Raw genomic sequence first — 70860 nt, forward strand, 5'->3', positions numbered from 1 at the left:
GTGGGTGCTGGGAATTGAATCCAGATCCTCTAGAAGAGTAACCACTGCTCTGCTCTTAACTGCTGAGCCATCTTTTTAGCTCCAACTTTATTTTTAATTGCCAGTTTTCTTTAGTGTTTATCAAAGTCTGCAGATCTATTCTCAGACCTATTGAAGTGAATTACCTTTATGTCAAATTTCCATTCTTCATTTATAATTTAGAGATATGGTGCTTATGTTTCTCAGGCTGGTGTCCACCTTGATACACACACACACACACACACACACACACACACACACACACACACACACACACACACACACACACGAATGACCTTGAACTTTTGATCTTCCTACCTCTACCTCCCTAGAACTGGACTGTCCTCACCTCTTGCTTCTACCCTAGTATTCAAGATCCTAGGTGACAGTTGAGAGTCTCCATATGTGTTTTTGTGCCCTACGGTTGAAGTGACAGCTGAATGACTTCACCTACTCCATCATTCTCTCCAGTATAAGGACCAGAACCTTGGATTTCATTTGAATGTCATCATTTGGACCTTCATTTCTGAATTGTGTGGCTACATGGAGCTGAGGTGGCCTTTGCTGTCTGCTGAGCTTCACTGTCATGGTCCTGAGGTAGAATAAGGTAGAAAATACCAATTATTAGACATTGATTTGTTGATTTATTTGGTGATTTACTTATAGCACTGCTTGTACTGCCTATTTGCCAAGCATGACTTCACTTGCTACCTAGAACAGAATGACCTGGAGAAATAGCTGAAACAATGGGCCGTTGCCCCCAATGACCTGCTGACTGCCACAAAGGCTTCTGCAAACTCTGCTTCTTTGCTCTCTCCATCTTGTGGTTTTAGAGTATAAAATGAGAGTACAAACTAGACCCAACATTGAATCCTTTCAGGAAGATATCCTGGCTTTGCCCTACTGGTGACATCTCTCTTCTACTCTCATTGGTGTCAGTGTGCTTATTCCAGAAATATTCCTGCAACATCCTCATTGTACTTCTCATTCCTGAAGTGCTGTTGGCTTATTGTGCGTTTGGTCCTTGGTAGAGACTCACATCTGAATAATTAGCTGAATGTCCTCACCTCTGTCTTGTGCTTCTCTGTGTTAGGATCCTGGAGCCAAGGTGAAAGGCAACTACATCTATCTGGGCCTTCATGCACTACCATAGTCTGCTCATCCAGATATAGCCAGTGTTGTAGCCCAGACCTAATGTCTCTATTTTAGTGTAGCTACAAACACCTGAGGTGACAGTTGACCGTCCCACCTAGAAGTCCTTGATTTCATTCGGTGTAGGCATACAGAGATTTTATGTCAGCTGAACTCCCCAGATTAGGCCATGAATCTCAGCACCAATGTTGGCAGCAAAACTAAGGTAATGTACTGGAGAAATGGCTTAATACTTAGGTGTGACTGCTGGTCTTGCAAAGTACCTGAGTTCTCAGCACCCACATCAGGCAGCTCAAGGCACCCTCTTCTGGCCTCCAAGGGCACCCACATGTACACATACAGATACATACACATAAATAAAAAATAATATATATTTAAAAATAACTAAGGCGATGGATGACTCTCCTTAGCATATCTGTCATTTTTTTCCATGTGGGTTCCCACAGCTGATGTGACCCTTAATTCATGAGAATATCAAATCTCCCATCAATTGGCTATGCTCACTTGGTCCCTCATGACCATGCTTCATAGACATTCAGAGCTAAGGTGACCTGTGAATATATTTACTGAGGATCACATGCCTCTTACCCATTGTAGGTTAATGGAGCTTACAGCTGAATGTCCTCATCAGGCCCTCATCTCTGTCCCTTATATAATACTAAGAGGTAATGTGACAGCAGAGTGTCCTCACTAGAGCCTTGGCTTCTGTTCCAACGCGCGCGCATGCACACACACACACACACACACACACACACACACACACACACAGAAGGATCATGTTGGTCTCCTCATTCCTTCTTCCTGCTCACTCACAGTCACTGCCATGTCCCTTTTGTACTTCAGGTTCCCTGTGCTGCCCCTGTATAGGAACCTCTGCTTCAGAGAGGTTATGCCAGCAGGTTCCCTATTCCAAGCTCTGTTACATCTCTTGCAGTCTGTAAAAGTTGGAGTGCAGTCTGAGCGTTTGTAACAGTACTCTAAGCACAAAGAGCCTCTACATGGTCAGGACCATCTTCTTGTGTCATTGTCTGCTTTCCCTTTCCCCAAAACTTTAATACCATCTGCAGACAAACATCTGAGGCTTTGAAGACCCAGTACTACCCATCAAAGTGGTTGAGGATTTAAAAGGCTCTTTCCCAGGAGCAGGCATGAGGCTGGTGCCCCTTGGTGGTATGTGGAAGAAGGTATGGAGGCATCTTTAGGGAAAGCTGGGCAAAATTCTGCCATTTTGGAGTTGACCGGCTTTACATCATCACTAGCCTTTTGTAAAACCTTGTCCATTCATTATAGCCACATGGCTGCTGTTCCAGGAGTCAAGAGAAAGCCTCTTTGTATCATGGGGGTAAAGAGAAACTATGTGGCCCTTTGTCTAAGCATGGTGGGCAGAGTGATAGTCATGAGAGCCATAGAAATGACTGTGTGGAGGTGGTATTGAGGTTTTACTTGCACTTTGTGTTCTGTCTCCAAGAAGGTATTCCTGTTTTATCTACCTGCTCTTTCATGGGCTGTGTAGTAAAAGTGGTGAGGCTAGGCTGGAAAGTCTCTACAGCTCAGCTCAGCTCAGAGCTCTGAGTCTCAGAGGACAATGGGGGCTTGCTGGTACTTACATCCGCCCTGCTAGCTCTCAGGCCCAACCTCAGTGGTACCATCAGCTCACCCATCTCAGCTTTTGCTGTGATTCCTGCTCCAGAAGACTATAGGCACCAGGAGGATGTAGGATGAAGGCCTGCCCCTGTGCTAAACTCTGGCCTCCAGCCCTGTCCATGGAGCCCTGCTGCCTGCTCTGGAGCATCTTGGCTAGAAGTGTAACTGTCATGCTTGAAAAGAATGAAAATATTCTTTAGGCTAGGTGTGTGCACAACCTTAATCCCAGTACTTGGGAGGCAGAGGCAGGCGGATCTCTGTGAGTTTGAAGCCAGCCTGGGCTACAGAGCAAGTTTCAGGACAGCCAGAGCTATACAGAGAAACCCTGTCTCCTTCCCCCCACCTCACACACACATAGAATTCTAAAGAGACACTTGTGTCCCCTCTTTTGGCTACCAGACTGAAACAAGGCACCTAGGGAATAGAAATTCCCCCCAGGAATCTCATGCTGGGAAAAAAAATGTTGAATTCCAGTGTCAGCCAGAGGGGGAATCTTCTGTTCAGGAAAGCTTGTCAGACAACCTTGCAAGAGGAGACTGAGACCCAGACAATGAAGATGGGTCAGTGATGAGTGGGACTATACCTTGACCAGGACTGCTTATGTGTGCCTTCTATTTAAACATTAACCTCATGTCAGGACCCTAAATACAGACTTTGCAAGGGGGTCACTGGATCTGTTTGTCCTTCTTTTCAATGTGGCTACATTGAATAAATCTTTTTCACTATTAACTTGGCTTTTAATTGGCTTATTGAGGACGGATGTCTGAGCTTGGCTCATTAGGGCTTCCAGGGGCACAGGCTCTGACTCTAAGGTAAATAACAAGAAGGACCCTTAAGAGTCTGTGATTTGTCTCTATCTCCTATCAAGTGCCTTTTCCCACTATTTGGTGTGCAGGTGAAGCTCTCCTCTCACAACCTGGAGGTACCATTTCTACTTAAAACAGGGGACACAGTAAACACTCCAGTATGGGGGTGGGTGGAGGTGCTGCTGTGACAAACTTAGAAGGGCCCATATCAACCTTGCCTTTGTGTGAACTGGCCTATCATGTCAGATTGTGAAGTCCAGCTCCCAGCAATGGGATGAGATGTGATGACCAACTATATCAGGATTAAAAGACAGAGGACATGTGTGCTCCCTAGTCCAATTTGGGTTCTGACACACCCTTTTTGCAAATTGCAAAAATTGCCTTGCTGAGATTGTGTGACACCAAGATTACTCTTCTCCAACAGCTATATGCCATCCTAGCAAATAGGCAAGAACAAACTTGCCAATGTTCAAGTTTCTTTTACCTTTATCCATTTTTTTTTTCTTGCAGGTTTCTGGGAAGGATCCTTATCTCATCCTTTAGGTCTGAGACCCTGCCTGCCATCATCATCTTAACCAGACTGTATTGCCATCCTGGACATGAAAGCAGGGAGGGGTGTAGGTACCCAGTTCTCAATAGCAGGCTAGGGAGAGGTCTTGAAGGTTCAAACAAGAAGCCCTGGATAGGTGGTAACAGAGACACATGCCTGTAACCTCAGCTACTTGGGAAGCTGAGGCAGGATTACTTGAGCTCAGACTGCTTTAATATAGCAAGAACTCTGTCTGAAAACAAAGTTGCCTTCCTAAGTAGGGGACAGAGGGCCCAAGTCCAAGTTGTTTTTCTTCCTATTAGCCTCCTGCTGACTGCCCGAGGGCCTCCTAGTCCTGGAACAGTAGGTCCTACAAGACCTAGATGCATGTTTTTAGCTCTCTGCTAGGAGCAAGACTGTGCCTCAACTGTCTATTCTCTGGGTCACTGGTTTGCTTAATGTATAGACCCTCTGCCCCTTGATCATTGGTTCTGTCACCCTTATCTATTAGAACTAAGGCATGGTGGTGGTGCTTCCTACTATATTCCCAGGACTCAACTTAGAGCATGGGCTCAACAGGCAGCTATGCTCAGGGCCATTGTCTTTGTTGGGAGCATTGACAGTGTGTTGAACCAAATTGCTGTTTCACAGGCAAAAGGATACCTGCAGGTGTAGTTAGCTGCTATCATACTAGAATAAGATGGGCATCCATTCCAATGTGACAGGTACCCTAAGAGGCAGAAGCTAGACAGCCACAAACCAGGAATTTCTAGAATCATCTGATGCTGTAAGAGACAGAGGGGTCTCCCCTAGAGCCTCTTGAGGAAGCACTGCCTCATCATACCTTGATTTTGAGTTTCAGGCATCCAGCAGGGTGACACTGAACTTCTACTGTTCGAAGTATCTTATTGTGGTACCGTGTTATGGTTACTGGAGGTAGGTAAACTGGCAGCTCAAACAAGCACAGAATTCTGTCTCTTTAGCTGCTGCTTAGGCCAGTTGCCTGGGTAGAGTAACACTTCTATTCCCTCTTCCTTGCTTTCAATGTCAGTCATAAAACTTATAAACTCAACTCTTTCCTAAATAGTGAGTGGGGCAGGGACAGGGTCTGGGTAAAGCTAGCTAGTTTGCTAAGATACATGAATGATAAAGTGGTAGAGGTATTTATGTAGAAGGTAAAAGGGTGATTTGCCCTTGTACTTTAGGCTAGTCTCAATGACAAACACCCATGGAGTGATACCAAGTGATGGGAACAGATACAGGGGAGAGGCTACAAAGACTGGAGGTCAGATCCAGGCTCCTGGCTGAACCACTGTGGGACACCTCAGAAGTAAGGATGATGAGAGACAGAAAAGGAGGGGAAGCATGGAGAAGGTGGTGGGGTAGGAATTCAGAAGGTAACATGGTGTGATGTCAAATCTTGGTTGTCAACTCGACTACACCTATAATTAACTAAATCCAAGAAGCTGGACATATTACTGAGGGATTTTTCTTGTTAGATTATTTGAGGCAGAAGACCTACTCAAAATCCATATCATTTGAGGTCAGAAGGCCTGCCCTAAATCTCCTGGTGGCAGCCCATATAAAAAGGACATGAACAAAGGAAACTTGCTTTTTGCCTGCCTTCATACCTGCCCTCACTCTTGCTGGCAAGTTCATCTTTCTTATTCATGAGCCATTTCTTTGTTGGTGTTAGAACATATTTCTTTGGGATTCCAACCTAGACTGAAAACTGGGACTCCAGCATGAGATTGGGGCTGTTGAGATATCTAGTCTCATAGACTGAACAACTACTGGATCCTTGGCCTTTCTATCAGGTAATAGCATTGTTGGACTACTTGGATTTTCCTATCCCAACCTTGCCATTAACATCCTCAAGTAGTTTGACCTGTCCCCCTTGTCATTTCCTCCCTGCCATCCAGGACCATGAAGGAGAGACTTATTATTTCCCCACTCCCCATGTATATTAGTCAGAGTTCTATAAAGGAACAGAACTGATAAATGACAAGGGGGACAAGTAAACTGTTTGAGGATTTAATGGCAAGGTTGGGGTAGGGAAATCCTAGCTGCTACTTCTGCTTTCCTTTGGTGAGAAGGCTGCCTGTGGGTGGGATGAAGATGACCATGGAGTATGGAGTTGGTGAGGGGACATCTAGGGCTCCAAAATGTTGATAGGCAGTATGAGGTCTCTTCCAACTGGTGAGGGGGAAATGTCAAGTGGCACTGAAGCTGGTGTGGCCATGGGCAGGTCCTCTCACATGGGTATCCTTGACCACTTTCTTCGAGTTTTGAGGAGTTTTCCCATAGACACCAGGGAGTGTAGTTTGGTCATTATCCCTCTGAGGCTCAAGGCTCTTCCCCATTGTTCCTAACTCCTGTCTTGAGGAGTCTAGGGACAGATTGATAGACTGTTGTTCTTCCTTTTGCAGGGGCTAGAGTGAGCAGAGGAGGTGATTCAGGTCTTGTGGAGAGAGGAGTGGCTCAGACAGGGCCATTGGTGGCCCCAAAAGCATTACAGTGAGTTTTGAGCACTTGGTAGTTGAGGAATGTAGCTGGGCTCGGTGGAGGCGGCAGCAGTGATGGCTGTGGCAGCGGCAGCAGCATAGGATAGAGTGGTGGCCCGAGCCCAGGGACTGGAATGTGTGGCTAAGGCCTATGGTCCCAAAGTCCTTCCAATATGGGGTCAATAGTCCTAATATAGGGTTAGGTGGTGGGAAGGACAGACACAGAAAGGGTAGACAAAAGGGGCAGAGTGCGAATGGTGTAAGTTCCCAAGGCTCAGAGCTTGTGAGGGTTCACCCACTTGTAGGTACCCTCATACTGGAAGCCCACTCTCTTCATCAGCTCATCTGCCTCTGTGGGGCCGCGGCTGGGAGGCAAAGGAAGACATAAGTGACCCTTGTCCCTGTTAATTCCCACTGCCCTGCTTGCCTTGGCTCCCTTAGGTCCCATCCTTCCCTTACCTGCCATAAACATAGGGGATGGGCTGGGGCTTCTCTTGATCAATCTTGTGCAGTAGTGGTGTGAAGATACGCCAGGCTTCCCTGAGTTCATCACTGAAGGGATACAGTGTAAGATGGAGTAGAGTCACAGGGAGGGAGGGAGAAGGCCACCCTCTTGTCTGACTGTATTAGGCTGGGGAGGTCCCTCACCTGCGGACAAAGTGCATCTGGCTCCCACAGAAGACATCCAGGATGAGGCGTTCATAGGCATCAGGGAGCTTCACATTCTGCAGGGTTGGGGAAAGGGGAATGTTGCTGATACCACTGTACTCAGCCACCCAGGGCCTCCCTTAGGACCTTGCCCAGATGGTCCTCCCTGTGGGAACCTTGTATCTGTTGCCATAGGTCAAATCCAGCTCTGACTCCTCAGGGTTGAAGAACATGCCAGGCTTCTTGGTCATCATCTTGGTGTATACAGCCTCATTGGGCTGCACACGGATCACCAGCTCATTACGCTTGCACTGCTGGTGGAAGATGTCGCCTGCCACATCGCGGAACTGCAGTCTCACCTCAGCCTTACGCTCATTCAGGGCTTTGCCACAGCGCAGGATGAAGGGTACCCCTACGGGGCAGGGCTGGCCTCAGGGACTGGCTTTTCTATAGTCTTGCCCTGTGTACGTGTGTGGAGGGAGGGAGGAGCAGATCCCCTGTGCCTGTGTACATGTGTGAATGTGTACATGAGGAATAAGTATGACTAGGGTAGTGTCTCACTTGTGCCATCCCTCCTTCTCCAGCATCCCTTACCACTGAGCACCATGTATATGACCATGCTAATAAGTGTATTTTTGAGGGTATATCTATTTAGCCCTGCCTTTCTGGGTCCCAGAGGTGTCACCTACCATCCCACCGCTCATTCTCCACATAGAGGACAGCTGCTGCAAATGTGGCAGTGGTAGACCCACGGGGCACTGTGGGGTCATCTAAGTACCCGTTGGTAGCTTCTCCTTCTCCATTGGGGTTCCCCACATACTGGCCAAGGACCACATTTCTGGTTTCCACCTCTGAGATACATTTCAACACTTTGACCTGGGAGAAAACCAATGTAGAGTGGGCCCCTCAGTTTCAGGGAGGGTATAGGGAAACAGACATGAGCCCAGTGCCTTGTCATAGAGTGGCCTGCCATGGGGCATAGCTGCTGGGGACCTGGTGGACATACCTCTCTACCTACCTTCTCATCACGGACATCATCTGAATCTGTGGAGGCAGGCTTTTCCATGGCCACCAGACACAACATCTGCAGGAGGTGGTTCTGCATAACGTCCCTAGTATCAGAAGAGGCAGATATTCTGGCCAAGTGCCACTTCCAGGGTAGGAACAAGGAGATGACCAAGTTCTAGGGGCCCCTGGGTTACTAAACAAGGCTTTCTAGTGACAAGCTGGGAAACCTTGCTTCCTTATCCCTAGTGTCTTCCAGGTCTCCTTAGGCAAGGAAGTAGACACTGACCCTGGAAACCCTTTGGGGTTTAGCTGAATGGGTTAAATACTAGCCCTCAGGGTATGAGGATGGACCAAGTTGGAATGGAATATGGGTTCTTACCTGATGATCCCAAATTCATCAAAGTAGCCCCCACGACCCTCAGTACCAAAAGGCTCTTTAAATGTGAGGATCACACAGGCAATGTTGTCTCGGTTCCAGATAGGGCCAAAGATCCTGTTGGCAAATCTGTGAGAGGTACAGGAAAGAGGCTAGCATGAGAGACACTATGGAAGGGCCCATGAGTGGATCTACCCTTGGGATTCCATAGTATAGTGGCTATATCTGAGCCAAGCTAGAGCCTAGCACCCTGGCCAGCATCTTTCAGGAATCTGTCTTTGGGGCAGTGGGGCAGGTGGGGTTCCTCACATTTCCACCCTTGCCCTGGTCCTCTTCCACCCTGTCCCCTTTGCACCTTAGCACCATAAGGTTCTGGACCATCTCCTTGCCCAGGTAGTGGTCAATTCGGTAGATCTGGTCCTCACGGAACAGAGAGGAGATGTGGTTCGACAGCTGGTTGGAGCTCTGCAGGTCTTTCCCGAAGGGCTTCTCCACTATGATGCGATTCCAGCCTCTGTGGGAGCCCCCACTCATGTTATTTCCCAAACCTTTCCCCAGGAATAGGCCCAGGGCCATGTCACCCTAACCCTCATCACAGGGAGCAGGGCTTTCATCTACTCTGTATTCTCAGGTGACCCAGGGAAGCTCTGCTGACTGCTATCGATCTTTACCCTGCACAGACAGCATCTTAGAAGCCTTCTTGTCAACATGCTGAGGACTGGATCAGTTTCTGGGATCTGCCTATCTTGGTGCTAGGGTAGCATGACTGGCACATTCTTGGGTGGCTTTGTTTCCCTCTTTTCCCATACTAGATCCTCAGTGGGTCAGAAGTAGCCCAGCAGCCAACAGGGAACTAGGCAGATAGGACATCAAGGACACAACTTCCTTACTAGTTTTACTTTAGTTTGAGATAGGGTCTCATGTATCAAAGGTTCCTGATTTTGTGCCTCCACTTCCTAAGAGCTGGGATCGCAGACATGTACCGTCATGTCTGGCTTTCCTTATTGGTTCTATCTATCTATCTATCTATCTATCTATCTATCTATCTATCTATCTATCTATCTATTTCCTTATTGGTTTTATCTATCTATCTATTTATCTATCTATCTATCTATCTATCTATCTATCTATCCATCCATTCATCCATCTATCCATCTATTTATCTAATGTATGCAAGTGCTCTGTCTTTATGTACATCTGCATGCCCAGAAGAGGGCATCGGATCTCATTACAGGTGTTATGAGTCACCATGTGGTTGCTGGGAATTGAACTCAGGACCTCTGAAAGAACAATCAGTGCTCTTAACCACTGAGCCATCTCTCTAGCCCTTGGTTTTATATTCTTGAGATGAAGTCTTGCTATATTACTCAGGTTGGCTTGGAACTCCTGGGCTCAAAAGGTAGTCCTGCATCATCCTTTGAGTACCTGGGACTATAGTCATGGCCCAATGCAAGTGACTTCTATTGGTTTTATTTTTTTTTAAAAACTAGCATTTTTTCTTTTTGAGACAGGTTCTTACTATGAAGACTAGGCTAACTCTAAATTCACTATGTAGCCCATTGCTAGCCTTGACTACATAGTGATCCTTTTGCCTCCTGACTACTGAGATTACAAGTGTGCCACCATACTCTGCTTAATTTTTTTTGTCGTTGTTTGAGACAGTTTCACTCTGTATTTCAGGTTAGCCCTGAACTCCAAGTACTCCTCTTGTCTTAGTTTCCATAGTGCTGGGATTATATGTGTGAGTCACCTTGCCCAGATTTCCACTGATTTTAAAAGAGCAGGTTCCTTTCTTTGCATTTCATAACAGAACACTAAAGTTGTTTACTAAATTCAAAATCAGGAGCAAGACAAAGATGGTGTTCAATTTGCAGTGGTCTCTTATGAAACAACACTGCCTCCTGGTGGGCCTGCTGGGGAAGGGAGGAAGGGGAGGGAGAGAAAGGGAGACAGAGAGAGAGAGAGAGAGAGAGAGAGAGAGAGAGAGAGAGAGAGGAGAGAGGAGAGAGGAGGAGAGAGGAGAGAAAGGAGAGAGGAGAGAGGAGGAGAGAGGAGAGAGGGAGAGAGGAGAGAGAGGAAGAGAGGAGAGAGGAGAGAGAGAGAGGAGGAGAGAGGAGAGAGGAGAGAGAGAGAGAGAGGAGAGAGGAGAGAGGAGAGAGGAGAGGGAGAGAGGAGAGGAGAGAGGAGAGAGGAGAGAGGAGAGAGGAGAGAGGAGAGAGAGAGAGAGAGAGAATGCCTCACATGAGTAGCTCTTCTGTGGGGCAACACTGTCATCTTGTGGTCATGGTGGGAACTGTTGCAAGGGGCCACTATTTTGTAGTTGAGAACCTTGGAGGTAATAGCAAAGGCTGTTAGAAAACTCTAGTACTTACAGCCTGTTCCCTTTTTGGGAATGCTAATCCATCTGGACAACAAACTGGGCATTCAGAGTAGCAGAAGCAAGAGCAAACAGACAGGAAGGAAGAGAGAAAGATAGGCCTTACGTCTGACTCATGCACGTCTCTTGAATGTTCTTGGTGACAGCTTCGTAGACTGTAGGGGGCAAGGCCAGGTAGAATAGGTGGTTGGCCTGCATTCCCTGGTGCAGGGCATTCATATGGCTGTTGAGGTGCTTGTAGGAGGCTGGATCATCATACTGGCCAGCCACATAGGAGTTACGGGCAAAGAACTCCTCCAGCTTGGGTCTTTCCTCTGGGGTGGCCTGGGAGACAGAAAAATGTCAGCTTCTACTTTTCTCAGAATCTACACTTGTCCTACTCTAAAGGAGAGAAGGATCTCGCTTATCTATGCCTTGTTCCACAGCTAAGTTGTGTTTCCCTTGAGCCAACTGTCATGGCTCCACAAGTACAAGAGTTTCCTTCATCCTGGTAACTTTGTGTACCCATGGGCAGGGGGCTGAGGCACACAGCAGAATACTGTATGCAGGTGGGGCAAATTATTGGTATAGTTTGCATATCCTCAGGGCCCTCATGCTTAGAACAGAAATCTGATTTCAGAAATTCTGACCTGAGAGAAAAGAATGTTGGAGAAAGATGTCTCTCCAAAATTATCATAGCAAACTATAGGTGCTGAGAAAATGCCAACATAGCATAATTACTAGGGGGAAGAGGTACTTGGAGGAGTCCTTCCAGCTGCTGGCATGACTCAGTGTGGCAATAAAGCACAGCAGGATGGAGCCAGAGAGGCTGGGTCAGAGTGAAGTTGGGAAACAGATCTGAGGCTGAATTGACCATCTTCTTTTGTCTTTGTCCAGAAGTCATAGAAAGGGTGTCATAAATAGGTGGACATAGCTTTTCAGTGGTTGGTAAAAGAGAGCAAGAATGTGAGGTGTCAGAGCTTGAGTGTTCTGGGTGGCCCTGCATCTCAGCCAGTCAAATGATAAGTGGGGAAGGAAGTGTTGCTTATGATGGGAATGGGACATGTCTCCTCGTGGGCTGCTTGGAGCTAGTCTTGCTGTGGGATAAGGGAAATGGCAGAACAAGGCTCTGAGATACTCCAATGTCACTCACTTTAAAGAAAGGCTCACTCTGCTTGCGGATGTCATCCACTGTGAGACGGGAGCGGGCATAGCCCACAATGAAGGTGTCTTCGGGTAGAAGGCCATCCCGGAACAGCCACCTGAAGGTACAACAAAGCTGTTTTCAGGCTAGGTAGGGAAGGTCAACACCTGTCCCTGGTAGAAAGGTTTTTTTGGAGGATAGTATAGAGTTATACCTACCAGATGGTTGGATAGATCTTCTTCTTGGCCAGGTCACCCTGCAGCAGAGAAAACACATGGTCAGAAAGAGCTGATATTACCTAGATCATTCCCCACCACAGTGATCTGGGTGTCCCCATATATCATCAGAGGAGCTCAGAGATTCAACCCTGATCCAGCCTTGTGCCAATACAGGTGAGTAGATGAGTCTGCCAGGTTCAAGATGAAAATGTAGACATTGGGTTCATCAGAACTTAAGGATAATAAAGGCAGCACATACAAAACACAACCTGTGAGATAGGACAGATGCCACATTAGCATAAAAGGGGTTATAAAGTAATGAGATGGTCATTCAATTAATGAAGTCAGAAAAATTGGTTACTTTTCTTGTTGCTGTGACAAAATACCTGGCAGAAAGTAACTAAAGGGATGAAGGGTTCATTCAGGCTCACAGTTTAAGGGTACAGTCTGACATGTCAGGGAAGGCATGGTGATAGGGGTGTGAAGTACTTTGTGTCAAGAAGCAGAGAGTTGAATATGGACACTCAGCTTACTTTCTCTTGTTTTCCTTTAGTCAGGGACACCAACCAATAGGGTGTGCCATGAACAGTCACGGTAGATTTTTCTTCCTCAGTTAAATCTTTCTGGAAACATGATCATAGATGCACCTCTGGATGTCTATGAGGGGATTCTTTTTTTTTTTTTTTTTTTTTTTTTGGTTTTGGTTTTTCGAGACAGGGTTTCTCTGTGTAGCTTTGCGCCTTTCCTGGAACTCACTTGGTAGCCCAGGCTGGCCTCGAACTCACAGAGATCCGCCTGGCTCTGCCTCCCGAGTGCTGGGATTAAAGGCGAAGGGGATTCTTAATGCCTGCTATTGCTTCTTTAGTTATTAAACCCTTGCCAGTATTATAAGACAAGAAAATGAAAATGGTATAAGGTTTAGAAAAAAAAACACAAAAACCTGTCATTAGATGATAGCTTGTTTATTTAAAAATACATCAAATCAACCTACAGACTAATTATTAGAGTTAATGAGAATTTAGCCAAGTTGCTAGATTAAAAAGATAGGAGTAGGTAGAGATTTCTTAGTATATAAAATAATAATCATAAGTCAGCATTGTACTGCAGCCTATAATCCTAGTACTCCAGAAGTAGAGGTAGGAGGATAAGGACTTCAGGGTTATCCTTGGATACATAGTGAGTTCAAGGCCTGCACAGAGAAAGGGGAGATAGAACAGGAGAGAGTGATATGAAAATATGAAGGGCATGTATGAAACTCTAGGTTCAATCTCCAGTATTACGAAACAATGAAAAGAAGGAAGAAAGGGAAATTAGTAGGCAAGCATGGTATTATGGCCTTAGTGGTAGGGTTTGTGCTTTGCATGTACAGGGCCCAGAGTATAATCGCTAGCACCAAAAAGACAAGGTGCAGCCTTAGAGATAACATTCACTAAATTTATCTGTATTCAGAATATCTAAATAGCTCCTATGACACACTGTAAAACAATCTAACTGAAATGGGTGAAGGTTTGGCCAGATGTTTCACCAGAAAGAAAATAAATGGCCATTAAATAATAAATGGAAAGTGTTCAAGATCATCAGGTGTCAGAAAATACAAATTAAACAAGACATCACTTCATACTCACTAGAATGGTCGAATCCAAATGATAATAATTGGACACGTAGGTACATACTTATAATTCAACCACTTGGGAGGCGGAGGCAGGAGGAACTTCATGAGTAAAAGGCTAACCTGGGCCTTTAACACAGTGAGTTCCAGGCTAACCTGAGCTATATGGGACCCTATGTCAAATAGAACTCCCTCCCCACAAAAAGCCAAACTTTTGGTGTGGAACTCACAGATTGTGGGTAGAAATGTGCAATGGTTAAATCTAAAACAGCTTGACAGCCTCTTATCAAGTGAAACATCTACACTTATCTTATGACCCACCATTCCTCTACTAGGTTTTACCCCAGAGGAAAAAAGCAGGCAGCCAGCTACTCAAAGATCTGTGCATGAATGGTCATGGCAGCTTTAATTTAAAATAGCCTGGACCCAGGTAGTGGTAGGGCACACCTTTAATCCTAGCACTTGGGAGACGGAGGGGCAGGTGAATCTCTATGAGTCTGAGGCCTGGTCTACAGATGGAGTTCCAGGACAGCCAGGGTTACACAGAGAAACTCTATCTCAAAAAACCAATAATAATAATAATAATAATTTAAAAAAAAAGCCCAGACATGCTCAAATCAACCAGTACACAGATGGACAAAATGTATATTTGTATTCAGCTACTCAGGAATGCGCTACCATTCCAAACAGTATTGGAAAATCTCAAATACATTATACTAAACCACAGAACCTATACACAAGAGACTAAATACTCATGGGTTCACTTAAAAGTCTCAGAATGGGGAACATGAGTCTATTATGACAGAATTCAGGTGAGTGGTTGCCTGGGCAGGTAGTAGACTGTCTAGCAGGTAGAGACTGTCTAGTAGACTGTCTCCCCAAGAACTGTGTGGGGAGACAGAAATGCCATAGATTAGGCCATCAGCAGTACAGATACCACTTATGCATTGCAATGTGTATGAAGAAAAGAGGATAAAAATAATTGAGCAGAGGGCAGAGGGGAGGTTTGACATTACTCCTGGGGAAACAATGACTACAAAGTGGGGGACTTCTTGGGTGCAGATTTTGCTATAGGATCTGGGTATGTAACCCTAACTAATTTGGAATTTGCTAAATGGCCTTAAACTCAATATAATCCTTTTGTCTCAGTCTCATAAGTGCTGTGATTACAGGTGGGTACCAGTACACCTGGCTTTATTCAGTTAAAATTATTATTATTTTTTTTTTTGTTGAGACTGGGTTTCATGTATCCTAGGCTAGCCTCAAACTCATTATGTAGCCAAGACTGGCCCTGAATTCCTAATCCTCCTGCCTCTACCCCTCTAGAATTATGAAAGGAGTATACCACCATGTTTTATATTGTTTTAAGCAAGAGCCTTGTTACATTGCTCAGGCTAGTCTTGAACATCTTCCCTGAAGTGAATCTCCTGCTTCAGCCTCCTAAGTGGTAGGACTTCAGATGATAATGCTCTGTTTCTTATTTTCATTTAAATCACTATTTTATTTTTAATTATGTGAATGTGTGGTGGTATGCTCACATTAGTATAGGCACCTATAGAAGGCAGAAGAGGACAATGGATCCCCTGGACTGGGAGTTACAGGGAGTTTTTAGCTGCTTGATGTGAGTGCTAGGAACCAAACTTGGGTTTGAGCAAAAGTAGCAAGTACTCTTCACCAATGAGCCATCTTTCCAGCCTGTTTTTTAAGGTGGGAGAAATTTACAAGGGTGTGCCAAGTTTGTGAAAAGTTGTCCAACTGCACCCTTAAGGTCTGTATTCTTTTTGATATATATTCCAATAAAAATTATAAACATCTGGGGCTAAGAATATAGCTCAGTGGTAAAGTGCTTAGTAAGCATGAGCCAGTGGGTTTGCTCCCTAGCAGTGCAAAACTAACAAACCAAACAGCACCCCACAAAACACTATAAATATTAACAGATACAAGTTAACTGCTTTTATTTATTAACATCAAGCAGTTGGCAAAATAAGCAATTTAAAACAATACCATTTACTAAAGTTCATATTATAAAGAACCTAGAAACAAATTCAATAGAATACATGTGTGGGTTTACAGAGAAAATGATCCAACTCCATTAAAGATGACCTACATAAGATCCCATGCTCCTCTCTAAGCCAATGTGCACACCCAGTTCAATCTCCCAGTAGCCATCAACAGCCCAACATGCTTTCATTTTGTACCCTGCCAAACAAGGTCTAAGAAGGAGGAGCTGAAATGGCTACCAAGCTCCTAAAGAATAGGGTAGGGCATCTGCCCTTCCATCTCAAACCCTATCATTAGGACCATGGGATGGGTGTGAACCCAAGCTACACAGGGTACTGCTACTCCATGGGGAGAGGTGAGCAAGTGGCACAGGAGTGGGGCACTGGTCCCATCTGTATCCCAACTCACTCACTATAGAAAAAGCAACTCTGAGTATTAAGGACCTGAATATTTATGCAAAAGTAATTTGTTGAAAAATTTACTACAGGCATACCTAATTAAAATTTCAAAACACCATTCCATCTAACAAGGTATCTTGAAATTAATTTCCCAGGCGTTTGGGATGAGTTGGTCTGGGTGACATGAACTTTGCCAAGTTTAAACAAGCTATGCAGAATGCAGCCAGAACAATACTCCTTACCTGGGCCCACTGTGACCTGGGAAGATGTTGGGCTCCATGGACCAGAGACCTCCAAAAAGTGAAGTGAACTGCTGTTTCCTTTAGCACAATAACCAATAGGCAACTTCCTGCCATCATAAGTGGACTAGTATACAACATAGCCCATGCTGACTAGCTCTTTAAAATGAAGAGGCTGGGCTGGAGAGGTGGCTTGGTGGTTGGTTAAAAGCACTGGCTATTCTTTTGGAGGTTTCTGGTTTGATTTCCAGGACACATGTGGTGGCTCACAACTATCTGTAACTCTAGTTTTAGGGGATCTGACACCCTCTTCTGACCTCTGAGGGCACCAGGCATGCAAGTTGTGCAGGCACACATGCAGGCAAAATACCCATATACATAAAATAAACAAAATCAAAACACTGAAGAGGTAATGCAACCTTAGATACAAACTTCAAAAATGACTGAGCCAGATACAGTAGTATATACCTGTAATCACAGAACTTGGGAGGTTGAGACAGGAGAATAACAAGTTTAAGGCCAGCCTGAGAAACATAGTGAGCCCCTGTTTAAAAAAAATGGGAGCAGAGCCTCAGGGAGAGGTTGAGGCTGAGGCTCAGTGGTAGATTGCTCATCATGCAGGAAGCCTTGAGGTATGTTCCCAGTAACATATTAATAAACAAAAGAGATTGAGCTATGTGGCTGCATTGATGAATCCATTTCTATAGAAAATGGCAGTTCTGGATAAGGATGGTTATGGGCACTCAGGGATTTCCAGTGGCTTAAATGTTTGACTTCAGAGGTTTGCTGAGTGACAGTTCCATGGAAGCAGGTATATGCAGGTCATTTCCAGGTTCTACTGAGTTCCCAAAATGTCCACAGTGGGCTGTTACCAAACTTTGGTAACCTGTGTTGGCCTGAGGGAGCAGTTCCCTCCACTTAGTGCCCCTGTCTGTCAACTGTTCAGGATTAAAGTCCTGAGCACTGAGGAGTGGGTTCACATGATAAACACCATCTTCCATATGTACTTCTGGGAGCCTGAACCCAATGGCCACCTTGTAGCCCCATGCTATGATGACTATCTTTAGGAAAATGTCTAAGACTTGTTGCAAGCTGGGCTCCTATTGCTGTAGAGCCTCCTCATTTGTCACTCCCTCATGTGATACCTAGCATGGCCACCTGAGTGAACTACTTACTGTCCCCTAAGTCACTTTACTGGGCAAAGTTTTTACCCTGTTGTGCCAGATGGCTGCCCTTACAGGTTCCACAAAGGTCAGCTTAGATAAACCCCATTCTGGCCAGAATCTCCCCAAGGATGGCTCCTGGTTCCTCAGAGTACTTTCAATGCCTGCCTCTGGCATCTCCCATCAGTGGGATGTGGGTTACTGCTCATGTCAGAGGGCTTTGTCCTGGGCTCACACACTCCAGAAAGGGCTGGCTTGCTGGGAAAACAATGAGAGCCCTGGCCTTCAGACCTTTCTAAGCAGGCAGTGTTTGCTTATGATCAAATTCCAACAGACTGGGAGGAATCAGGACAGACTCCAGCCAATGTATTGGTGGTAAGGGACAGGCTTGCTGAGTCACAGTTGCCCAACACCCAGAGCTGTTTGTTCTTGTTCCCTTTGAGATTAACCAGACATAGAACCTGTTCTCCTTGTTTTAGCTCAGCTCCTGCAACCGACAGTCTGCCTGCCTTCAAGTTACTCAAGGGAGGTGAGGTAGGACTAAGGACAGTGGGGGCGGGAGGCAGCCATTCTTCTCAGGATGGGGGTGACCCTGCCTTTCCTGCTGGCTTCATGACTCTCACTGAACTCCTCTTAAATAAGGAACATGAAAAGAACTGAAACCTAAATTTACCATGTGTGGGAGTGGGAGCAATTAGAGAGGTAGCTGGAAATCTCTCATTTTTGCCACCCCCTCACATTGCCCAAGGATCATGGCAGGGGAAGGAGCTACCTAAGGACATGTGGTGACTTAGGAGAATTAGGGCATGGTTAAGATCTCCAGCCACAACTATCTGGCCAGATAAGGGCAAAGAAATCTGAGTACCAACTGACCTATGGTCAGCTGAGGTTTGACCTCTTGTTTTATAAACCCAAATCATACCCAAGGGTTGTTGGGGATGAGGGACCCACCTAGCTTCCCAAGGTGGAGTTCTGGGCTGTGACTGAGGATCAGGTGGCTTCCAATCACTGGAATGAGATGGGGGAAATGTGAGGTAGGTTTGGGCTAAAAAAAAAAAAAAAACTAACAAAAGGCCTCCTTCCTACACCCTGGGGCTCCATGAGTCACCACCATTCTTTTGGGAGAATGCCAAGATCATCATGACACAGCAAGACTCTTACCAGTCCAAGGGAGAAGTCAATTCTGAAATGACTCAAGAAGAGGGATAGGCTTGGACTGCCAGGTCACTCCTCACACAGGCCTGTCAGTGGGATGGACCCTGAGTACCTACAGAGTCTATGGCTGTCACATAGTCTAGGTGGGGGAACCGATGTCTAGAGATGAGCCCTGTAGTGAGCCCATCTGCCCATCAGCCCATGTGGACTCCGAGGCCTACTCCTTTTCTTCTGCATAAAGGGAAAGAGTCACTTTCCAGCCTCACCAAGGTCCTATTGACTGGAGAGATGCCCTTTCAGGTCCACAGTTCCTTCCTCACACTGGTCCATAAGTACAGGGTTTTCTGGAGTGGGACAGTAAGAATTTCTGTTCCCTTCCTTGAGTGGGAATCCTGAGAAGAGGAGTAGCTACAGTGAGGCGGCACAAGAACATCCTAGGTAGGAAGCTGGGTACATGGGTAAAGACTGGGTAAGGACCTGGGGAGGAAGAAGGGGCAGAGGATGGCTACTTGGGCTCAGCTTGGCCTAATGTGTTCCAGTTTCTTAGGCTTGGGGCCTGTCAGCCACTGGATTCCTTTTAGTTTCTAGATCACACTGAGCTTGTTTCCAACTTAGAGGACAATTGCCCTCTTATCCTCAACTTGCCTTGTTTTCTAGGTCCACTTGAGACCTGTGTGTTGCAGGGGGCTTAGTACATAAGAGCCCATTTGTGACTTCTGTCACATACAGCTCTCTAAAATCCTGTTTGTTTGCTTGCTCCTAAAATACACTGTTTCCACAAGGATAGAGACTAAGGCTGTTGTGAATTGGAAGAGACACTTGATTGCTACATTGAATGAATGGAGAATTTGCAGGTCTCCTAGATCAGCTAGCACCTTGTCTACTTCATGCATTCAGTAAAGTGTCAGGCAGGAGATAATCTGGGGGCTGTCCCAGCACAGGGTCTGTCTGTCTCAGGCCCTCTGAGAGGAACAGAGAGAAATAACAATGCTCTTCAACAAATCTCTCTTTCTTCCCCATTCCCTTTTGTTGGAGCTAGCACTTCCCATCTCTACTCTGGAAGCCTTGGTTCCCACTCCCAGAGCAGAGGAGAGTAAAGGGGAACCACACTGATTGCAGTGAAATGAAGTTGCTCAACTTCAGGCTAGAACTCACATAATCAGCCTAGGATAAAGCCAGAGGCTGTCTGGCCCTTGTTTGTTAGGTGAAAACTACTAAGGTTCAGAGAAATGTAGACATTTGTTCCAGGTCACACAACAAACTGTCAATGAGGGAGGGTCCTGCAGTTGTAAACTATCTTTGCTGTTTGGGTTATTGTTGTTGCAAGCTTATGAAAGCATGGGTGGGGCAGGGGGAAATCATCCTCAGTTACTTTCTCTTTCAGATGGCCCTTTAGATTGAAGGGCCTAATAGTCAGAGTCCTATATGCCAAGGTTTGTGTTTGATACATGCATGCATGGCTCCTTTAAGGGGACTAGGCTGGAGCCAGGGCTGAAGGCAGGACTGCTGAACTGTGTGTTCTGACTGGGTACTTTTGTTGGGTCTTAGAGTTACAGGGAGTCAGGGGACAGTGCCTTGAGGTGTCTCTCCCTTGCCCTTTCAGTGGTAGAGCCCTTCTCCTCTGCTTTTGCATTCCTTTTCTAAGTTCTCCCACTCCTAGTTTTGCTCAGAAATATAAGGCTGACAAAGAACAGGTTTGGCAAAGGGGGTGGCATGTTCTGATTTCCTCTTTTTTTGGTAGTACTGAGAATTGAACTTAGGGCCTCATGCATAAGAGGTTAGAACTTTACTACTGAGCTACAGCCCTAGCTCTTAGTGGGCGTTAACGCTATGTATGAACAAGGAACCACAGAGTTCCTCCATCACTGAGGGGCCCAGAGTGTGGAAGGTGCTGAGCCAGTGGCTACCCTCTAAAGAACACACTAGCTCTGATGAAGTTCTTGCTCAAGATTACACAATAAGTTAATACTGAAGATGGTCACACGAGAGTGAGCTGATTCCAGGGTTAAAAGCAAGCAATTGAGTTTACCTTTGCCATCAAACCCTGGCCACTGAACATGCCCTACTGCCACATAGCACATAAGAGAGGGTGCCCCCACCTGCCCCAGTCTCACTGTGTACCATCAGTACACCACCCCTCTGACTGTGCTTCTATTCTTCAGTTTTTCCTAACAGAGTACAATGATAGTTGTTCCAGTTGGACAACTGGAAACCAGGTGGAATTAACAGAAATCTGCAGTAGGCTTTGGAAGATGTGGCAAAGAGGGGGTATTTGCCTCCAGGGAACTTCATGCAGTAGAGAGAAAAGAGACAGAGGCAGGACCTCAGATCCTTTCACTGAAATTGACTGTAACATTTGTCAAATTACAGATTTTGAAAAAAATATAGGTTGAATAGCATTCCCTGATTGCACCTCAGTTTTTTCCATCCAGGAGAAAGAACTCCAGCTAGATGGTGCTTTAGAACTTGGATGTTCCAAGTCTGGTCCACATTCAATGACTGAGCATAGATTTCTGAAACTCCTTGCAAGTGAGAAATTCAACATAAGTACATGATGTATAGCAGGTACTGCTGTGATGATCAGGATACACAGGTGGGAACATATGCCATAGAGTTCAAACTAGTAGAACCTGTGTGGTTCCTCAGCAGACAGGAAAGTTGAGGTACAAAGAGAAATGCCTTGCTACATTTGATTTTTTAGAATCAGGGCCTGAGGGGAGACTCACCGATGCACCCATGATGATAAATATGTGTGTATCAGCTTGGTGGAAGGCATCACCCTGGTACAACTCTTCCCTTAGGATCCCACACACCTGGGTTCGGCTCAGGGCCACCTGCTCTGCCATGATGTTTTCTGGTGAAAGAAAGGCTCATTGATAAGGCAGGAGAACAGAAGAGCATTGACAACCTAACCTTATTCAAGGTTCCTTTGGGTTCTCACTAGGTTACTGAAACTACTGGCTGGGAATGCTGTGTGCCTGCGCATACAGAGTCAGAAACTACTGCTTCTGGACTCCAGCCATACCTTCCTATGTTGTGGAGGCCCACAGAGGTTTCCTAGTGAGAGCTGAGATTGCTTTATCCAGCAAGGCTGCATTAGAGGATTGCTTGACCATGTGCTTGGTTACCAGGTGATTGGAAGGGTCTGCACTTGGCTGAGCTAGGGGGAAGTCTTTGCTCCACCCCTTGGCATTCCTATAAATAACCCTTTAGAAGAGACAGAAGGGGCTGGTGGATAATGATCCAGGCCCTCCTGAGGCTATCCCGTGTTTCTGTTTCTCTCCCCTCTATCCTTCTACCTCTATATTTCTACCTCAATCTCTTATCCCTCTCTCCTCAAGAGTTCCCTGTCATAAAAAAAAGTGGGAGCTGTTTTCCCACACTATGTTGTCTTCTCTGGGGGCTGTACATTACGAAATCACTATAAGCATTAATAGAATTCATTAAAATCCGGTCAGGGCATCGCCCTGTGTCTGGGGCCATCACACTTTAGTCTCTGCCAGAAACTCCACAATGAAATGAACATGTTTGATTGTGCAGATGGTGGAGTTCAGCTCCAGCTCTCTCCTGGTCAAGCTAGGTGATTCCGGAAGGTCCCTTCTCTTCTAAAAGTCTAGTCCTCATGGGCCCAATGAGGGGAAGTGCGGAGTACAAAGGGATGGGTTAAGACCTCGTAGATTTTCTTCCATATCCAAGCATGACAAATAGCGCACATCAAAAGGACATGAGGCGCACAAGCAGAAGCACATCCCTCCACCGGTGTGCCATCAGACCACCCCTTTACCTGCGTTTAGTTGCTGCTGCCAAACAGGTTCACAGTTCTGGAGTGCACAGCTCGTTTCCGGGGGCTGCACTTAGCTGGCCCATTTAACGCATGAGGGCGGGTGCTTTGACTGAGCTGACCCGCCTCAGGAGAGGCAGAAGGGGAGGAGCTTCGGACTACTCCATCGGTGAGGGAGGGGGAGAGGAGCAGAAGTAGGTGCGCACGCATCTCTTGCTAGCCCCACCCTGTTGGCCGTCCCTGCTTCCCCTGCTCCGCGATCGCGATACCTTGCTGGCATAGGTGCAGCTCCGCAGTTTTCCTGTGTCCCCATCGCTACCCCAGCCATACCCTATGGTCTGGTTTCCGATGGACCCTCGAGTCCCTGCGCCCTCCCGGATGACCCCACTTCCGCTAGCAGCGTAGCCACGCCTCCCCTTGTGGTGGGTTTGGGATCCTTTCGCAGCTTCTTCTAGGCTTTTTTCCGTGGTAGGGACCTGGCGGCAGAGGGCCCGGTGGCAGGACCAGACTGAAACTAGGGTGTTTCAGTGCGGATGCGGCGCCTTGAAAATGGGGTGGGGGCGGGTGTAGGCGTGGTGGCACACGCCTTTAATTCCAAGCACTCGGGAAGCAAAGGCAGGTAGATCTCTGAGTTCGAGGCCTGCCTGGACAGCTAGAAGAAAGACCCTGTCTCAAAAAAAAAAAAAAGTGTGTGTGTGTGTGTAGTAATGTTTATCAGTGAGGAGCGTTTCGCTCTTCGGGTGGCCAGTGCAGGCTGGCTGGCGGTCTGAAGCTTCTCTCCGGAGCAGGATGTACCACTTTTGTGGCTACGCATCTTCAGTTAATCTCCACGGCTTCAAGTCTGTGTTTTACTTCCGGATCCCACACTTACGACACCGGAAGCCGGAAGCGGGGGTTTCCACAGCCGAGAAGGGAAGGTTGATCGTCTAACTAGGACTTTCTGGGAGCTCCGATTCAGTCTGAGAGGTCGGATCCCGCTGCTTCCGCCCTCTTCACTTCTGGCTAACTCTGCTGACAGGTGTGGTCCTCTTCTCCAAAGACAAGGCTCTATCGGTGGCCGTTCCGCTGCTTCCGAGGCTCCTGACCTCCTCCCCGCTTCCCTCGGGCCCAGTTTGTTCTGTTGCATGCTTTCGCATGCTTTTCGAGCATGAGTTCAAGAGTGCTGATTCGCGACCCAGCTTACTTGGGCGGCTAGTCGGACTGATACTCTTCTTCCCTTTGCTTCAGCTGTAACCTAAGGGCTTGGCCCCTAGTGCTAGAACTCTTCTAGTTCGGAGACGTTTTTCTGTTGATCAAACTTTGTTTTCTGAAACAGCATCTCGCGATGTAGGCCAGATAGACCTCGAACTCAAGATTCTCCTGCCTCAGCCTTTTCGAGTGCCAGAGTAATAGGCCAAGCTGTTTATCAAACTTGAGTGCATTTGAAGTCTTTAAAAAGTTTTCAAGTGTATCTTGACAGCTAAATATCTTACCTTATGCACCTCAGCTCACTTTGCGAATGATTAGTAATCTATTTGTGTGTTCTCATATCATTTATCTGATCTGAGAATGAATGTATTGTCTTGGCATTTCTTAGGAAAAAGGAAAGACCTACGGTAGTAGGAGCAGAGTCAGGGAGGAATAGTTGGTGGAGAGGAAGGAAGGAAGGGAAATTAGGTGGTATAGGACCTTGTAGGCTGTTGCACAGACTTTGGGTTTTTTTTTTTTTTGCACTGGGAGAAATAGGAACTCTGATAGGGTTCACGGTAGAAGGGAGAAGTAGTCTGAGTTATCTTTGAGGTAACTGGCCCCAGTGGGGTCAATTGTAAAGGGCAAGGGAAGAAGCAAAGCATGGTGATCTGTAAAGAGATTATTGCAGTAATCCATGTGAAAGATGATAGTGCTGTCAGCCTTTTATTATTGAAAACTTTAAAATTGTTCAAAAATAGAAATAATAAAATAGTAAGTTCCATGTACACATTTCTTAGCTTTCTCTATCAACTCATAGCTAACTTTAATTCACACCCCTTATAATCCTCTACCATGATTTTTTTCTTCTTTAGAAAATATGTTATTTTATGTGTATGGGTGTTTTGGCTGTGAGTATGTATATGTACTACATGCTTGCCTGGTGCCAAAGGAGGTCAGAAGAAGGTGTCAGGTACCCATGGATTGGAGTTACAGATGTTTGTGAGCCACCATGTGGGTGCTGGGAACTGTCTTCTGCAACAATAGCAATTGCTCTTAACCAGAGTTATCATCTTTCTTGGCCCACCCTTTATGATTTTCAATAACAGCTTTCTTGAGACATAATTTGCATGTCACACCATTTACATTTAAAAATTAAAAAATATTTATTTACTATTATATTGTGTGTGTGTGTGTGTGTGTGTGTGTGTGTGTGTGTGTGTGTGTGTTCATGATGTGTGTTGGAAGCACAGGTACCATGCCAGATTGTGTAGAGGTCAGAGGACAATATTGTTGAGCCAGCTCTCCTTTACATGTGTTTTCACCTTTACATGTGTTCTCAGGTCTCCAGGCTTGCATAGCAAGAGCCTTTATCCACTGAGATGTCTCATTTGCTTATAATTCAAAATTTTTGGAGACAAAGTCTCATGAAGATCCCTTCCTTTTGAGTTCCTAATCCTTCTGCTTTTACTTCCTAAGTGTTGAGATTACAGAAGTATATCACCACACCTGGCTACAATTCACATATTTAAGGTGTATAATTCAGTGGTTTTTAGTGGGTTCATGGGAGTGTGCAAACATCACTAATCACAGAACATCAACATCACCCCCAAAAGAAACCCTAACTAAGAAACCCCAGTCCACCTCATCTCTCTAAGTAACTACTAAACTACTTTCTGTCTGGATTTACCTGTTTTGGATACTTCTTCTGAGTGGAAGTACATACAATATATAGCTTTCGGTGACATTTCTTTCTCTTAGCAATTATTTGGAGCATGCATTCTTGTTTTAGCGTGTAGCTGAACTAGATTTTGCTTATTCATCAGTTGATGGACATTTGGATTGTTTCTACTCTGGCTGCTTTGAGTAATGCTGCTGCTGTGATCATTTACACATGGACATGTGTTTTCTTTTCTTTTTCTTTCTTTCTTTTTTTTTTTTTTTTTGGTTTTTCGAGACAGGGTTTCTCTGTGTAGTTTTGGTACCTATCCTGGATCTCGCTCTGTAGCCCAGGCTGGCCTTGAATTCACAGAGATCCACCTGCCTCTGCCTCCCAAGTACTGGGATCAAAGTCTTACACCACCACTGCCCAGCTCTGGACATGTGTTTTCATTTCTCTTGGGTATGTCCTTAGGCATCTCCCTTTTATTCAGTGAATTTCAGACATGTGAGTATTTCATTATGCATCTCTTTCAGAAAGGACTCTAAATAACCATAACTACAATACCATGATCACACTTAAAATACTTAATGTTACAGAGTTTCTTCATGAATTAGATATGATGAGGGAGGGGAAGGGAAAGGAACGGAGATACTAATCGAACAAACAAACAAGCAAACAAAACCCAGAAATGCTCAAGATTTTTGTCCTGATAATTGGGGGATGGATTTGTTTTCAGCTGATAGTAAGGGAAGTTGTAGGTAGAATTGGATTTCTTGGTAGTACTGGGGATCCGGGGTCTGGTGAATGTTTGGTAAGTGTGCTACTGCTGAGCTATACCTCTAGTCCTGAGAAATTAATTTTGAGAAGATCTCTTTCATTTTAATTTTAAAAATATTTATTTTTAATTTATTTTAATTTTTTAAAATTTTTATTTATGCACACACGCCTAGGAGACCAGAAGAGTACATTGGATACCTCTGGAGCTGGAGTTATAGATGGTTATGAGCTGCCCAACATGGGTGCTAGGAACTGAACTTGGTTCCTCTGGAAGAGCATTGAGTGCTCCTAACAGCTGAGCTGTCTCTCCAGCCCCTTGAGTAGACTTCTAAACATCCAAGTAGTTTGATATGTGAGTCTGGAATTCAGGAGTGAAAACTATTTGGAATATTGTCAACATTAAGATTGGGGTTAAAGCCATGAGACTGAATAGAATTACTGCAGGGGTGAATGTAGGTAGCAAAAATGTCCCCAGGCACCTCAACATGAAGGAATGAGAACTTAGTGAAAGGGCCTCAGCAGGATCATCTTTTGAGGGAATGAGAGACACCAGAAGAGGCTTTCCTGGAAGCTGAAAGGAAGAAAGTAGGTGAAGAAGAGGGAAGGGTCAGCTGGGTGAGCTCAGGCAGATGAATCTATGGGTATCAACACTGTCAATGTAAATAGTCAAGATTCTTCAGTGTTACAGGTATCCTCCCTTACTGAAGGCCCACTTCTGGAAGCTTGCATTGAGATTGTCCTCTTCCTGGTAGTCAATCTTAGGCAGGATTTAGGAAGTCTCCAGGTTAGCTCTGCCCTGCATGTTCTTTATCTGGTTTATAAGCCAACATAAGCAGACCAGGGGTCATTTGTCTCAGACTGACACCCCAAGTCCCACTTTCAAATTTCTTAGCATCCAGAAGACACCAGAGGTCTCTATCCCCAAGGAACACTCCCCAGGTACAGTGTGGTCTCCTGAAGTTTCTCTTACCAAGTATTTGAGTTTCCTGTGATTCCTATAAGAAATGACTATAGGCTTGGTGGCTTAAAACAACAGAAATTAATATCTCACAGTTCTGGAGGCCAGGAGAATAAAATTAGAGAGTCAGCAAGGCCACACTCAATCTGCAAATTGTACAAGAGTATCCTTTCTGTGTCCTTCAGCTGCTAGTGGCTCAGTTGTTCCTTAGCTTGTGGTTATATCAGTCTAGTCTCAGCTTCTGTCTTCCCATGGCTGTCTCCCTGTATTTCCACCTGTTTTCCCTCTTTCTCCTGTCTCTTTTGTGTATATGTGAGGAGCTGGGAATTGAACCCAGGGCCTTGTGCATGCTAGGTAAGTGACTATATAGTTCTACCACTGAACTACATTCCCAGTCCTGTCTCATTTGTCTTTCAGAACGGTACTTGCTATTGGAGTCATGGCCCACCCATGTAATTTAGGATGATCTCAGTTTGAAAGCCTTAATTTTTGTGAGACAGGTTCTTACTATATAGACCAGGCTGGCCTTAAAATCAGATTTGCCTGACTCTGCCTCCTAAGTGCTGGGATTAAAGAGATGCACCACCATGCCTGTCTTGAGATCCCTAATTTAACCACATCTGTAAAGATCCTTTTTTCCAAGTAAAGTCACATTCATAGGGAAAGAGGACAAGCTATGAAGCCATGGTGGGTAGGGGGAAAATGGGCTATAGGGATCAGTAGGAACAAGTTTGATCTTTCTTGGGACACTAAGGTTTTAGGTGGGAGGGGATATAGATTTCTTGGGAGAGAGGGTTTTTTTCTAAGATGTAGTGTGGCCTGCTCTTGAAAAGGTGTGGCCAGCTCTGGTAAGAAGAGGTCTTTGAGTTGCAGGGATTAGGACATGGCTACGTCAATGGTTCTACTACATTAAGTGAGTGGCTGGGACCCTCTACTTCTACTTGAAAGTTTATTGAGGAGATAGGACTCCCAGTACACTGTCCTTTCCTTCCACAAATAATTCTCTCTCTCTTTGGAACAGGAATATTTGCTACGTCTTAGACCCAAACTCCACTTTTGTATCTGGTCCCACCAGATAAAATGTCCAGCATTTTTCTGTGAATGGAAGTCTAGGGCTTCTGTATAGATTGAACCCCTTATGCTGGTTGACAGAACTCTGCTCTGTGTCATGCCCTCCCTCCTACTGTCTTTTTCTTCTAGATACTGTCTTGTTGGATGAGCAGGCACCTCTGGAAGAATCAGTTGGGTGAGATGGTGCAGCCCAGTGGTGGCCCAGCAGGGGACCAGGACATGCAGGGTGAAGAATCTTCTCTTGGGAAGCCGGCAATGTTACATTTGCCTTCAGAGCAGGGTACTCCTGAGACACTCCAGCGCTGCTTGGAAGAGAACCAAGAGCTCCGAGGTGAAGATTGCAGTGTGAGGGAGGCATGGAGTAAAATATCAGGAGGGGCCTGGCACACTAAGGACAAAACTTATTTTCACCTGCACATCATTATTGGTAGGGTTTAAGGTCATGATGTGCCTAAGAACCAGCCAGCATTTATTTCAAACTTGGTTTCAGGTGGGGTTCTCTGTGAAGATTCACATATAGGAAATGATTTGGTTCAGGGCCAGCACCAGGGAAGGGAAAGGAGAAGGGGAAAGAGAACAAGCTGAGAAGCCATGGTGGGTAGGGGGCAAAGTGGGCTATAGGGATCAATGGGAGTAGGCTTGATCTTTATCAAGACACAGCAAGCTTTTAGGTGAGAGGGAATATTGTTTTCCTTGGGGGAGAGAGGGTTTTTTCCTAAGATGTAGTGTGGCCTGCTCTTAGAAGGGCATGGTCAGATCTGGTGAGAAGAGGTCTTTGAGTGTATCTACTGTGCTGGCACCCTGTCTCCTTTCTCATGTCACCCTCATTTTGTAAGGTGGGTGTTAACAGTTTTTGAATAGACAGCTGAACACGAAACTCAGAGATATTATTAACTTGTCCCATCGGCACCTTCTGGGCTGCTAGGCTGTAGCCAGAAACTACACAGTGCAATTTGCCTTGGGGACTGTCTCCTGCCTCCCCAAGTCTGCAGGCATGTTTAGGGTCCCCTGATCCTGAAGACAGAGATGCAGGCCTGGGAGGAGTGGAACTGAGTGCTCCAGGGTAGGGATACCTCCAACGGACCAGAATATAAATGAAGCACTTAAAAAGAAAGTTGCATTTGATGTATCCCTTCAAGTGAGGATGGTATGTTTAGTAATACATTGCAGACACTTAGGGACATATCATCAGTGGAATTGGCTGGGAATTGGTTTGACTTCTTTGAGAAAGGCTACCTAGTATTACAGGGTGCCTGGCTGTCAGGACCCACATCTCCTTTGCTGTCTTCCCTGTCCCCAGATGCCATCCGGCAGAACAATCAGATGCTGAGGGAACGCTGTGAGGAGCTGCTCCATTTCCAGGTCAGCCAACGAGAAGAGAAGGAGTTCCTCATGTGCAAATTTCAGGAAGCCAGGAAGCTGGTGGAGAGACTGAGCTTGGACAAGCTTGACCTGCAGAGGCAGAAAGAACAGGCCTTAAAGGATTTGGAGCACTTGAAGAAATGCCAACAGGTAGCTGGTGGGTGGGCAGGCCCTTCTGCCCCACCTGTGTTTGAAGACCATAATGACATTCATGTTCACATAGGAGGCATGTTATTGGGGCTCCCCCAGGTTCTGGCTTGACTGCTAGGAGCACTTTCAGAACCAAGAGAAGCCATCACACTCACTGTTAGTTTATTACGGTGAAAGGGTCCATGTTAAAATCATCCAAGGTACAAGGCATGTCAGGCAGGAGCCAGGAGTGGCCAAATGTGAGCTTCTCAGGGAACAGTGTTTTTGCTGTGAGCCATGGGGACAGTGTACATGGAGCAATGTCACCCAGGAAGCATACCTATGTCTTGGGAGCCAGGGTTTATACTGGGCTCACTTATGAAACTTGGAGTGTTTGTGTAGCTAGAGTTTTCCTGCCTTGCCCACAGTCAGGACAAATCTTTGTCACCCGCCAGTCCCACAGCTGCTCAGACCCAACCAAGTAAACACAGAGACTTATATTGCTTACAGACAGTATAGCTGTGGCAGGCTTCTTGCTAACTGTTCTTATAGCTTAAATTAATCCATTTTTATAAATCTATACCTTGCCACGTGGCTCGTGGTTTACCGGCATCTTCACATGCTGCTTGTCATGGTGGTGGCTGGCAGTGACTCCTTCTGCCTTCCTGTTCTCTCAATTCTCCTCTCTGTTAGTCCTGCCTATACTTCCTGCCTAGCCACCGGCCAATCAGTGTTTTATTTATTGACCAATCAGAACAACACATTTACCATACAGAACATCCCACAGCATGCTTGGGTACCTGACCCAGCTTGCTTAGGCCCTAACCACCCTGAGGTCCAGCTGGTACCATACCATGTGTTCCAAGGCCCTCACTTATACCCTGCCATCAGCCCAGACAGTCTGGTAGGACCCTAAACCCCTGATAAACCAAGGTACTCTCATCAGGCAGGATTTCCCAGGGGGCTCAGAGATGATCCCAGGAGCATTTGGAGAAAATATGTGGTCCCAGGCCTGTAAGTTGCCCCTGTATTGCACTGTCCCCAAAGGATGGTTTGCTTAGTGTGGGGTAATAGGGTATTTCAGGGCCTTTTTGGACTGGTGGGTTTCAGGACCCCAGTGACAGTAGTTGAGCAGGGATTGTGCCATCTGGGAGGGCTGATCTGGGAATAAAGGATAGGGAGGACCTGCCACAGTTTGGTTTTACAGTGTAGGGCTAAGTTCACAGTGCTGTTGAGAGTACCTGGGCAAAGCATTTGGTTCCTATCTGGGGAGATGGCAACAAGGTACCACATACTGGGGGCTTAGACAACAGAGATTGTCCCCAGTTTTGGAAGTCAGAAGTCTTTAAGATGGAGGTATGGGCAGGTGGGTTCCTCACAAGGGCTATTCCAGATACTTCTCCAAGTATATTATCAGTCTTGGCATTCTTTGGTGCTCCCCAGCTCTCTTGTCACATGGCCTTTTCTCTCTGTCTTTTCTTAAAATTTTTTAATTACATTTTATTTTGTATAGTGTGTGTGTCTGTGCATGTACTCACACATGTGGGCATGTATATGCCATATACATATGGTGTGCACATGTAGGTCAGAGGACAACTTGCAGGAACCACTTCTCTCTTTCTACCATGTAAGTTCCAGGGATTGAACTCAGGTTGTCAGGCTTCATGGCAGGCATCTTTACCTGCTGAGACCTGCTGAGCTGCTCCACAACCCTCCTCTCTTTTTATAAGGGTACCAAAATGAAACATAAAGGTGAACAGTTGTTAAAGCCATGGAAACAGATTTTGTTCAGTAACTGATGACAATGAGAGTGAAAGAGTTAGCTGAGCTCTGGTGATCTGCAGAGGTGACTGGATATTTTATCCTTTTTTTAAGATTTATTTTTATTCATATGTTTGGATGTTTGTGTCTGTGTCTGTGTCTGTAACGTGTGCAGGTGCCTTTGGAGGCCAGAAGAGAGTGTCAAATCTCCTTGAACTGGAATTCCAGATGGCTGTAAGCTACTAGATGGTTGTGGTGCTAGGAACTGAAATCTGATCTTCTAAAGAGCAGCAAGTACTCTTAACCACTGAGCAATTGAATTTCTACTCAATGACTAGGAATTATAAAATGAGAATAGGGGCCAGACTGTGGTTCAGTAATAAGAGTATATACTTTGCATGTGTAAAGCCTGGAGTTCAGTTTCCAATACTTCAAAAAGTAAGATTAAGACAGAAATAGAGATAGAAAGAAAATGAAGGATTTGGGCAGGGGAAGGAGCTCAAGTGAATGATGAAGGGTATTAGTGTCAATGTGATGAGGCCAGTGTATTTACAAGCTTGTACAAATCAAATGTAGGTTCTCACCATACCAGGAGACTGGGAGTCTGAGTCCTATCCTTTCTGATGATTCCATTTCAAAGGAGTAGCATTCAGGTTTTTGAGACAGAGTTAGGATCATAGAAAATATGTGCACTTTGATAGGGATAGATGAAGGAGTCATGGCTGGTAGTACTTATTAGCCTTCCAGCCTATGTCAAGTGTTGGCCAGAATAGTCAGTTCCTTAACAGCTCTGAGCATTTGCAAGTGGGAACCAGGAAGGGGCCTGGGACATTCCAAGAATGTGTTCTTAAACTGTTTGAAGGCATGTTAAAGTTTGGTCAACCTTAACGTTTACCTGAGCTTAGAGTATGGTTTAATCCCAGCACTCAGGACAGCTTGTGGGAGTTGATTCTCTCCTTCTACCATGTATGTTTTGAAGATCAAAATCAGGTCATCGGCCTTGGTGGCAAGTACCTTTACCCCATGAGTCTTCTTTTTTTTTTAATAAAATTTATTTTTTTATTTTTATTTTTTAAATTACACTCATGATATTCATTAATTACACTCATGATATTAATCACATTTGTGGTATTCATAGATTACATCTGCAGTATTCATTCAATTATATATATATATATATATTTAATTTTAAATGCTGAATGTCATTTATTGAAAGAGGGAGGAGGTCTTAAATACAGGCTTACAGCACAATGGGAGAACCCTGGAGGGCAGAAGATCGCTACTGATGTTTTACAATCTTGCATCTAAGCTGTTAACACCCATTATTCAGGATACACAGACAAGGAACTTCCCTTAAGCATTCAGGAGGGTGGAACCTGGCAGGGAATTAGCATAGGGAGGATATCAAGGTCAAGGTCTGCAAGCAAGGCAACAGTTACCCAAAACGGGGGGCCAGGGACCTACAGGTCCCCCTTTTATTAAAAAATGAGCTTCTGACTTGGGTTGCATGGGACGTCAGCAGGTCACCTTACCCATCATGGAGACACCTGCCCAGGCCACACAGGTGCTCTGTCTTAGGTTGGTGAGTGCCCCCAGGCATTACCCATCTCTGAATACCCCATGAGTCTTCTTGCTGGTTCAGCTCTCAATATTTAAAAAAATTCAGTGTCTTCTCTCATTTTTTGAAACTTTTCACCTGTTGTTTAAATGGACTAGGTTATTTATTTTTGTTGCTGTATTTGAGTCTGGTCTCCTTTTATAGCATTTCAAAGAGACTGAGGTTGGTGACTAGGGGAGGACAGATAGCCATTGGGCTAATAAGGCTCCAATGTACCTAGGTTTATGAGTGCTGAGGGGCAGGAGAAGCCCTTGGTACATCAGCTGCTTGCAGGCTGCCTCAGGTATTATGAATGCCAAAAGTGAGCATCATGGGAGAAAATAGTACTGATAGGAAATGACCTTTTCTCTTGTAGCAGATGGCTGAGGACAAGGCCTCTGTGAAAGCCCAGGTGACATCATTGCTGGGGGAACTCCAGGAGAGCCAGAGTCGCTTGGAGGCTGCCACCAAAGAACGACAAACTTTAGAGGGAAGGTGAGTGGGGAGGGAAACTAGCCCAGGAGGCCCTTTCCAGGGTTTTCAATGAGGCAAATGTAGGAGCCCCTAGGAGTTCTGCTCCCTTCTGAGAGGAAAGACTGACAGTCTTAAATTCCCTGGGACCCTCACAGCTGCCTTGGGAGAGCCCTGGCCAGATATCCAGGAATCTAGTTCCACTTTTGTTTCCAGTATCTGACCCTTTACTGGGTGTCTTAGGGTTTCTCTTGCTGTGAAGAGACACCATGACCATGGCAACTCTTATAAGGAAAGCATTTAATTGGGGCTGGCTTACATTCAGAGGTTTAGTTCATTATTGTCATGGCATGAGGCATGGCAGCATGCAGGCAGACATGGTACTGGAGAAGGAGCTGAGAGTTCTACATATGGATTAGCAGGCAGCAGGAAGAGATAGCGAGCCACTGGGTATCGCTTGGGCTTCTGAAACCTCAAAGCTCACCCCTAGTGACATACTTCCTCCAACAAGGCCACGCCTACTCCAACAAGGCCACATGTCCTAATCTTTTCAAATAATGCCGTTCCATATGAGCCTATGGGGGCCATTTTCATTCAAACCATTACACTACGGTTCAGTTTATTCTTTAGGAAGTATTGCAGGGCCTCCTAAGACCACACTCAAGATCTCACTATCCAGACTGAAGTTCATCATGGGAAAGGCATGCAGTGGGACTCCACGAAGGCAGAAAGTCCTAGGTGAAGAAGACTGGATACATTCCATAGCCACCCCTAAAAGCACAGAGCCATCATGAACTGTTTCTCTAGAGACTTTGAACCCCATGTTTCTGTTGGGAGTTGGTCACATTGGCATCCACTGCCAGGCATGTACCAACATTTCTGACTCCTGGAAGAAAAGTGTTTGATTTCCTTTGCCAACTAGTGGCCTTAAGCCTTGCCAAGGGTATTGGGTTGACATGTGGGACCATTGGGTCACAGGCATGGGTACTTTTGTGCCTGTCTTACTGCCTTATTGCTGTCCTCCAGATAGTTGGTGAAGGGTAGTCTTGGCCCTTGCAGTGCAGTAGGTAGTCATTATGTTTGTGGAGTTATGGGTTGGGATTCCTGTCCTGTGGGAGGGAGGAGAGTTTTGACTTGGGCTCAGAGACCACTGCTAATGGTGGATGAGGAGGGGCAGTGTGAGCAAAGGCCAAAGGGGAGCAGGCCCAGTAGTCTAGATCTGCCTTGGCAAAGTTGGGGTAACCTACAGTTAGAGGCTACCTCAGAGACCCATGGAAATGTCCATCATTGCCTTTGTAATGGGCACACAGGGAGGTACCAGGGTGATGAAGCTAGTGCCTGGGTACTGGGATTTAAGGGAAGCTGTGGGGTACTATGGGCCAGGATCAGAAGATATGGGGGCATGAGTGATATAGGTGAGAAAACTTAAGCTTTTACAGTGAGAGTATAGAGGGAGAGATGAATTCTCTGAGACTTCGATGCCATATCCTATCCGTGAGGCTGTATAACCCAGGTATGGAACCTGAGCCTCCAATGAGGGTGCCTGGGACTCCAGCTGAGTTGTAAGTAGCACAGTAGTTCCTGCCTATCCCTGAGGTCAGTGCTAGTGAGCTCAGATTGTAGTCTTTTCTGCAGCTTCTAGAACAGTCTCTTGATATCCCTTTACCCAGACTGCTTTGGTACCTTCCCCCAGGGACTCCTCCTATCTGGTCCAGCAGCAGCTTAGGATGCAGGTACCTAATCCTCTTCCTAGTCTACTTCTTGCCAACTGGTCTGGTTCGAGGCCTCTGATTTCTACTACACTATCAATGGTGGGCCCTTACTAGGACTCTTGCTGTATGATATCCTGTTGTTGCCCTATGTCATAGAGATTTTGCAGCTATGTGTCTGTGTGGCAGGTCCCTTCACATGCTTCATCAGATCATAGATGGGATGGGTATTGGGGCAGGCCTAGTTACAACCCTGGATCTGGGCCTGGACAGCTGTAGGGTTGGTCCACCAGCCAGTTCCCCCCTGTCCTCACCACCAGGGTGAGTCTCGAGCATTGCCCCGGCTAATTCACCTCTTGCAGCAATGAGTGAAGGGTGGGGCCAGTTCTCCTGCTTTCACACCCTAAGGGTTGGCTCTCCCACATCGGCACCATTAGGGCCAGCTCTGTTGTGTTGCCCAGGTGAGGTACAGAGGCCACTCTCCTGAGTACTGCAGCTGGTGAGGGATAAGGACAGTCCTCCTGCTCTTATGATCCCAGGGCCAGCTCCTCCACATGTCACAGGTGTTGATGGGCGGGAGGTAGGGCTACCACATGCCAGATGAAAATGGGGGCAGATCCCCTTTGCTTATAACATCAGGGCTGGGTCACCCTAACCTCCGACTACCAGAGAGCTTTGCTGTGCTGCCTAGGCAAGGGGCAGGATCTGTTTCCTGAGTGCTGCAGCTGATAAGAGGGAGGGCCAGCTTGTTAGTCTGTTGCAGACACTAAGGGGTGAGGGGTAAGGGAGTTGCATCTCTCCCCGACCCACACTACCCCATGACAGGCGAGTAGTGGGGACAGCTCTCCCACGCTTACAATGTTGGGTTGGCTCACCCACACATCCGCCAACAAGATTGGCTCTATTGTGTTACCCAGGTAAGATGCAGAGTCTGCTCTCAAAAGTGTTGCAGCTGGTGAGGGGCAGGCACAGCTCTCCCACTCTTATGAATGACCTCAGGGCCAGTTCCAGGAGATGCTTCTTATTTTCCATTTTTTGTCCATGATACCTTTACTTTGCCACCAGAATCAGCTCTCAGACACAGGCTATTCAGGACCTGACCCCTTCCCCAGGCTGCCTTGCTCCAGCTCCCTCAGTGTGTTCTTTTTTGTTGCATGTCAGGATGCGAGCAGTTAGTGAGCAGGTTAGACAGCTGGAGAGTGAGCGGGAGGTACTGCAGCAACAGCACAGCGTGCAGGTGGACCAGCTGCGCATGCAGAACCAGAGTGTGGAGGCTGCCCTGCGAATGGAGCGCCAGGCTGCTTCAGAGGAGAAGTGAGTGGCTGGGAGGGTTGGTACCAAGAGATCCCAGATCACCCATAGTGCTTTCTGCCTTCTGGGAAGTCCTGGTAGGGACTGGCTGTTTAAAGAAAGCTGACTTTCTCCCTTTGCCTTGATAATGACAGAGTCAACTATTATATGTAAACAGAAATATTTTCTATTCATATTCATAGTTTATTATGTGTCCTACATGGGTTCTTTTCACCACAGTTGAAATATGCTCTTGGTGTAAGGAAAGCAAGGAGTCATGGTGCCTTCAAGCTGGCCCTAAAGACTCATCTGGGCCCACAATGCCTGCACAGGCTCTAAACATGCTATTGGCATCTGGTTCAGCATCCTTTTGAGTTTAATTTAGAACAGTTTCCCTGCCTCTTTGTTTTGTGCAGAGTGCAGTCAGGTGCCATTTTATTACAAGCATTTCACCTATTTATTTTCTTTTTGGTGCTAGAGATGGAATGTTGGGCCTCAAGCACACTAGCCAAAGGTTCTACTCCTGAGTTGTACCGTACCCCTTGTTAGAAACATCCCAAGATGTTGACTTTAAGGAAAACATGAACTATGTAGGAGCCAAATCAGTTGCTTTGTATCCTTGCAGTCAGCAAAGCCTGCCTTAGAGTTGATGGCCTCAGGAGCCCACATATAATCCAGGAAGCCCACATTTCAGGTCTTTTATGGGATAAGAAGGAAGAGGGTGAAGCTGTACCAGGCAAGCTGTGACTATACTGGGACAAAGGAGTTCTCCAGTGACAGCTCCTTTTGCACAGGCGGAAGCTGGCTCAGTTGCAGGCAGCCTATCACCAGCTCTTTCAAGACTATGACAGCCACATCAAGAGCAGCAAGGTGAGTAGAGAACTCAAGCTAGTAAGTATGGCTGCCCTGGGCTGTCCAGGGAAAGGCTTTTCCCCTCTTCCCCCAGTGTACCTGAAGGGGGTAATGTGGCTTTTGAGATTGAGCACATCTAACTTTTGGAAGGAACTTTCAAGTTGCCTGACACCTTCATTGGGGCTGCAGCTCTGAGAGTTTAGAGATGGCTACGAGGAGATGGGAATGCATCCACAGGACATCTCCTGGGTGTCTGTGTCTAAGACCTTTTGATACTTGCTCTATGGGATGAGGCTGCTTTTCTGCATGGCTATTCTTTCGTGCTCAGAGCCAGGGGAAGTTCCAGAAACATTTCTTTTTCTCTAAAAACATTTTTTATATTTATTTATTTTATGTATAGAAATATTTTTCTTGCATATATATATGTGTACTGTGTGTGTGCTTAGAACCTGTGGAACACAGAATGATGGATCCTTTGGAACTGGAGTTATAGATGGTTGTGAACATCCTCCTTTTTGTCCAAATAAGAAAGGTTTTAACTTTAACACAGTAGAACTATACACAACAAAAACAGTTATCAAATAAGAATTTATAATATTTAGTCCATTTGCAAAATTAATTACTTAGTCTTTAACTCCATCGAAGACCGAGAAGGATGTAATATTACCTCACAACAGAGACATCTTGCCACCTGGAGAGTCACCCACAGTTTCTCTGCAACATTGTGGCATCCATCTTCAGCCTACAGGCCTAGAGTATCTGGAAGGCTTTTCAATGAAGCAGGAATTTTGATGGACTGTCCTGCCTTGTACTAGCAAACTTCATCAGTTGCGTTCCTCTGTGTCCTGCAGAATATCTGGCAGACTCTTCTGTGAAGTAGGAATTTTGAAGGACTGTCCTGCTTTGTTTTGGCAAAGTTCAACAGTCTTTTTACTTCATGTTCAGTCTGCACAGCACATTGTCAGCAGTCAAAGGCAAGAGCAGTTCCTTTGCCTAGTGGCTAAGCTTGCCACAATGAAAACAAACTCATGAGGAGTTTCTTCAATGCTCATCATTTCTGGTGCTGCCAGGAGCAGATGTGTCTCATTGTCATGAAAAACCATAGGTTAACAACATTTTAAACGCCATATTCTGTAGGTCTTTGAAGTGTTTGTAAACCATTTATCTATCTAAAATATACCTCTATATGATCTAGAAAACATGCCTACATCTACAAATTTTACTGTTACAGATGACTAACTATTAACCTATGTTTCTTGATTATCCTAAATAGTTTATAATAATAGCTTTCAAAAACTTGAACTCTACCTTACATTTTTAATGAACTGCATAGGCACAATACCCCAAACAAGAGTAGAAACATATAAACAATATGTTGTAATAAAAATAACCTTAAATTTGTATCAATATAAAAAATCCTTTAAACAAGAGTAGAAACATAAATACAGTGTAACAAAAATAACATTAAATTTGTATCAATATACTATATTTCTCTAAATGATAACAGACATTCATAACCCACCAAATAACCAAAGACCACCCACCTCATCTCTTGGGAATGTGGGTGTAGTATTCTCAAAACTGCTTCCTGTTGTCTGTGGATGAAGCAGCTTTAGGGTCCCAGAGAGAAAATTTGAGATAATGACCAAGTCATGAGAAGACCAGCTATAACCTTTGCTGATAGATATCACCTGTCAAGTTTCAGGATGTCTCCCCTGATCACACCTGATCCATATTAACCCTGAAGGAATCCACAGCCTCTTGTCTCGTGGGAACAAAACTCCAAAGCATTTTTGATTTCCGTTTGACAAATATATTTTTTTTGACTTTTTTTAAAGTTAAGATAGCCCTAAAGAATCTAGGTTGGTTCAGTTTTGGAGTCTTGTTCACAATTCCATGCTTCTTAGCAGCTATTGTTTGCTTATCAACATTCAGAAAATTCAAAATGTACATAATAGCATACAGGATCCAGATTCCCTATGTATTTCCCATCTTATGTGGCTTATTCTTTTTTATATTATTTTACTTATTTCTTTAAAGACTATTTTTAAATTATTCATTTTTTTCTATGACTATACCTGCTGAGGGCCATGGCAGTATACAGCAGGTGACAATTAGTGTTTGACAAGTTGACCCACCAGACATATGACTCCCTGATGGGGAGCCCCACCTGGCAAAGCCATGGGGTCACTGGCTGTAGAAACTAGTTTTCTGTCTGTAACTTTCTCATGTGCCACCACTATACCTCCCTAAAAAGAACAGCTGTGGGGTTCCTTCCACAGCCCATTGATAATGTGTCTTACATCTTTAGGCATACATATAACTGTGGGTGGTCAGATGGTCAGGAAGATGACTTCTGCTTAAGCTGTATAATTCTGATGAATAGAAATAATACCAGAATATTTTTCTTAACTGACACAGGAAAGTAGCAGTATTCTCAGTCACTAAGACAGCTAATTTTAGACTTCAGTACAAATTCAAAACAGACTAAGCTGCCCCTGCAGAAAATACATAAAGACAAGTTCCCAGGTGTTGTTGATGATTCAAGGTCAGAATTGAAGCAACTTTGGTAGACATAACCCCCTGCAATAATTCTCTTTCTGCATGTACCCCTACCACTCAAGGTTCAGCCTGCTACTGTTATGGTTAAGTCCTGGATTTCAATATCATTCTCTGTCTGGGAAAAAGTTACGTGCAAGGCCAAGTGTTTACTCACTGCCAGTCTTTGTGACTTTACTAGTCTGAGAAAAACTGTGTGACTTATCATGTGTTATGAGAATGGGTCGGACCCCTGAAAATGTAACATATAATTATCCAGAGTTTGACTGTGAGAGGGGCAGTGGCACTATAGACGAGGAAGCTATGCAGAATGTGAGTGAAGTGTATGTGTGTTGAGTAAGAGATGAAGAAGAAGAAGAAGAAGAAGAAGAAGAAGAAGAAGAAGAAGAAGAAGAAGAAGAAGAAGAAGAAGAAGAAGAAGAAGCAGCAGCAGCATTAGGGAAGGCGAGAGAAATGTGAGAGGATGAATGAATGAGAGTGAGCAAAGAGTGAGTGAATGATGTATATATGATATAGAAGAAGCATGTGTGTGTGAGTGAGTGTGTCTGAGAGAAAGCTGTGTGAAAGAGCTGCTGCTACATACAGGAATTGTGTAAAGAGTTGTATGAGAGTGTGAAGGAACTGTGTAAAGTGCTATATGGTGAGAGAGCTATGTAAATGAGATGCATATTTATGACTGTATGGACAATTGTAACTGTGTGGAGGCAAAGAAGATGATGCCACCATAAAAAAGAGATGTAGAAGAGAAATGTATGTAAAAGGTGTATGGCCATGTGAAAGTAGATGTAACTGTGTCTAGAGATGTATGGCCGTATGTATATAAAGAAAGATATGTAGCTGTATGTATAGAATGTAGCAGTGTGGAGACAGAAAGAGTCAGAGACCATTTTTTAAGATGAAGTAAAAGAGAAAGTTACCACCAGAAAGCATGTGTGTTTCCCTATTTTACTAGTCAGATAGAAACTTATTTCTAAATACCCTCAGATAAAAAAGTTTCCTAAGCCCTTGCTACTCTGAGGCATTCTTTTTATTTGCCCTGGAGCAGATCTTGGAATTGGCCTCCCACAGTCTGCATTATATACCCCTTTTCTTTTCTTAAGCCTATGCACATTGTTAAACACACTGTAAAACCTGTTTAGAGTTTTTTTTTTCTGTGTGGACCTCTTTACTGCGTATCTTTTTAGCTTTTTTTGACCATGTGAGCAAAACTTTAAACTGCTAACCTACGTCTGGATTCTCTGCGCAGCTCATTGGCTGGCTCCACCTGCTTGTTGGTTCATGAGCACCAAGCCAAGCTCACAGCCATGTTAGAGGTAGGTGACTAGGAACTGCATTCAACTTTCCTGGGGCTCTAAAATGCCAATGATTGTGCTGTCACAGGCAGTTTTACTTAGTTTTTTTGTTCCTACTTAACATACTGGCTTTTCAAGGGCTCACCAGCAGGCAGAAACTCTTAAAGAAGCCGTATCCTCTTTTTTTCTCAGCTTTCTTAAGCCCTATGTGGAAATACAGCCCCACATTGGGAGCAAAAATGTTGTTGTTTTTACTCTTTTGGGGGGCCTGCCACCCAGCTCCCAAATAAATGCACACAGAGACTTATTCTTACTTATGAATGCCTGGCCTTACCTTGGCTTGTTTCTTGCCAGCTTTTCTTAACTTTAAATTATCCCATCTGTCTTTTGTCTTTGGGCTTTTACCTTTCTCTATTTTTGTAGACCTTTCTTTCTTACCGTGTTGCTGGTTGTGTAGCTGAGTGACTGGCCCCTGATGTCTTCCTCTTTCTCTGGCTACTACTTCCTTCCTCCCAGATTTCTCCTATTTATTCTGTCTGCCTGCCAGCCCTGCCCATCCTTTCTCCTGTCTCACCATTGGCCATTCAGCTCTTCATTAGACCATCAGGTGTTTTAGATAGGCACAGTAACACAGCTTCACAGAGTTAAACAAATGTAATATAAACAAAAGTAACCCAGCTTAAAATAATATTCTACAACATGAACCACCATGTGAATTCTGGGAACTGAACCTGGATCCTCTCCAAGAACAAGTGTTCTTAACTTCTGAGCCATCTTTTCAGCCTCTTCTTTCCTCCCCTAGAAACATTTCTAGGGTGATTTGGAGCTCTTTTTGAGTTTATCCTCATCAGGCCTAAATTGGGTACAGTTTTTAGTGATTACTTTGTGTGTATGCATATGCACAAATGTATGTAGAAGTCAGAGGACATCATTGGTGTTATTCCTCAGGAGGTATACATGTTAGCTGTTTTTCTTACATTGGTTCTGGGGCTTGAATTCAGGTCCTCACAAGTACTTTACTGACTGAACTATCTCCCTAGCCTGTTCTTTTTTAGTTTTTTAATGACAGGGTCTTGTATAACCCAGGCTGGTCTTGAACTCTTAAGTGGCTGAGACTGGGCTTGAACTCCTGATCCTCTTACCTCCATCTTCCATGTGCTGAGATAACAGGTGTGTGCTACCATGACCAGCATTCTAGTGGTCATAATTTTTCCCATAATAAAGTTTGTTATCTGTTCTCTTTCTCATAAATAGAATGGATAATGTTGATAATTCTTTACAACCTAGTACTCATATAAGAAATTTTAACAAGGTTATCAAAAGCCCACATATTGATACTGGGCGTAGTGGTGCACATCTTTAATCTCAGCACTCAGGAGGCTAAAGCAGGCAGATCTCTGTGCATTTGAGGGCAGCTGGTCTACAGAGCAAGTTCCAGGACAGCCAGGGCTACACAGACAAACCCTGTTTCGAAACAAAACAACACCCTGAACAGCCCCCCAATTGAATAAATAACTCCAGAGAGCAGTGGGAAGCCAAATGATATTAACAGACTAGAGAAACTGATTTCTGAAGGCATTTCTGACTTTTCACTAAATTTCTTAAAATTGTTTACCATAAAGATCTATACACAAGATAAGTGTCTGAAGGATTCACAAAAATGGCAATATGTCTGTTTTTCTATTAATAAAATTAGGAGAACTAGAAGGAAAGGCAGTTGAGCAAAATCAAACTCCGTGTGTGTGTGTGTGTGTGTGTGTGTGTGTGTGTGTGTGTGTACAACTGTGTAAAAAAATAATTCTTATAGTTGCAGAGTTTAGCTAAACAAAATTTTATATTTTTGTATATTTATTTTATTATAACAGAATAGGAAGTTATTGTGGATAAAATAATCATTAAAATCAGATCACTCCCTAAGTATGTATTTAAAATTTTAGGCTATGAACTGGATGTTTCCTCTGCCATAATGATTACTACATCCCCATGAAAACATTTTTTTATCTACAATTATGACTATGAATTTTTTACCTTCTGTGTAAAAGGTGAGCTCCTCTAGCACTTAAATATGGCCTTAATTCAGAAAGTGTATGAACAACTTTTGAAAGACACTATAGTGTTGCATAAGTAGATTAAAAATATTTGAGCACTTGGGAGACAGAGGCAGGCGGATCTCTGTGAGTTCGAGGCCAGCCTGGGCTACCAAATGAGCTCCAGGAAAGGCGCAAAGTTACATAGAGAAACCCTGTCTTGAAAAATGAAAAAAAAATATTTGAACATTATTATCCTAGCAAAGACATTAAGGGAGGGCTCAAACAATAAAAACATGAAGACCTCTATGCATAAAAAATTCCTCATGAAATGAATTAACTCAGATATAAATTTTAAAATAAGAACCTATGTTTTCTTATTTGTCTAAATTTTAAATAATTACTTTAATAATAATGAAAAAAGTACTTAAAAGCTAACACAAAATTGTGCTTAGTTACTCAAAGTTAGTGGTCATATTTTAAGAAGAACATTGCCAACCACAATGTACCCAGAGATTTATAAGGATTAAGCATTAAACTAGTCACATGATGAAGAATTATAAAAATGGCTGCTTAAAGGATTGGAAAGATGGCTCAATGGTTAAGAGTACATGTTTTTTCAGAGGACCCAAGTTCAGTTCCCAGCACCCACATTAGGAAGCTAACAGCCACCTGCAACTCCAGTTTTAGGGGAATCTGATACCATCTCTGACTTCTGTGGGTACCCATATGCATGTCTGTCTCTCTCTCTCTCTCTCTCTCTCTCTCTCTCTCTCTCTCTCTCTCTCTCTCTCTCACACACACACACACACACACACACACACACACACATGCATATTAAGAAAATCTTTTTTTAAATTATTTTTATTTTTCTATTCATCTATTTATTTTACATCCTGGCCACAGCCTCTTCCCCATCTTCTCCCAGTCCTTTTCCCAATCTCTCCCTCCCACCCCCCAATCCCCTCCTCCTCCATCTCCATTCAGGAAAGAGCAGATCTCTCATGGTTATCAACAAAGCATGGCATATCAAGTTGCAGTAAGACTAAGGACCTTCCCATGTGTTAAGGCTGGGCAACGCAATGCAGTATGAGGAGTAGAGTCCCAAAAGCCTGTAAAAAAGTCAGGGACATCCCCTGTTCCTCCTGTTAGGAGTCCCACAAGAGGACGGAGCTACACAACTGTTAACATATGTGCAGAGTGCCTAGGTCAGTCTCATGCAGGCTCCCTGGTTGTCGGTTCAGTCCCTATGAGCCCAGGTTAGTTGACTGGGTGAGCCTTCCCATGGTGTCCTTGACCACTCTGGCTCCTACCCCCATTTCTCCTCCTCTGCAGGATTCCCGAGTTCCACCTAATGTTTGGCTGGGGGTCTGCATCTGCCTCCATCAGTTGCTGGATGATGCCTCTCTGATGACAATTGGGCCAGGCACCAATCTGGTCACAGGAGACGGGTCAGTTCAGGCTACTTATCCACTATTGCTAGGAGTCTAAGCTGGGGTCCTCCCCATAGACTCCTGGGAAAGTCCCTTCCTCCAGGCTTCCACCTGGCACCAAAATGCTCCCCCCCAGCAGTCCCGCTCAGCATTCTCCCCCTCCATGCTGTACCCCCAACCTGATCACTCATGCTTTCATCCCCACCTGCCCTCAGTCCACTCTCAAAATCTCTCCTAGTTCCCCTTCCTAGGGAGATCTGGGTGTCCCCCTATGAGCCCTCCTTGTTAATTAGTCTCTCTGGGTCTGTGGGTTGTAACATAGTTATCCTTTTTTAGCAGCTAATGTCTGCTTATGAGTGAGTACATGATATGTTTATGTTGTCTTTTTTAGTCTGGGTTATTACACAAAATAGAAACAGAAGGAACATTACCGAATTCTTTCTGAGTCACCCTGATACCCAAACCACACAAAGACCCAACAAAGAAAATTACAGACCAATTTCACTTACTCAATAAAATACTGGCAAACTGAATCCAAGAGCACATCAAAAAGGTCATCCACCATGACCAAGAGTATCTTTTAAAAATGGCCGCTTAGCCGGGCAGTGGCGGCGCACACCTTTAACCCCAGCACTCGGGAGGCAGAGCCAGGCGGATCTCTGTGAGTTTGAGGCCAGCCTGGTCTCCAAAGCGAGTTCCAGGACAGGCTCCAAAACTACACAGAGAAACCCTGTCTCAAAAAACCAAAAAAAAAAAAAAAAAAAAAAAAAAAAAGACTGCTTAATCTCTGGAGGGAATTCTTGGTTGAGAGCATGGGTGCATGTGTATAGTGTGTGTGTGATAAGCAGACCTTTGACCAAGTGGCAGAGTGGAAGGACCCATGGGTTGCAGTCTTGCCTGGTGTGTGGTGGGCCTGCAGTTTGTGGAGGGTTAGTGCGTAGTACTTACTCACTGTGGAGCGAGAAACCTCAGAAGGGAAGGTGGTTCCTGTTCTTGAAGAGTTAAGAGGAAGGCTGCCTAGCTGGAACTTCTCTGAAGGGGATGACGCAGAGTAATAGGCAGTGCCTTATATATCCTCGGAGTTCCTATCAGTCCTAAGATCTTTGTGTATCCTAAGAAAGACTTCAGCATTTCTTCTGTACTATAGGGCCACAGCAGGAGGCAGCGTTTTCTTTGTACACATTGAGACTTTGTCATTTGCCCTGAAGTCCAAAGGACTGGCTTTGCTCCAGCTATTCCTTCTTAGTTCTTAGAACAGTGGCCAGCCAGGGAGGTAGTTTGGCCCCACTGTGGGCCAAGAGACTCTGCCAGCACCCTTTGTCCTTCTCTAGGGCATGCAGCTGGAAGATCTGAGGCAACAGCTTCAGCAAGCTGAGGAGGCCCTGGTAGCCAAACAGGAATTGATTGATAAACTGAAAGAAGAGGCTGAGCAGCACAAGATTGTGATGGAGACTGTGCCAGTCCTAAAAGCCCAGGTGAGAGCTCTTTTCCAGCCTGCCTACCACATGAGTGGCCCACCCTCCCAGGCAATGGGGTCTGGTGCACCCCTTTGGCATCATTTTTTTTGTTGGCCTCTTTTAGTCTTCTTGAGTCCTTTGCATTGGTCCTTGACCTCTTGGTGCCCTTGGGATCACAGGCTTTCGTATCTGTTCCTGGTGTGTACTATCATGTGGTCCTGGGCAACAAGACAGGACTCTGTTCCTCTGGGGCATGGCATAGAATGCCTGATGGGCAGCTGATGGGTGCTTGTTCTATTTGCCAGGCGGATATCTACAAGGCTGACTTCCAAGCTGAGAGGCATGCCCGGGAAAAGCTGGTGGAGAAGAAGGAGCTTTTGCAGGAGCAGCTGGAGCAGCTGCAGCGCGAGTTCAGCAAGCTGAAGTCTGGCTGCCATGAGTCAGCCAGGTGGGCCTCTAAGAGTGGAGCCAGGAGCACGGCCACACGCAGGGCAGGCATATACTAGCAGCAACCAATAGTAACTACAGGAGATTGATGGCTCTTGGTGTTTGTGTTAAGTTCCCTGTACCTCCTGCTGCTCTCCCTGTGTCCTGTCCCTCCAACAGTGACCTTTCTTTTCCCACTGGTCTAACTAGAAACTTCACAGAAATGCATGTATTGAGAGGTATCTAAGGCTAGAATTTTTGTGGGGATATATTAGGTTTTATAGTGTCTTAGTTTGGTTTCTATTGCTGTAATAAAGACCATGACCAAAAACAAGTTGGGGAGGAAAGGGTTTATTTCAGCTTACAGTTTATAGTCCATCATGGAAAGAAGTCAAGGCTGGAATCTGGAGGCAGAAACTAAAGCATAGGCCACAGGGGAATGATGCTTACTGACTTGCTCAACTTGCTTTCTTATATACAACCCAGGCCCACCAGTCCAGGGGTTGTACCACCCATTGTAGGCTGGGCATCCCACATCAATTATTAATCAAGGAAAAACCCCACTCAAGCTGTTGGAGACAATTCCTCAATTGAGATTCTTTTCAGTTTGCGTTAAGTTGACAAAAGCCAACCAGCACAATTAATACCTTGTCAACTTGACATACAAACACACCACTATTAAACCATAACCTTTCCTTCTTGTTTGTCCTCCTATTCAAGTTAATATCACAATATAAAACATAAATTTAGTCTTGGTGTGGTGACACACACCTTTAATCCCAGCACTTGGGAGGTAGATGGATCTCTGAGTCTGAGGACAGCCTGGTCTACAGCGTGAGTTGTAGGACAGCCAGAGCTATTAAGATAGAGAAACCTTGTCTTAATAAACAAAAAACAAACAAACAACCCCCTCCCCATAAATTTAAAAGTCCCTCAGTCTTTAAGACATTCCACCACTCTTTAAAAAAAATGTCTCTTTAAAAGTCTAAATTCTCTCACTGGGATCCTATAAAATAATAAGTTACATATTTTCTTACTCTAAGAGTGAAGAACCATGGCACAATCACAATAAATCAAAGCAAAACCAAAATCCAACAGTGTAAAAAATGCAGTGCTTGATGTCTGGGACCCGCTTATGATCCTCTGGGCTCCAAAGGGCTTGGGCAGCTATACCTTGCTCTGGCTTTGCCACTCACAGCACACATAGCTAGTTTCATAACCTCAGGCTGGCTCCACTCCACAGCTACTGTTGTCCTTGGTGATTGTCCCATGGTACTGGCATCTCTAATATGCTGGGGTCTACTGAACTGAGGATGGATGCACCTTCACCAATAGCTTCTCTTGACCTCTCAAATAGTGCAAAGCCTTAGCTGCTTTCTATGACCCCTTCATATTACCCAGTTTGACTGGTAGCATGAGATGCAGCCTTGGCCCCCTCTGGACCAGAGCTTATGTGTACTGACCCTGAAGATATACTCTAGATTCTAGAGTCTAGAAGATTTCACCTCAGTGATGCTGGTCTCTTAATCACAGCTGCTTTCTTGACTTTAGCTAACCAGCATCAATTGTCCCAGTAAAGCAAAGGTTTTACTTCAATGCTGCTGGTCTCTTGTTCATCATACCTGATTCTTCAGCCCCAGATGACCAGAACTACAGATTCTTAATTCAAAATAACACATAAATGGCTGTGATAGAATCTTTGCTTCCATCTGAAACTTCCCAAGCTAGGCCTTCATCATCTGCATTGCTCTCGGCATTCTTACCTTCTTTGGCTTCCACAGAACAGCCCATTAAGTTCTAACTACTTGATGGCATTTCCAGCCCAAAGTTCCAAAGTCCTTCCACAGTCTTCCATGAAACAACATGGCCAGGTCTGTCTCAGCAATTTCCCAAGTGCCTGGTACTAATGTCTGTTTTAGTTTGGTTACTGTTGCTGTGATAAACACCATGACCAAAAACAGCTTGAGGAAGAAATGGTTTATTTCAGCTTATAGTTGTAGTTAATCATGGGGGAAGTCAGGGCAGGAACTTGAGATGGGAACTAAAGCAGAAATCATGGAGGAACTGCTTTTTGGCTTGTTCTCCATGGCTTGCTCAGCTTGCTTGCTTATATAGCCCAGGTGCTTACCCAAGGGGTGGTGGCACGATCCCTAGTGAACTAGGCCCTCCCACATCAATGACCAATGAAGAAAATGCCCCATAGGCTTGCCTCCAGGTTAATCTAATGGGGACATTTACTTAATTGAGGTTCCCCCCCCCCTTTTTTGTTTTTCAAGACAGGGTTTCTCTGTGTAGTTTTGGTGCCTGTCCTAGATCTTGCTCTGTAGACCAGGTAGGCCTTGAACTCACAGAGATCCACCTGGCTGTGCCTCCTGAGTGCTAGGATTAAAGGTGTGCACCCAGCTGAAGTTCCCTTTTAACAGATGACTACAGCTTGTGTCTAATTGACCAAAAAAAAAAGAAACCTAACCAGTACAAATAGAATTCCCCCAAATTCATGTCTACCTAATATCTCAGAATCTGACCTCATTTGGAAATAGTATCTTTGTATATGTAACTAGTTAACATAAAGTCACATCAGATTAATTAATTGACTGTGGTCTTTATAGAAGCACCACATTGAGATACAGAAGGCAGTTACAAGAAGGCCAAGGCAGAGAGACTGGGATTCAGCTACTAGCCAAGAAATGCCAAGGAATCTGTTAACTACCACCAGCTATGGGAGAGCATGTATTTCTGCCTAGTCCTCTGACATGTTGATTTAGGGCACTTGGCCTCTTGCATCGTGCACATTTCTGTTATTTTAAGCCACTAGGTATGTGGTAGTTTGTAGTAAAGTTCTGAGGAAACTGATATAGGGGAACCCGGGAGTATTTGCTAATTAGTACAAAGTTTCCTTTGGAGATGGTAAAAATATTCTAAAATTATATAGATGATTGGACATGCTGAATATAGTAAAAAAAAGCACTGAATGATACAGTTTAAATTGGTGAATTGTATAGTACATGAATTATATCTCAATGAAGATGTTTATTCATAAGAAACTCTGCAGGTATTGATTGAATGGTTTTTGTTTTCAAAGGATTGAGGATATGAGGAAGCGGCATGTAGAGACTTCCCAGCCCCCTTTACTTCCTGCTCCAGGTGAGTGAACAGGTGGTAGGTGGTAGGTGGTGGGAGGAGATGGACAGGGAGGGCAGAATATTGTGCTGAGGGAAAGCATTCATTAGCCTCCCGGCTGCTCTGATTTGGGGAGCCCTTGTTGGCCAACCCTATCAGTAGCCTACTCCACCCTGAGGCAAAAGGAGGAATGTGCTGGTAGAGGTGGCTCCCAGCCACAAATGTAGTCAAATATGGTGGTATCAGTAGGTCTCAGTACCTTGTTAGCCTCTCCTTCCCATTGAGGTCTACCCAGTCTGTGCATGAAGCCCACCGAGCTAGCATCTGTTCTTTTTTCTCAGCTCACCACTCCTTTCATCTGGCCCTGCCCAACCAGCGGAGAAGCCCTCCTGAGGAACCACCTGACTTCTGTTGTCCCAAGTGCCAGTATCAGGCTCCTGATATGGACACTCTACAGATACACGTCATGGAGTGCATAGAGTAGGAGCAGCCGATGTAAGGCCGGCCACTTGTAATACCGTGTCCTGAACTATATAACCTGTGCTTTCCTGTTTCGCCTACATAGTCCACAATTAAGGACTTAATGTCAAAGAACTGGCCCCAGGACCTAGCAGGACCCTTGCTTTAGCCCTTTGGTCTGCTAGTTCCCCACTAGGGTAGACAGCCCCAGTTAGGGCTGTTTTTTCCCTTTTCTTCTGTGCCCGAGCCACTTGCCTCTGGTGGTTTCTTCCTCCCTCTTCTCCCATTCTCATAGGGAGTCTAGAATGGAGGCCAGGGGCTCTCAGGGAGCACCCCTTCTCCAAGCAGGGCTGGGTGCAGCTCTTCTTCCCTCCAGCTGTTGCCTTTCTTGCCCTGAGCTGCAGGCTGTCCTCCCAGGGCATGTGGCACTTAGGGCCATAACATGTGTTGCCTCTGATGGACATTTGAGAAGTCTTTTTGTTACCGTTAGTAATGGTGTAGTGAAAGTACTTGTGCACTGATCTGTGTGTGCCTTTAGGACATGTGCTTAGACATAGCATTGCAGCCTTGCTGTGGAGGAGGTGGGTTGACCTTTGTGTTTCTGCCGTCTGCTAGACATGCTGTTCTTTATTAAAGAGGGTACTTAAGTGTCTTTTTCTGGGGTATGTGGGCTCTTTTTAATCCACTGATATAACTTGGATTTTCATATTTTCTATCCATTTGTTGTTGTTGTTGTTGCATCATTGCCATTTGTTCCTGGGCTTTGGGGAGCTCTTTGATCAGCAGTCAGGTTAGCTTTTGTCTATCACAGAAAATGCACACCTTGTTTCACTTTGATTGTGTTTATATTTTGGGGCCTAGAAGCTCTTTATGTACTCACACCCATTCTTTACTCTCATATTTTGGCTTTGGAGTTATGACTGCTTTGTTGTTTGACAGAGGCTATTTCACACGCATGCTTTTTTTGTTCTAGCACCAGTGTGCTCTTGTCTTTGAGAAACACGTTGTTTTGTGTGAATGGTGGTTTCCATGCTTCATCACACTCCAGGAGTTTGTGATGGCATGTTCACCAGCCCAAATGTCCTGTCTTGGGAACCATTTAGTAGTGACTGGCAGATTGTGAACAAGGGAACTCTTCACTTGTTTTGCAAGGTTCTAGACATTTTCTGGGATCTTACAGTCATTGGTATTAGTCTTGCAATTCTAGTAAAGGAAAGGAAGTTGGAGTTGAGAAAGCAATAGATGTGCCTTGCTGACTCCTCAGACCTGAAACCCTTTCTGTCCTCCCGCAAGCTTTCATGGTTCTGAGTGAAATCTGTAAATCCATTCCTGCCTGGGCTTTTTTTTATTCACAGGGATTCTTGCCATTAAGAGTGGAAAGGCTGAGTAGAATTAGGATTTAAAAAATAAGCCTGAGCTGGGGGCTTCTTCACAACTCTCAGGGGATGGGGAAGAGAATTTTCTATTTCCTGATTCCCAGGTATCTATCAGACAGATCTTTAGGAAAATGTTAAAGGAACAGACATGTTCTTTGCTCATGAGTCCTTCATTTAAATACCTAATCTAATTTTTCTTCAGTAGTACTACTGGTTTAATTTGATTCAGTTCAGTTTTGTGGTGGTATATGACTTTCTTATAGCTGTTCTAAAAATTCTCAGAGACTTGAAGCAGCAAAAAAAAAAAAAATCACTCATGTCTGGAAGTAGGATGTTAAGTTTCTTCTGAGAATCAATTCCAGACTTTCTCTCAGCTCTTGGTGTTGCTTGGCTTATAGACCCATCACTCCAATCTCTGGTTCTAGGGCCTCATGGTCTCCTCTATTTCTGCCTCTTAAGAACACCAAATTATAGATGTGAGGGCTATCTGGTAATTAAGGAGGATCTCCAGCTCAAGACCCTTACCTCACTACATCTACCAAGACCCTTTCCCCAAATAAAGTCATATTCTCAAGTTCTAGGGGTTTGGACTTATACAACCCAGAGTAGGGATATCATCAGAACCTGGGTAAATGCAGCCCAAAGGCAGGTGCCTTTAAGCCTTGCAATTCTGTTAGAGAGACTTGGTCTCTAGGGTGATGGGACCACCAGGCTTCAGAATTTGGAGGAGGTCAGGCTGTTATAGGTGCTATGCTACTAAGCAGGGCCAGTGGGTGTGACTGAGAAAGGCAGGTTGGCTGCCGCAGGAAAGAGCTGTTGGACTGCCTGCAGTGACTGTATAGGCTTCATGCTTCTTGGATAAATAGAGATGCATAGGTACATTTCTGACCAGTACTTTATCCTGAAAGGGGCTCAGAAAGCAAGTGTGACCCCGGTTGCACAGAAGGATCACCCAGGAGCTTGAAAACATTCTGGCTTGGGCTTCATGGACTAGTCAAGACAAAATCTGAGGGTGGCCACAAGCAATGGTTGGGACCTAGTACCCTTCTCAGAAGGTGGGAGCCCTTGACACTTCCTTACCCTGAAGTATGGTGTATGATTAACCACACATTAGATATCAAGGATTTGAGATTCTACCATCTTCCCTGACATGGGACATGTTTCTTTCTTTTCTGGAATTACTTAACTAGACCTGGAAAAACTGGTTATTAGTTCCCCCCCAAGGGATTTAGCCTATTTGGCTTTTATGAGCTGTGGCCCCTGGCAGACAGCTTCTGGTTCCAGACATCTAGAAGCATGTCCTTCCCAGAAGTCCTTTTACTGTTACTTATATGTTCTTCCTGTTGGCCCATGACCAAGAGAAATCTAGAGAGTCAATAAGACAGTGCAGAGTACTTCACTCACTGCAGTAACAAATGATAAGGAGTAGCTCAGCAGGAATGCAGCCATAGATTGTAAGTAGAGATGATGTCAAAATAGGAACAATTTCAGCCCTGTGTGTGAGACACCTTCAGGCGTGGTGAGACCTTGCGGCATTTCCCCTTTCGGGGGTGGGGGGGTGGGGTGTTTGATGAGATAGAACAAGCACTTTGGAAACATCCTTAGCCCTCTTTGCCTGACAACTTGGTCCTCACAGTGACTACTTCATTGGAGTGCCTCTCATGGCACTGTTATTTGTTACCACCAAAAGCTGTGATGAAATTGGCCATATACCTGATGACACAGGCCTGCATAGCTAGCATCTTGAACATTTTGTTACATGGAACATTCTCTGTAGTATGGTATAAAAAGGCCAGAGACTTAAATTATGTATAAAATGTAAAATAAAGAAGACCTGCAAGCATGCACCCTGTCCTCACTTGGTGGATGTAGGGGTAGAGTTGCCAGTAACGAAGTTTTTCTTTTGTGCTATTTCTATGCCTTTAATTGTTATGCATTATATAGGAAGTAGCTGTTACACACAGCTTTGAGGTTTCCTCTGCCTATGACTGAGGAAAGCTCATTGTTGACACAACAGAGTGGTGCAAGGGGCCAAATCAGTCAACTAACATGGGGCCTGGATTTCCTGTGACTGCAGCAACAAAGTACCACACATTGGGGTCTTAGGCAACAGATATTTCCTGTCCCCCTGTTCTGGAGGTCAGGCATCTGAGATAAGTGTGGGTAGAGTGGGATCCTCATAAGAGATAACTCATTCTAGGCTCCTCTCACACTGTGTAGCAGGCCCCAGCAATTCTTAGTGCTCTCTAGTTGGACCTGCATCTCTGCTTCTGCCACTTTTGTCACATGGTCACTTGGTGTGTTTCCTTTTTATAAGCACACCAATGTCAAACAAAGGTGGATATTTTGCTCAGTATCTGGTGACAGTGATGGAAAGAGCTGATCTGCATAGATAGTCAGAACAGCATGAGGGTTTGGGGTATGGAGCTGTGGCCATAGATATGGAGGAGAGGAAGAGGCATCTAGTGACTACTGGACTTTTGGCTTCACACCTGGGTACCTGGGCCATCTGTCTACCACTGGGAGGACTAGGGAAAGGGACATCAGAGTTGTGAGAGACAGTTCAATGTTCAATTCTGATCCAACCAAGCTCAGTGTGAGATGTCTTGGGTCCTCACATCTTGCCTTGACTGTTAGGGGTGGTTTCACATTGAGACTGTAGGCTTTTCATTATCCATTGCTTACCAGTAACCAGAGTGATCTGGTAAATCTGTTTTCACTTTGCTTAATGTCCTCCACTGATTTTCTGATGCTTCAGAGTCTAAACTCCATTTTCAGCCTTGTGTTGCTCTAACTTCATGTCATCTTCCCTAAAAGCCCAGCCATTCCACACTGGCCCTTTTTCCTTTCCTCAAACCCACTAGCATTTCTGTGTCTTAAGGCCTTTGCCTCTGTTGTCTCCTTTGCTGAGAAGGCTCTGTCCCCTAATCTGCACAGTTGATTTCTTTTTGTCATTCAGATCTAAGTGTAAACAAAAGTTCTTTCATGTGAAGTCTTCATCCTAAATTACATTACCTTGTTTTAACTCACATCAAAACCACTGACTTTTTCTATTCTGTTGTTTCTTCCTTCCCACTAGAGGGAGACAGAAGCCTTGTCAATCCAATTTAGTAACACTATATAGGAGCTCAGCTCAGGGATACTCGATGTGTTTACTGATGACTGAGCTTGTCTGACATGACATCAGGATTCTCCTGCCAATATTTTCATAGACATCACCTGTCACCATAATTGGCAACTTATAGAAGTTATTATATTAATGTACTAGAAATAATAGTACAGAAATCTTATTTTAGAACTTTAACTATAGCTTTTTTTTTTTTTTTGGTGCTGAGGATGGAACCCAGGGTCTTGTACATGCTAAGCATGTACAATCCCAGTTTATCAGCTTTTCTCTGTACCTCCCTACCTCTCTCTCTGACAGACCTATTCTGTAGCCCTTCCCAGCTTGGAACTTACTATGTAATCCAGGATGGCCTTGAACTTGCAGCCATCCTATTGCCTCAGCCACTTCAGTGCTAGGATTACAAATATGTTCAACTATGCCTGACTGTAGCCAGAGGATTTCTCGGGTCCCGCCTGGCCCCATGCAGATCTCCGCTTATAGAATAATCACTCAGAAGCTCATATTAATTATACCTGCTTGGCCATTAGCTCAGGCTTATTACTGACTAGCTCTTACACTTGAATTAACCCATAATTCTTATCTCTGTTTAGCCATGTGGCTTGGTACCTTTTCTCAGTTCTGCCTTGTCATCTTGCTTCCTCTGTGTCTGGCTGGTGACTCCTGACTCTGTTCTTCCTCTTCCCAGAATTCTCATCTGCTCGCCCCACCTATACTTCCTGCCTGGCTACTGGCCAGTCAGCATTTTATTAAACTGGTGTACAAAAGCATTATCCCACAGCATCTGATTAGCATTTTTCATTTTGTTCAGAATTTGAGTGGGTATCTGGGCATAAGTGGCACACACAATTCTGGCACTTGAGAGGAAGAGGCAGGGAAAGTACCATGAGTTTGGGGCCAGCTTTTACTATAAAGCAAGACTTGGTTTCAGATAAGAAAAACAGGATTTGGAAGGATGGATCATGTGACCTTCATAATATATAGTTCAGGAAACCAAGTCTGAGGTTATATGGACAAGTCCCAGTCTGGACATTAATGAAATCCCCGAGCCTTGGCTTCCTCATCTGCAAAACTACAAATCAATTTTAGTTTAGACCCACGTCTAGATTTTCCAATAGGTTTTGAGTGTTGGAAAAAGTCAGTTGGACCTATCTGTGGTAGAGCATGTATTAGAAGTTGAAGCAGGATGCTAATGAGTTCTAGTCTAGCCTAGGCTGTATAGCAAGATTCTCTCTTATAACACAAACAAAAAGTCAGTTGGTGAATGAATCCCTGGGGATGAGTGGGGTGAGGAGAGAGTGATAGTTTGTGGGCATAAGGTTTTTTGGTGGAAATAGGGATGTTATGAAATTAGTCACAGTGATGCTTACACATCTGTGAATATGCTGCAAACCATTAAATTGTTCACTTCAGATTGACGTGTTGTATATGGATTAGGTCACAATAAAACTGGCATTTAAAATGTTATCTAAGCTCTGTACAGTTTCCCAGAACCTTTTGTGACAATGCAGATGAAGATACAGAAAGTTGAATATTTGCATTTGAAGTTGTTTGATATGTGACCTATTGATGGGATCTTGGTGCTGTTCCACTAACTAGAAAGGCAGAGCTGGAGGTGAGGCATATATGATTGACTTTGTCTCATGAAATAGAATGATCATGCCATGTCCTTTCTTCAGAGTCCCAGAGTTGGAACTAACTGAAGACTAGCAGCTGCCTGTCAACCAACATGGGCCTGGAAGGCTGGGCAACAGGTGGACACTACCGCATCATCAGAGGAACAGAATTAGGTGGCCAATTATGGTAGATACTGGCCAGTGGGGAAGCAGGGACCCCTAGGCATAGCAGCTTTTTAGAGATTCCATTGGTGCCAAGTGTCCCAGGATCAGGACTGGGGATGGAATTCCATTTGTCAGTCTGGCAGAGCCATGGTAGACACATGTCTGTCAGACCTAGAAGTAAGGCCTTACCCCAAATTCAGGGTTTGCTGGCAGGCGGTGTGAAGGGCTGTGTGTCTCTAGCAAGTACTGCAAAATAGTCACTGCATGGACAAAGCCCAATATTAAACAGCAACAACAAATCCAGTAAAACTAAGTTCATAATGAGGTGAGATGCTCATAAACAGAAGTTTCTAAAGTGCAGACTTTTGTCTTTAGACAAAAAGAGGCCCAGTCAGATGGCTCAGTGAGTAAAGGTGCTTGCTGCCAAGCTTGACTACCGAGTTTAATCCTCAGGACACATGGTGGAAGGACGACTCTGATTTCCACATATGCTCTCCCATTAATAACTATAACAAAATTTTAAAAAAATGTTAAGGGGCTGGAGAGATGGCTCAGTGGTTAAGAGCACTGACTGCGCTTCCAGAGGACCTGGGTTCAATTCCCAGCATCCACATGGCAGCTCACAACTGTCTGTAACTCCAGCTCCAGGGATCTAATACCCTTATATATACATCTTTGGCAGGCAAAACAATAGTGCACATAAAATAAAAATAGAGTCTGAGGATGGGGCTTAGTGATAGAGCACTTGCATACACTTGGTTTCTGTCTCAAGTACTGCAAAAAATATTTGAAGAAAAAAGTTTGGAAACCTGTAAGGAATAAGAAACTAAAGAAAATGACTATAAACACAAAATAAAAAACTTTTTTGAGTTTGAAATATTAGCATGAACCTGATTTATTTTTCTTTTTGAAAAAATAGGCATTGTTTTTCTTATCTTGAAATGGCCTCAAAGCAAGAATAACACAATAGCAGGTGGCACCAAGTATATATATATGTGTATGTGTGTATATATGTGTATGTATGTATATGTGTATATATATGTATATGTGTATATGTATATATATGTGTGTATGTATACATATGTGTATGTATATATATGTATGTATGTATATGTATATGTATGTATATATATGTGTGTGTATGTATATATATACAGGTCAGAGGCAAACTTGAGGGAGTCAGATTTTTCCTTGTGTGTGGAGGTCAGAAGGCAACTTGTGGAGTTGGTTCTCGTCCATCATGTGCGTCTTGGGGATTGAACTTAGGTCATCGGGATTGGAGACAGGTGTCTACCTATTGAGCTGTCATGTCAGCCCAAAATTATTTATTTTGTGTGTGTTAGGCTTATATGATAAGCACCTTTATCTGCCAAGTCATCTCACTGGACCAAATCTGAGAGGCTGGGGAGATGGCTCAGTGGGTAAGAACACTTGCTACATAAGCATGTACACCTAAGTTTGAATCCTCACCACCCATGGGAAAAGCTGAGTATGGCTACATTTGTCTTGAACCCCAGAACTGTAGAAGGCTGAATCAGGGTTGACTGGGGCTTGCTGACTGCCAGGCTAGCTCCAGGTTCAGTAAGAGACCCTGTGTGAAGGGAATAAGGAGGAGATGATAGAGCAGGACACCTGTAGCAGGAATCTTAACAGTTCTTATTAATAAAATCAAACCTGAGCCAGATATTGGGGTGAACATTGAAAGATCAGAGAAGCAGAGCAAGCCACAGCTACCTCACCTGGCCAACTTCTCAGCTGATCCTGTTTCCTCAGACTGGAGGCCTCTGAGTCCTCATCCAAATGGCTCTCAGCTGAACTGTGCTGCTAGAACTCTGAATGCTTAACCAGCGAAATGCTTCTAGTTTCTGGTCTTCACGCCTTATATACCTTTCTGCTTTCTGCCATCACTCCCTGGGATTAAGGCTCACTTTCTGGGATTAAAGGTGTGAGTCACCACACCTGGCTGTTTCCAATGTGGCCTTGAACTCACAGAGATCCAGAGGGATTTCTATCTCTGGAATGCTAGGATTAAAGGTGTGAGTGCCACCATTTTCTAGCCTCTGTATCTAGTGGCTATTCTGTTCTCTGACCCCAGATAAATTTATTAGGGTGCACAATATTTTGGGGAACACAATACCACCACAGACACCTGGTGTCTTCTGACCCCTGCATGTATGCAGAACCTCCACATGTGCACATACACTGATACAACATAATACACACAGAAAACTATCAAAGATCTTGGACATTTGCAAAGAAGACAGCTGCCACCGGAAGTCACCACTGGATATGAATATGAGATCATTAGGAAAAATAACAACTCTGCAGACTTTCCTGCCAGTCTCTCCCAACTCTGTCCCTTGTGCTTATGCTTCTCAAAGCCCTTATGTCTGTGAGCCTCAGGGGAGAGCAGGAACATTGGGAAAAGAGTTGGATTGGTATGAAGAATGGTTCCTTGCTGAGCATAGCAGTGTCCTGCCTGAGAAAGATTTGGAGGATTCAGAGACCTGTGAGAGAAAGGCATACTCAACAAGAATGACAGTGTCATGGTGGCCTGATAGATTCTGAAGAGTAAATATATTAATGGAAAAGGGGCCCAAATATGGAAAAGGTAAGAAGACTTGCTTTAAATATTTGTGTGACTGAAAGAAGAGTTCAGGATGGGTTACAGTGTCACAATGGGCTGAGTTCCATCACCACTGTCTAGAGCAGTGGTTCTCAGGCTTTGGGTCGAGACACCTTTGGGGGAAGTAAACAAACCTTTCACAGGGGTCACATATCAGATATCCTGCATATCAGATATTTACACTACAATTCATGGCAATAGCAAAATTATAGTTAGGTAACAACGAAAATAATGTTATGGTTGGGTGTCCCCACAACATGAGGAACTGTATTAAAGGGTAGCAGCATAGGAAAGTTGAGAAACACTGAGAGAGGATTGCTGAACACTGTGTGGGGGCCATTGTAGCTATAAAAGGGCAGAGTCACAGAGATTGTGAGTTATTATATCTGAGCTAGAGTAAAATATAATTATACTATCTGGGAATCAGCACATTAATGGGGAGACTTCACAGCTGAAGATACAAACTAGGGGTTCTGAGCTATAGAAGATCAGATTTTGTAACATTCTAAGAGCAGGGGGTTTACTAGAGAAATGACAGGTTCCAGGGTTAGGGCAGAGAAAGCACAAGATGAATGAGCCAAAGCATCTTGTCTCAGAAATATAAGGACGCTCTCAAAGAATAACTGAGACACATTTAGCTACACTATGGAAAAAACTCAAAATGACTGCCAGCAGAAACAAAAGTAGTCACATAATTACTAATATTGTTATTGAGCCAGAATTTCACTTAGTTTTTATTATCTTAAAGGGAAGAATTCAGCTAAGAAACAGCTTAAACGAGGATTTAATGAGGGTTTAGCAGGGTGAGACCTTGGATTTGTCATTAAAATATTTGTAAGTTATTTTGAATTATGCATATATATGTGTGTGTGTTGTATGAGGTATGTGCACATGAGTACAGGTGCTTGCAGACGCTGGAGGATCAGATTCCTTGGAGCAGGAGTTCTAGAGAGTTGTGAGCTGCCTGGAATAGATGCTGGAAAATAAACTTGGGTCCTCTGAAAGAGCAAATGCTTTTAACTGCTGAACCACCCCCCTCTAGCCCCATAGGATTTGTTATTTTTATTATTTCTAAATTGTTTCCTTTTTGAGATAATATAATTACATCTTTTCCCATTCCCTTTCCTCCCTCCAAACCTCATATACACATCCTTGCTCTTTTTCAAATCTATGGGCTCAGTTTTCATTATTAAAAGCTACAAAAGAAAAGGCCAAGTAACATATAAAGGTAGAGCTATTAGAATTACACCCAACTTATCAGTGGAGACTCTAAAAGCCAGAAGGGCCTGGACAGATGTCCTGCTGACTGTGGTGATATAGTGTGTCGCCCAATAATATATTGTGTACCCTAATAAAACTTATCTGGGGTCAGAGAACAGAACAGCCACTAGATTAGACATAGAGGCCAGACAGTGGATGGCACATGCCTTTAATCCTATCACTCATGTGGGGCGTTTACCCACCAACCCCACAGCTCCCCAAAGTTTTCTTGAGTGTGAACAGCAGGAAATATTAGATATAAGGATTTATTGTGGAGAATATCTTGGAGATAAACAGATAGAAAATAAAGGATAGCCTCGAGAGAGCCTGGAACCTATTCCAACGGCCTCGACTGTCTCTACCCCAGGGTTTTTATAGAGACGCCAAGGGGTGGAGCAAAAGACCTCCTCCCCCAGCACAGCCAAGTGCAGACCATCTCAGACACCTGCACTCAGGCCCGTGGTTCTGATCATCCTCTATGTGGACCTGCTGGATAAAGCCACGAAGATGCATGATGAGTGATGTCAGGAAGTGAAAGGTGTATAAGGCGTGAGGACCAGGAACTAGAGGCTTTGAACAGCAGTTCAACTGAGACCCTCAGAAGCTTTCAGACTGAGGATTTATGGAAACAGATATTGGCTGAGGAGTTGTCAAGGTGAGGTTGGCTGTGGCTTGTTCTGCTTCTCTAATCTTTCCGCATTTACCCCAATATCTGGCTCGGTTTTTTTTTTAATTAATAAGACCATTTAAGATTCATCTTACAGCTGACTCTAATAGACCACAGATGCCAATCCAGATTACTATAACCAGCAAAACTTTCAATCACCATAGACAGAGAAAACAAGATATTCCATGACAAAGTCAATTTTACAAAATATCTATCTACAAATCCAGCCCTGCAGAAGATACTAGAAAGAAAACTCCAACCCAAGGAAGTTAACTACACCCATGAAAACACAGTAAATAAGCAATCTCACACCAGCAAAACCAAAAGAAGGGACACCACCACCAGTACCACCCCCATCACTACCAACAGCAAAATAACAGGAATTACAGTCTTTGGTCATTGATATCTTTCAGTATCAATGGACTCAATTCCTCAATAAAAAGACACAAACTAACACAATGGATGTGAAAACATGATCTATCCTGCTGCATATAAGAAAAACACCTTAACATTAAAGATAGACATTGCCTCAGAGTAAAGGGTTAGAAAAAGATTTTCTAAGCAAATGGACCCAAGAAACAAGCTGGTGTAGCCATTCTAATATCTAATAAAATAGACTTCAAACCAAAAGTAATCAAAACAGATGAGGAAGGACACCTAATATTCATCAAAGGAAAAATCCACCAAGATGACATTTCAATTCTTAACATCTGTGGCCCAAATGCAAGGGCACCCACATTTACAAGAGAAATATTACTAATGCTTAAACCACACATTGACCCTCACACATTGATAGTGGGAGACTTCAATACTCCACTTTCATCAATGGACAGATCATTCAGACAAAAACTAAACAGAAATACTGGAGCTAACATGTTAAAACCAAATGGACCTAACAGATATCTACAGAACATTTCACTCAAATACAATATGTCTTCTTTTCAGAACCTCAGGGAACTTTCTCCAAAATTGACACATACTCGATCACAAAATGAGTCTCAACAGACATAAGAAATTTGAAATATGCCCCCTGCATTCTGTCAGACCACCATGGATTAAAACTGATTTCAACAACAGAAAAACCTACAAACTCATGGAAACTGAACAACTCTCTACTGAATGACCACTGGGTCAATGCAGAAAAAGAAATTAAGGATTTCCTAGAATTCAATGAAAATGAATACACAACACACCCAAACTTTTGGGACACAATGAAAGTAGTGCTAATAGGAAAGTTCATAGCATGAAGTGCCTACATAAAAAGATGAAGAGATCTCATACTAGCAACTTAACAGTGTGCCTGAAAGCTCCAGAACAACAAGAAGCAAACACACTGAAGAGGAGTAGATGACAGGAAATAATCAAACTGAAGTCTGAAATTATTTGTTATGTATACAGTGTTCTGTCTGCATATATCCCTGCAGGCCAGAAGAGGGCACCAGATCTCATTACAGATGGTTGTGAGCCACCATGTGGTTGCTGGGAATTGAACTCAGGACCTTTGGAAGAGCAAGCAGTGCTCTTAACCTCTGAGCCATCTCTCCAGCCCCTGAAGTCTGGAATTAAAACAACAACAAAAAAAAAAAAAAAAAAAAAAGAAAACAGAACAATGCAAAGAATGAAACAAAAAGTTGGTTCTTCGAGAAAATCAACAAGATAGACAAACCCTTATGCAAACTAACTAAAAGATAGAGAGAATGCATATATTAACAAAATCAGAAATGAAAATGGGGACATATCAACAGACAGTGAGGAAATCCAAATAATCATGAGGTCATAAAATTGGAAAAATCTAAAAGAAATGGATTTCCTGGATAGATACCACTTACCAAAGTTAAGTCATGAACATATAGACAACTTAAATAGACCTATAAACCCAAAGGAAATAGACAGTCATTAAAAGTTTTCCACAACAGCAACAACAACAACAAAAAGCTCAGGGTCAGATGGTTTTAATGCAGAATTCTATCAGTTTCAAAGAAGAATTAATGCCAATACTCCTCAAATTATTCCACAAAATATAAACAGAACACTGTCAAATTAATTTTTTGAGGCCACAGTCATCCTGATATCTAAATCACACGAAGATTCAACAAAGAAAGGAAATTATAGACCAGTCTCCCTTATGAACATAGATGCAAAAGCCCTGAACAAAATACTTAACAAACCAAATTTAAGAACACATCAACAAGATTTTCCACCATGATCAATTAAATCCCAGAGATTCAGGGTTGGTTCAATATATGAAAATCAGCCAATGTAATCTACCACATAAACAAACTGAAAGAAAAAAAACACATGATCATCTCATTGGATGGTGAAAAAGCCTTTGACAAAAGCCAACACCCCTTCATGATAAAAGTATTGGAAGGGATACAAGGAACATACCTAAGCATAATAAAGGCAATTTACAGCAAGCCTATAGCCAACATCAATTTAAATGGAGAAACTCAAAGCAATTCCACTAATATCAGGAACAAAACAAGGCTGTCCACTCTTTCCATATTTATTCAATATAGTACTCAAAGTTCTAGCTAGAGCAATAAGACAACCGAAGGAGATCAAGGGGATACAAATTGGAAAGGAAGAAATCAAAGTATCACTATTTGCAGGTAATATGCTAGTATCATAAGTGACAGCAAAAATTCCACCTTGGAACTCCTACAGTTGATAATCACCTCCAGCTGCTTCCAGCCGCAGGACTATGAAGTAGGAGTTCAGCTGATATTGACAAAGCTATCACCTGGAAAGTTAAGGAATTTTCCAGAGGAACCAAGGCTTAAGGAGTCTTGGTGATATTAGCTTTTGAATGTATTAGCTGTATCCTGTAAGTAATTTCTTGTGTGCTGTTGGAGTTTCCCCCATTCGACTTTTCCTTCAAGAATTTATGACAGTGTGACTGATCACTAATTGGGCACAACTCTCCTTATACATTCGGGGTAATTGGATGGCTGTCCCCAGCTGTGTTTACTTTTCATTAACATCAAATCTGTCCAGATCCATTCTCTGGACAAAACTATTTCAGATAAGATACCCCCTTTTCCAAAGATAAATGCAGAAAAACATTAGCTCATCCCACTTACAGATAAGAAAAAATATCCACTCGCAATTAAATCCTCAATTCCTTGCCTTCACCCCGGGTTATTCATATGAGACCCTAATTTAGGAGATTTACTGCTCACATTTGTGGAATGATGTTTTAGCCACTTATTAGTTACTGAATTAAGATAGTTATTTCCCACCGACCTAAGGAGATTTCTGACAAAGCCATATAAGCAGTAGATGCTAAGCTTCGATTCTTAGGCAAATTAAGTTCTAATTCCTCCTCAGCCAGGTGCTATTCCTAGATTTTCTTCTCAACAATTACTCTGAGCGAAAGTGCTTTTACTAACCAAAGGCTACATACTCTGACTAGGTTGCCTAGCAACCGAGCACACTCCCCCTCCCCATCTGAAAGCAGCTGCAGCTGGGAGGAGCATATGGGGGGGGGGAAACGGTGCCAAAGACAGTTTACTTTCTTGTGATTTATTGACCCCTAACATTCCACTTAGCCATTTCTAGATTATAGTTTGAGCACATAAATTCCCTAATTGATCTTAGCCTTTAGTTGACCCTAACAGAGAATTCTCCCTTAGTCACTCTCCCCTTTTAGGTTGTTAATCTAGCTGACAATTACTGAGTTATGTGTGGATCCATATCATCTCTCTCTGCAACCCTGAAAACTTATAATCTCACAAGGCATTGTAAAAGGGGCATGGTTCGTGTATATAGACGGTTTTTTCTTGTACCACTAGTAGAATTGACTTAGAGAAATAAAGCAAATGGACTAAAGAACTCAGTGTGCTTAAATTCATTGAATATCCCTCAGATTAAAATCCTCAACTGGTTGGTAGACTCTTCCGCGGACCCTGGGAGCAAGCAATATAGGCTGGACCTAATATTGTTTGCATTATCCAGCAAAGTGGCTGGATACAAGATTATGTAAAAAAAAAAAAAAATCAGTAACCCTCATGTATCCAAATGATAAACAGACTGAAAAAGAAATCAGGGAAATAATACCTTTCATAATAGCCATAAACAATATAAAATATCTTGGGGTAACCCTAACCAAGCAAGTGAAAGACTTCAAGTCTTTGAAGAAAGAAATTGAAGAAGATAACAGAAGATGGAAAAATCTCCTCTGCTCAGAGATTAGTAGGATTAACATAGTAAAAATGGCCATCCTACAATGTAGTTGTGTGGTTGCTACATGAGTGTGTGGGTTCATGCAGATCCATGGAATGAAGACACAGAGGCATCTTAAGAATGAATTTAGCCTTTCATGGCTGCAGGGGGGTCCAGCCTCGAAGGACTGAAGCACTCTTCCCTTTGCCTAGGGCATATTGATTTACTCTTTTTTACAGTTTAGATAGTTAATTTCCATACCTTGAAAGCAACCCAAAAGGAGCTTCCAGAGACCAAATGCCAGGTGCAAATTACTTGATTTATCAGGTACCACAGTTTTCCGGGTTTCCTGGACTAAGTTTTGTATAGGCCTTTGCTCCTTGGGGGACTCTCTGATCCTTGACTCTCAAACAGGATTCACATAGGGTGATAAGAGAAACAAAAGGTGTGGCTAAACAAAAACAAAAAAAAAACAAAAAAAAAAAAAAAAAGGATTAGGGCTAGGTGCTGCTCTCTGGAGCCAAGCCAGGAGCTCAGCAGGAATGCCACCATACTACCAAAAGCAGTCTACAGATTCAATGCAATCCCCATCAAAATTCCAACACAATTCTTTACAGACCTTGAAAGAATAATACTCAATTTCATATGGAAAAACAACAAACAGCAACAACAAAAAACCCAGGATAGCTAAAACAATCTTTCTGAACAATAAACGAACTTCCAGAGATATCACCATCCCTGATTTCCAAGTTTTGCTACAGAGTTACTGCTGTGGGATGTTCTGTATGTCCTGTGGGAGCCGGTTCTTGGTTTCCTCGTGGCTTTACCCAGCAGGTCCTTGGCTGTTGATTAGGACCTCAGGCCTGAGTGCAGGTGTCTGAGATGGTCTGCACTTGGCTGTGCTGGGGGATGGTCTGTATGTCAAGTTGCTCTGATTGGTCAATAAATAAAACCTGATTGGCTGTGGCTAGGCAGGAAGTATAGGCAGGACTAACAGAGGAGAAATAAAAGAACAGGAAGGCAGGAGTCACGGCCTGCAGCCGCTGCCAGGACAAGGAAGATGTAAAGTACTGGTAAGCCACAAGCCTCGTGGCAGGGTATAGATTTGTGGAAATGGGTTAATTTAAGCTATAAGAACAGTTAGCAAGAAGCCTTCCATGGCCATACAGTTTGTAAGCAATATAAGTCTCTGTGTTTACTTGGTTGGGTCTGAGTGGCTGTGGGACTGGCGGGTGAGAGAGATTTGTCCTGACTATGGGCAAGGCAGGAAAACTCAAGCTACAAGTTATAGTAATAACAACCACATGGTATTGGCATAAAAACAGACAGGTTGATCAATGGAATCAAATCAAAGACCCACACATAAATCCATATGCCTATGGACATCTGATTTTTGATGAAGAAACCAGAAATACACAATGGAAAAAGAAAGCATCTTCAACAAATGGTGCTATTCTAACTGGATGACTGCATGTAGAAGAATGCAAGTAGATCCATGTTTATCACCCCACAAAAAACTCAGTACAAGTGGATCAAAGACCTCAACATAAAACCGGGCACACTGAACCTGATAGAATAGAAGGTGGAGAATTGCTCTGAATGTGCTGACACAGGAGACAACTTCCTAAGCAGAACACCAATAGGGCAGGCACTAAGATCAAGAATGAATAAATGAGACCTCATGAAACTGAAAACCTTAAGGCAAAGGACACTGACAATAGGACAAAATGGCAGCCTACAGAATTGGAAAAGATTTTCACCAATTCCACATTGGATACCTCTAACATCCAAAATATATAAAGAACTTTAGACATCAAAAATCCAAACAATCCAATTAAAAGTGGGATATAGATTTAAACAGAATTTTCAACAGAGGATTCTCAAATGACTGAGAAACACTAAATGTCCAACATCCTTAGACATCAGGGAAATGCAAACCAAAACTACTTTGAGATTCCATCTTAACCTAAGCAATAGTTCATGGTGGTGAGGATATTGAGCAAGGGGAACACTTCTCCCTTGCTGTTGTGAGTGCAAACTTGTATAGCCACTATGGAAATCAATATGGCAATTACTCAGAAAATTGGGAATTGATCTACCTCAAGACCCAGCTATACTACTCTTGAGCATATATCCAAAAGACACTCCATCTTATGATAAGGATACTTGCTCAACAATGTTCATAGTGGCTTTACTCGTAATAGCCAGAAACTGGAAACAACCTAGATGTCCCTCAACTGAAGAATGTGCTGTGGGATATTTGTACACTGTGTGGGAGCCCGTTTCATGTTCCTCATGGCTTTACCCAGCAGGTCCACATAGAGGATGATTAGGACCACAGGCCTGAGTGCAGGTGTCTGAGATGGTCTGCACTTGGCTGTGCTGGGGGAGGGGGACTTTTGCTCCTCCCCTTGGTGTCTCTATAAATACCCTGGGGGGCGGTTGGAATAGGTTCCAGGCCCTTTCAAGGCTATTCTTTATTTTCTGTTTATCTCTGCAATATAAATCCTATTTAATATTTCCTGCTGCTCACACTCAAAACTCTGGGGAGCTGTGGGGTTGGTGGGTAAATGCCCCACAAAATGGCGCCATGAACAGGGACTAAAGAAAAAAGAAAAAGGGACTAAAGAAAAAAAGGGGGGACTAAAGACAAATGAACAGGGACTAAAGACAAAGTAATAGGGACTAAAGATAATGGAAAATAATAGTTTTATTACAGAGTTTTTGGCGAAAGTGCTGAGTCAGCCCTGCCAGTGGAAAGTGGCATGCCAGTGTTATGGAATATATATATATATATATATATATATATATATATATATATATATATAAAATTGAGAGGCAGGGGTTTTATCCTCGAGAGAAAAGGCCAATGGACTGGAAGGATGTCTGATGCTGCAGCGCAAAATTCTCTTCTGTCAAAATTTTCTATCTTCTATCCCTTTCTCAATTTCTATCTGTGAAAAATAAGTATAAGATATAGGGTAGTAATATAGTGTAGGAAAAACTTAGAAGTGTAAGATCGTGTAGAAAAAAATAAGTAAGGGAACAAGACAGAGAAACTCTTCAATTTTCTAACTTTGGGGGCTATGAATGCAAACTGGGGGAAAAATCTTTGTTTGGGCTTTTCGGGTAGTAAAAAAGCTCTTCTGTGCGTTTACGGGGAAGAAAAAGTTTCCTATGGAAGCTTTTGTCCTGGGGACAGCTGAAATGCTAAGTCCAAGCATCAGGAGAAAGCGTTTTCTCCCTGAGGCAAAAATGGAGGTGTAAAAAACCAAAAAGTTTAAAGTTCAGAAGTTTTGGGAAAAGTTGGTCTTTCTCTCTTGGGGGAAAAATTCTTTCTCTTAAACTAAAAGCTTTTCTTGAAAAATTTTGGGGGAAAATCTCTAAAAAGCCTTAGTCTTTCTCAAAAGCTCTCTTAAACTTAAAAACTAAAGCTTTTAACTTTCTCAAAAGGACAAAAATTAGAATCACCTGAAGATATTAGTATGAGGACCACCTGTGATTAGCTCTAAAGGAAAACAACAAACCTCTTAAGACAGTAAAACCTCTCTAAGTTCTGCTTTCAAGCTTTAAAAAATCCTCCCTGCAATGCAGGAGGCAGGGATGGAGTTCCTAAAAACCTCTCTCCTAAGCTCTGTCTCTTCAAGGTAGTAAAACACAGTGTCATAGTACCCTGAGGGAAACACTTGGGAGAGTGTGGGTAAAGAGCTACAGAGAGCCCAAAAGGGCAGGAAACTTTACCTGAGAAAAGCAAAAAAGCCAAGCTTTTCAGTTACAGCCGAGCTGAAGTATCAAGGGTTTTGTTTCTGGGTGAGCTATGAAAAGGTGCTCCTAATCTCCTAACTCAAAGATCCCCTGAAGCAATGCAAACTCTGTTAGCATTGTATCCTCGCTTCTGACCAAAAACCCAGAGGCAACTGGCCAGCATCTCTGAGTTGGAGTGCATTTCAGGGATACTAGGGTTCCTGCAGTTGTAAACTTCTGGAGCACAGAGCTGAGGCAGGAAGGTGCAGGACCCAGAGGAAGATTGCTAATAAATAAAGCTAAAGCCGTTGGGAATGGCACAGTTGTGTGCTTTCCTACAAGTCCCAGGTTGATAGGTCCACAGCTGCAAAAAGAAATCTGAGAAAAGCTTTCCTATCAGAGCAAGGACCTTTCTGGGAAAACAGTAAAGCTGAACTGTGTCTGAAGTTGTGCTGCTGAGTCAGAACGCTGTCTGGGGAAAGAGCCCAGCCAGGGCAGGACAGAACTATCCAGGAGTAAAGCTTTCTTTTCTGTCAGAGGAAGCACCTCTTTGAGAAAAGCTTTGTTTCAACTGACTCCGATGAGATGAGGGGGTGTAGCCCTGAGGGGTGATTGCCTCTGGCATAAGCTCTGTCCTTGAGCACCCAGAAAAAAACAACCCACTGGGGGACTGGGCCAGGTGAAGGCCTGATGAGGCAAAACACCTGTCCTAATGGGAGTTTAGAAATGGCAAAAACCTCCCTTGTTAGATTTTCAGTCTGTACGCAAACCACACAGACCCCGAAAACAAACGGACAAAAAGCTCCTACCTTCAGTAGCAGGGAAAGCCTCCACAGTAGTGTCGGGAACTGTTTCTGGGGTAGAGGGGATAAACTGAGATCAAACTGGGAACTGTCTGGGAGAAAGACTCTGAAGAAACAGAGGGGACAGATTCCTCCCCAGAAAATATATGACCTGAAAAAGCTGCTAGAATTTGAGGCAGATTCAGTGGGAGAAAAAAAGCCCCTACCTCCAAAAGCAGCTAGCAGAGGTACAGAGCTGCAGACAGATAGCTGAAGCTCTGCATCTGGGCGGGGGAGGGGGAAGGGGAAGGAACAAGCAAAATGAGATAAATCAGTGGGAGAAAATCTCTGAAAGAGCTATGGAAAAGCTGTTGTAAATGTTTTTGTTTTTCACTGGCTAAGGCAAGCACAAGCCCTGAGGAAATTTGCTATCAGAAATGCCAGCCTCAATGCCGGCTAAAGAGGCAGGTGCAGTTCTGATTTGGGGCTAGTGTCTGATGAAGGAGAGACAACCTGTTGAAGCCAGCTGAGGAGAGAATAGAAACCTCCCAATGTCCCATAGCTGAAAATGTAAAGTGCTTGTTCAAATCTTCTGTTGCAAAGGCAAAAAACTTTGTTCAAACCTCCTGGGCAAGAGTTTGTAAGCAAGTCTGGTAAAAGAGAACCAGTTGACTCTCAGACCCAAAAAAGAACTATGGGAAATGAAGTCCAAAAGCTAGCTTGCAATAAGGGAAATGCATTCTGGGAAAGGTAGTTTTTCCGCTAAAGATGGCGACATTGCCCTGAAACACATTTGTCAGCTCGAAAATAGGTTCATGGTAAACTTAAAATACAGCTTTAAAAGAATAAGGAGGAAAATCATCTAAGAGTTTAAGTGTCAGTTCCAATGAAAAATTGAAAGGATACGGAACTAGGTGCTTCTCGGTTTGGGGCTCCATTGGTAAAATGCCTTATTTACCCTAATAGCTGTGCAAAGTTTTTACGGTAGTTAGATGATAAAAAGCCTC

At 44.0% G+C, this 70860-nt stretch overlaps 2 protein-coding genes across 13 annotated transcripts; one reads left to right on the plus strand and one right to left on the minus strand.

The window, feature by feature from the left end:
- Positions 1 to 6169: 6169 nt before the first annotated feature.
- Positions 6170 to 22892, minus strand: G6pd (glucose-6-phosphate dehydrogenase). Of its 5 annotated transcripts, none has more exons than XM_037199361.1 (14): positions 22753 to 22890; positions 21695 to 21822; positions 12404 to 12441; positions 12195 to 12303; positions 11169 to 11386; positions 9041 to 9199; positions 8689 to 8814; positions 8320 to 8413; positions 7991 to 8177; positions 7478 to 7713; positions 7302 to 7378; positions 7113 to 7205; positions 6963 to 7018; positions 6170 to 6538 (listed from the first exon to the last, which is right to left on the minus strand). In XM_037199361.1, exons 2-14 carry the CDS (start codon positions 21812 to 21814, stop codon positions 6363 to 6365), a joined length of 1689 nt encoding a protein of 562 aa, XP_037055256.1. In that variant the 5' UTR covers positions 21815 to 21822; positions 22753 to 22890; the 3' UTR covers positions 6170 to 6362. The 5 variants fall into 5 exon arrangements, with proteins under 5 accessions (XP_037055256.1, XP_028744292.1, XP_037055257.1 ...); XM_037199362.1 differs by having other exon boundaries at positions 6405 to 6581; positions 22753 to 22892; XM_037199364.1 differs by having other exon boundaries at positions 6405 to 6538; positions 6953 to 7018; positions 22753 to 22892.
- Positions 18252 to 53550, plus strand: Ikbkg (inhibitor of nuclear factor kappa B kinase regulatory subunit gamma). 8 transcript variants are annotated; one of them, XM_037199365.1, is made up of 10 exons: positions 18252 to 18347; positions 28515 to 28716; positions 29686 to 29897; positions 33611 to 33729; positions 36576 to 36728; positions 37499 to 37574; positions 46199 to 46342; positions 46630 to 46772; positions 49833 to 49894; positions 50212 to 53550. In XM_037199365.1, exons 2-10 carry the CDS (start codon positions 28530 to 28532, stop codon positions 50352 to 50354), a joined length of 1239 nt encoding a protein of 412 aa, XP_037055260.1. In that variant the 5' UTR covers positions 18252 to 18347; positions 28515 to 28529; the 3' UTR covers positions 50355 to 53550. The 8 variants fall into 8 exon arrangements, with proteins under 8 accessions (XP_037055260.1, XP_037055261.1, XP_028744294.1 ...); XM_037199366.1 differs by having other exon boundaries at positions 18284 to 18342; XM_028888461.2 differs by lacking the exon at positions 18252 to 18347 and adding an exon at positions 22980 to 23171.
- The last annotated feature ends 17310 nt before the right edge of the window (positions 53551 to 70860 follow it).

The sequence above is a fragment of the Peromyscus leucopus genome, chromosome X (genome assembly GCF_004664715.2).
Source record: "Peromyscus leucopus breed LL Stock chromosome X, UCI_PerLeu_2.1, whole genome shotgun sequence".
NCBI classification, from domain to species: Eukaryota; Metazoa; Chordata; class Mammalia; order Rodentia; family Cricetidae; genus Peromyscus; species Peromyscus leucopus.

Excerpts from the sequence above, each read along its gene's own strand:
- G6pd (XM_037199361.1), bottom strand. The coding sequence starts at position 21,814 with ATGGCAGAGCAGGTGGCCCTGAGCCGAACCCAGGTGTGTGGGATCCTA. Across the intron at positions 8,815-9,040 it reads CAGAACCTTATGGTGCTAAG|ATTTGCCAACAGGATCTTTG; the intron begins GTGCAAAGGGGA and ends TACCTCTCACAG. Across the intron at positions 6,539-6,962 it reads AGTGGGCTTCCAGTATGAGG|ACTCCTCAAGACAGGAGTTA; the intron begins GTACCTACAAGT and ends ATCTGTCCCTAG.
- Ikbkg (XM_037199365.1), top strand. The coding sequence starts at position 28,530 with ATGAGCAGGCACCTCTGGAAGAATCAGTTGGGTGAGATGGTGCAGCCC. Across the intron at positions 33,730-36,575 it reads CGACAAACTTTAGAGGGAAG|GATGCGAGCAGTTAGTGAGC; the intron begins GTGAGTGGGGAG and ends GTTGCATGTCAG. Across the intron at positions 37,575-46,198 it reads GCCACATCAAGAGCAGCAAG|GGCATGCAGCTGGAAGATCT; the intron begins GTGAGTAGAGAA and ends GTCCTTCTCTAG.